Here is a 61,887-nt window from a genome sequence, read left to right on the forward strand (position 1 = left end):
AGATATTTCACTAATCAAGCTTAATGACTCACCTAAATTCATCTAATTATGTCAAGTGGGTTAAATCATTATTCAGTGAAGTAAATCAAGCTATTTTAGACGCGTTTCGCTTGATTTCAACTGCATGGGAGCGGAAATTCTGAAGTGATAGAACCGTGAAAGCACAATTTAGCAGAAAGCAAACAAAGATCTGAGCTCTGCTATCTGACGCCATCAATGTGGTGAAGACTTCAAACAGGATTTAACATGAGTATTATTCATTTTAATGAGAGAAAAAGTCCTGCCCTCCAACATCCTGTCCATAAAACTGGTATGTAATTGTTTTGAATCAGTCTTTTATTTCTCATCTCAAAGTAACAGGAGGAAGTCATCAGCACAGAGTGAGATTAAGCCCAAACAACAGCAAACGATGATTTTGTTGAGTCATTCTTCCAAAATAAAGCTACTAATTCTTACTGTGCCGTCTGAATACTTGATGTCTCATCCAGCCTCTCACCTGTCAATGTCATCACGACCTCAGCAGATGTACGCTTAGAAGTTAAAGAATTTCGGGGTGGACTAGCCGCCAGAGTTTGCCTCCAGAAAATGTTTTGTTTTGGACCGACAGGAGCAATAAAGACAGACACGGGATACGAGTCGGGTTTATTACTTTTAATCAATTCAGCTAGCTACAAAATGTCCACCACTTCACACACTGACAGGATACAGAGAGGGAGTCTTTAATATTACATGCGTTGAGGACATCAATCTCACAGTTGAACCTATTGTGTCATTCAGGTTTAGGTTTATTTACCTTTACTCTAACTTCTCCACGTTTTGGCGATTTGGTGTGCATAGCTCTAAAGTACAGAAGCAACAAAAAACCCTTTTGTATGTATTTTTTGTTCCAGAGTATAGTTATTGTTATTCAATATTATCAGTATTTTGTTTTACCAATAACAAACCACACGGGGAGAATAAACTTACAGATACAGTCTTCTTATAAAAGTAAGGTCTCTCAGAAATATGCGTCTTTGCTTTACATTGCAAACGTTTATTTATTCTTTATTTTTTTCAGAGCATCCAAAACCTATGTTACAACACACAACCAGTCCCCATCTTTCAGCACATAATCAACATCTTCATCACTGAACTGCATAATCATTTAAAAAACAGGTCTTTTTTTTTTGCAATACAACCCCCCGAGTCCTCATTTTTTTCACCTTTATCTCACTTTTTTGTTCCCTTTTTGCATTATTTTACAACGAGATGGTCACAGTTCGGTAAATATATCGAGACAGAAAGAGTGGCACTATTGCAAACTTGCAGGAGTATGGAACGATCAACTGTGTCCTAATACTGAGCATGCGTTTTGTCATTTTGCTACTGCCATGTTATCATTTTTTATATATATTTTTTCAGACAGGTTTTATTTATAAGACTAAAATCTACCATTTGTCATGCAGAGAACGCACAATTCACATCACTTGGAATGCAATGTCTAATACAGCTACAGAGAGAGAGAGAGAGTCTAGTTGCACATTGTCTAAACAGTAACTCAGTATGATTGCGAGGAAGGAAAATGAACCCGCGGCTGCCTTTTTGATTGTAAGTGCTCTTTGTAAATCCCGTTCATCTGTACTGTCGCTTTAGTAAACGTTTACTCCTGTTCTCCCCATCAGCCTTCACTCTTTTTGTCATGACAACACCAAAATAAGGAGCATGACAGTAGCCTAAATGGAATGACACAGTTTTACTAAGACGATACTGAGATACTGAAAAGGAAAAATCATAAAAACAGCTTGTATAGCATTCCTATTATATACTTGTCATCCAGAGCAGTGTATTTATATATATATATATTATATATGATATATAATAATATATGATATATATATTTGATAAAGAGAATAAAAACTTCACAAGTGAGCTAGAGAGCCATCGAGTCAGCACTTATATACAACCTTTGGAAAGAATGATATACGGAGTATAAGAAATCATCTTTTTACGAGGACAATCATCTTGAAAAAGCTGGACAGACGACACACAGAACAACATTTACAATGGGGAGGGGAGGTGATATGTGCATGTGTGCAAACCTAGAAGGTCAATACCATGATGAAAGCATGTGGGCGCCTGTTGATGTGCGGCGCGGGGACGCCGGAGCGTTCCAGCTACCGGCTCGGGGCGCTTAGCCACTGCCCAGCATCTTTGTGGCGCGCTGGTTGGCCTCGTCAATCCTGGTCTTGTTGGAATCAGCCTGAAAGGAGAGAAGACGAGGGAGAGAAGAAGAAGAAGAAGGAGGAGAAGGAGAAGGAGAAGAAGAAGGTGCTGTGAGTACGATTTTCAGCTAGGGTTACACCAATATATGATGGTAAGAAGTTGAATGTGGCATAAAGACAAATCTAAAAGTTAAAAAGAGCAACAAAACAACAAAATCTGAAAAAAGGTGTTGTTACACATTTCATTATACCAAGTTGTGTTTTTCACATATTTCTGCACAGTTGGATTGTTGCTGAATTATATAAAAAAAAAAATTCCTAATATACTGTATAAAACTCCAAATAAGTTTGTGTTGGAGCTCAATCTGTTGGGTTTGGCCAACAATCACAATGTTTAACATTCTCTATAAGAGTATGACAGCATCCCCGTATGCTCAACACACAGAAATGCATCAGCAGATTCTTCTTTTGTTATTTATGCCGCTGTAATAGTGAGCTTGACCACCTGCTCCCTCTCTGTGTGTGTGTGTGTGTGTGTGTGTGTGTGTGTGTGTGTGTACCTTCTCCATGATCCTGTCGATCTGCCGATTCTGGGTGTCGATCTCGTTGCCCATGTCCAGGGCCATGTGGCGCAGGTTACCGATGATGCCGCCCACCTGCTCCAGGTTCTCATCCATCTCATTTTCCCGAGCATCGTCTGTTACCCTACACACACAACCAGTACATCACATTAACCCCTCCTCGTCTGTTACCCGTCCCTCCTCCTCCCCTTGTCCTCCCAGTCATTACAGCCCAGGGCCTCCAGGTGAGCCCGTGGATCCCCTCACGCCTCCCTACCTGCGGATGAAGCCTCCGCTGATGGCCATCTGTTCACGCTCGTCCACCACGCGGGCGGGCTGGCTCGCCACCACGCCGTCCTGGTTGTTCCCCCAGGCCTTGCTGGCGCCGCTCTTCATCCTGGAACCCGGCAGGAGCAGCGACGGAGGGGGAAGGGTGTGTGGGGAGGAGGGAGGGGGAGACAAAGAGAGACAGTTACTCAACAGGCCGACGCGGTGATTCATCATTTACCTCAACCAGGCTGGCTGCCTGTTAGTGACGTCTACACAGAGAGCCTTTGGGTCTGAGGTACTGCAGCACACACGTGTGCGTGTATCATTGCTCTGCTGACACACATGTGTTATTTGGCTTCATGCATCCAGCACATAAATATATGAGTAACAGTGGGGACTAGACTAAGTCAAGCAAAGCATAGCAGGCATGGATTGATCGATTGGTAGATTAGATTTGGTAGGTACAAGACTCATTCTGTTGTTAAAATGGGATCAATTCACAACAAAGTAACCATAGTGATGTTATATGTCATGGGTATATAACATACTGAGTCACATACCTCCCTCTGGCTGCAGTCAGATCAGTCTAAGCATGCGTTTGGATTCGGGATGACTCAGTGTGTGACTATGACAATGCCCACTTCCCTTTCCCTCCCCACTCCCACACTAAAATGTCCCTGTCCCCCCCGCCCCCCCACCATGTCCCCGTCTCCCCTTCCCCCCCTGTGTGACAGAAAACAGAGAAGAGACAAGCGTTTGGCAGACACACGACACAGACGCAGTACAGGACGTGTCACATATCGTTAGGAGGGACGACGATTAATGTGGAGAACAAACTGCTGAACGGAAGAAGAAGAAGAAAGCAAAAATAAACAAGAAAAACTGGAGGGATTCAACAGAGAGTAATAACAATCCCCGCCCGCCGGCCGCCTCCACCCCCGACCCCTGCAGGTTTGGCGTTTTGGCTCAATGTTGCGACGTGAGGGATTAATCTGCGTGCGTCCGTCTCTCTGTGTGTGGAGAGGGAGAGCTACAAGAGCAAACACAGCTGTGCCAACACGTCGCACGAGCGGCCCGTAGACGTCAGCGAGCGGCCGCGGCCTCTCGAGGATCCGCACAAATAAATCAGTTAGATCAGCTCGTGTTTACTTTTTGCTATTGTGTCGTTATCTGTTGCTAACAGAAGGACGTGTGTATCGGTTTAACAGCACACAAATATATTCTACTCCTGCAAAAGCTGACATTACCGCACCATTTATTCCCATTTGTCAACTATTCTGTGTTATCCCATTGTTGTTGTTGTTGTTGTTGTTGTTGCTGCTGAGTTTTGTGTAACCTTGTGTGAATGTTTTTCTGTAGCTGCATCATGGCTCAGCCTCCTACATGGCTTTTATTAATAGAAACAGACCGAGGCAACGCTTCACTTAGCTCCCTGTTCCTGCTGACACACACACCGGCTCGGTAAACACACACACGCTAGCTACCCTTGACCGTTCCCTTTGCTTTTGCCTTTTGTTCCGCTTTGCTTGTCTACTTTTCTTCTTCTATTTTGTAGTTTTGTTCCTCTCGTCTCTTCTTCCTTCCTTTCATTTGATATCCACTTTCTTCCTCTGCGCTCTTTGCCTCTCCGCCGTCTCAGAGCGGACACAACGCGCCTCTCTAATCAGCTTTCCTCTGATTGAGCCGAGCTGATTTGATTTGATCACACAGGCCTGAGCTGATCCTGTGCTGAGAGTGAACTGCCTCTCATTAATTCACTCCTGCAGGTTGAGCTTCCCACCAATCAAGACGCTCAGAATCCAAAGGTAATAAGCTACGAAAAACATCAGTCGTCTAAATTCCAATAGTCCGTCGGCACTCTGAAGGCATTTGCACCTCAGAGAAACGCAAAAATCTAAATAATAGTTCATTTTGTCCGTCTAACAACCATCTACGTATCTGCACATTCAGTTTGAGTCGACCTCCCAGCAGGCGATCATGCTGCAGTTTGAGAAGGCTGACCTACATGTGAGTGATTTCCCCCGGGGGGGAGGAAGAGGAGGAGGAAGGGGGGCGAGTGTGTCATCTTGTTTTTTTTTTAAAGTCTTTGCTAGATAACGAGAATTTACCTGGAATCTATCGCCGTGGTAACTTGAGCTATCGTCTCGAAGCAAAATTCACGTTTCTTGACTCCGACTGTCACTGTTATTGATGTTTTGGGCGTTTGTTGTTTCTATTCTACTCTACTTCTACTCTCTTCTCTGATCGTTCTCCATTCCAGTATTCCAGGAAAATTCCACTATTTGATCAACAGGCTCATCACCATCATCATTATCCCCATCATCATCAGTAGCAGCATCATGATCTGAGCACGTCTGAATGTACGTCACCATGTGGAGCATTGCTGTTATGAGTTCTATCGTCATGCATGCATGAGCATTCCAAGGGTCGTTCATGCTCGCCAGTCATTCCATGGCACTGGGGCTTGAATGCTGGAGGGGGGGGGGGGACAAAAAGGTTTCACTTCCTGCAAAAGGTGAGGATCTACTGAATGTTAGAGCGGTGTGGTGGTGGTGGTGGCAGAGATCATGCAGATGAGGAGAAGTGTCAAACAGTCCTGGACCGGGATTCCCAAAGGCATTTTGGAACCAAGATCACGGGAATTCCCTTCTTGGCTGTGATGATCTGGGTGTCGATACGCTTTGGGAGCCCCGGCCCTGCTCTTTCACTTGAATCTGAGGTGGTTTTAGAGTCGGGAAGGCCAACAGCTACAGTGGCATCCAATGTAGAAGTCCGCTCCTCCCCTCAACCTGAAGAACGCCTCCTAGAAGAACGCTTTCAGGAAGGAGCAGGTAGGAAACGTCACAAAGTGGGACTTCTACGGTGGCTGCATCTGCGCCTAGGTGACTCCCTTTATGAAAGTGTGCGGAGAAGTGGAAGCTTAGAGAAAAGGGCACTTGGCAGCGCGTTAAGAGAGGCACTTGCTGACGAACTGCGGCCTCGCCTGATTGGGACGAGAGCTTACATGAACTTTGGGAGCTCGGCGGCCTTGGATTTGGTTCTGGCCGGTCTGATTGTGAACGTAAAGGCGGCCGTAAAGTGATGCGTACGTGTCTAGGTCGAGTATCCAACTGTGGGATATGACTGAAGGCCAATCCAGTCTAGCGCGGGTGTGTGTGTGTGTGTGTGTGTGCGGGTGCGAGCATCTCGGTCTGTGTGGATTAGGGGTGGAGTTGGAGCAGAGCGGACTTTTTGGCGGCTGGCCATGGTGATGTCACTTCTACCTCGTGTTATTTGAGTTATTTTCTTATAGATATTCTTTGGTATTTTTCAATGGCAGGCAGGCAGGCAGGCAAGCAGCACCTACTTGTTACATGGACAGGAGCAAAGACCACAGAATTTCCCTAGATCGTTCAAATTCTTTTCTGCATCCTTCATGTCCTTATTGATTTGGTCCATTCCCTCCTCGATGCGCTCCAGTTGCTCTGATTAAACACAAGTCATTTATCCCCCACAGAACGAAGCACGAGAAGAAGAGAGGAGGGAGGTGGAGGAGGAGGAGGAGGAGGAGGAGGAGAGAGATAAAGAGAGAGGACAAAGGAGAGAAGACAACAACTTCAGACACTCACTGTGACGAAAGAAAGTCAAACGGAAAAAAAAATCAAAAACCAAAAATCAAAAAAAAGGAGGAAAACTGGACGCCACCACATATGCAAAAGAACCTTTGTGGCACGTTGTCAGTACCTACTTGTTACACGGACATATGAAAAGCCCACAGCACTTCCCTAAATCTTTTAAATTTTTCTCGGCTTCCTTCATGTCTTGGTTGATATGGTTCATGCCATCTTCAACACGATCGAGTTGCTCTGGTCAGGACAAAGGGATGACAGTAGTGGAATGAATTTCATTGACTTGGCTTGACAGAAATATGAATTATGATGAGCAGCAACTGAGTCTTGGTAGAAGTGTGTATGTGTGTGTGTGTGTGTCAGATACTGTAGTTTCATCTCTCCTGAGCTAGAGTCAGAGCTGAAAGAGTTAAAGGGCTGTGAGCTCAGGAACCAAAAATAGAAATGACCACACGGTGTTAGATTTGAGTGGAATCATCACAGAGTTTGGTTGAATTGTAAATATGTGGGCCATGGATCAGGTTATCGTCATGGCGAACAAACAATTTAGAAGTGAAGAAACTCGTTAAGAAGCTACTTTGGCCTCTAAAACTACAAAATTGCCTGTTTGGCTCTTTGTCCTGTGCGTCAGCGCCGTTTTGAAAGGATTTGAAGGCGGATTGGATTCTGGTTGTCGTGCCGATGAGATGGATGGTGGCTGGGCGGAGGGGAAACGAGCGAAAGGTCAAATATGGAGCAAGAACCAGAACCTTGCTTTTCAGATTTGTACAATCCCTGTTCGGCTGGATTTATATCATCTAAAAACAAGAAGTAAGGCACTGTGCTCTATCCCTGTGGATGGTGAAGGTGAGGGCCAAATGGGTAACCAGGGTGATGGAGGGATGGAGGAGGTGTGTTGTTTGCAGGGATTGTACAAAGCAGCATCATCAGGGTGAACTGAGTGAGTCGAGTGAGTGGAGATTTTGTCTTTACCAGCTAAATCGATCGTTTCTCTCATCCACCTCTTGCAGCAGGTGGGAGGGGGCGGAGCCTGTCAAGCTGTTCTCAGACCTGTATAGACATTCTGGACTGGACTAGACTGGACTGGATCGGACTGATATCAATGTTACTGACTGCTCTATTCAGTGATTGTGTTGAATATGAAGGCACAAACAGGTCAGGCTCGACATCACCCCAACACAGGCTGTCGCTGGGGCAACAAAGTTCAAACCAACTGATTTCCGGACAAAAACTTCAAAGTGTAAGGGATCGATTATGTTTTGGCACTTTCATGTCTCAAGATTTCTTTTTTGCCGTCTGATGTGGAAGGAAGCTGTCAGCAAACGGAGAATTTCTTTTTTTTTTTTTTTTTTTTTAAAGAAAGCAGCTGCAAATCAAAAAAGCAAGTAAGGGAGAATAATAAAAAATTGTTATGTCAAAGAAACAGAAAGGTTAAATGAAGCTGAAAGGAAGAATAAAATATAATCGTTAACCCAAAGGAAACACATGCATTAGATAAGAAACAAATCCTGCAAATATTACTTAATAAAGGAAAAATGTATCTGGGAAAAAAATGCATTTTAATGAACACAAGCACCGGCATGTGAAACAATCCATCCATTCATGTTTTTAGATGCAATAACATTGATTTCTATCATAGAACCATGATTTATTACTCAATTCATTGAAAATGGACTCACACACCTGTGATGCAGTGACTGAATAGTTATCACGTGAAGTTCAGACTTACCTCCCTGCTCGTCCAGCATAACCAAAGTCCTGATGCCGGCATCTTTGCTCTACTCCCCCGAGGACGGTGAGGAGGAGAGAGAGAGAGAGAGAGCGTCAGGAGGGAATATAGAGCGGAAGAGAACCGAACAGAGCGGTCAGTAATGAAGTACGCTGAGGGGGGATTGCGCAACCATTTGCCTTTTCCACCTCAGTGACTGGGATCCGTGTTCTGTTTCTCTATTGCTCCCCCCAATATGAGCGGGAGGTTTATTATTGATTATAGGGGCAAAGGTCATCGGGTCATCAAACCTTAAGGAGGAGGAGTGTTCTCATTAAAACAAGCACCCTGCTATCGGATCGTGTTGTACAAATGACACTATTAATAATAAGCTCACCCGATTCCCCTCTGATCTCTTAAAGCTTCTCTGTTATTGATTATTATTGCTCGGAAACTGTGAGCTACATTTTCCTCCTGAATTCTTAAATGTGTTGTCGTTGTTTTACTTCTTAAGCTTTCAGGATTTTTCTCACTGACGGGGAAAACGTGTGAACAAACGAGCCTGTAGGCGGATTAAACAGCAAAGTTATTGATCGGTGATCGGCTGGCTCGGCCTCAGGAACTCAGAGTGAGAAAGTGATGAAGCGTGAAGCTGCAGCAGAAATGCAGCACCGCCGCAGTGAAATCAGGCACCTGGCTCGGCCCGATTGGGCAGATTTATAGCGTGCCAGTACCCACACACACACACACACGCACAACACTCACATACACACTCCTCTCTTGCCTCCTCAGTATTTTTTGGAGGAAAGCTGCATCGATGTTTCAGAGGCGAGAGGGGAGCAATAAGCAAACCTGGCACTGAATTCATGACTCTGTAATGTAACACGCCTCATTCCAGAGGAATCCCTGAGGTATCTGAAATGTGACTCTGGGGAAAACTCCTCGGAATAATCAGCAGTGATCCCAAACAGGAGTGGAGATGGTTTGACGCAGCACAGAGCTTCAGACTGCATGTTGCCCACAGATTCCTCCGGTGTGGCTTCATCCCCAATCCCTCATTCATGTTGTGACTTTATGTGTGTTATCAATATATACAAAAATTCCGGAATATTTTAGACATCCAAGCAAACCTCTCATAGACAAGGTAACTGTTCACGATGCAACGATTCCTCAGAATTGTTGCGGAGGAAATACAGACAATAAGAAGAAGCTGAAAAACTTTCCCCTTTCTTTCCTTTTAACCCCTCCATCACCGGTGCCGCCTGCAGTTGTTGTTGGGTGGAACTGTGAGATACAGTATGTCGGTCTGATCAATATGACCTTGAGATATGCCCCGCCCCCCTCTTCCCCTCCCCCACGCTCCCCTACGCTGTCCAAACTCATTTTCTCCCTCTATCCCTCACTTTGCCTCTCATTCCCTCCATCTGTGTCTGCTTGTTGAAGCGTCACTGTCAGGCTATTGGTCTCTCTCTCTTCATCTCTCTCTCTCTCTCTCTCTCTCTCTCTCCCTCCGACATTAGCGGGTTCAGTCGGGCATCATTTCCTCTGATGTGCTATTCACACCATCAGTTAGTTGACTCATGCATGACTCGGTCCTCCCTGATAGGACAAATGGATTAAAGCAGAGAGGCCGCTAATCTGAGATCACAGGCAGGTGTCACATCGGCACGCGCTACATTATTAGTCACACATCTCTATAATCCCAGTTAGGCAAAAATAATCCAGACTCAGTTTTCAGTTTGTGGTTTAAAAAGGAACTATGAGCATCTGAAGTAACAGATTTGGTCTTTGGTGTATACCAGGACAGACTCAGACGTTGTTATGTCCTTTTCTGTCTTATCTCAGGTTTGATTACTCGTCTCATTCATACACCTTTACACCAAACGGGAGCCATAGTGTGTGTGAGTGTGTTACGGTCTCTCTTACCTCTTCCACTAGCTGCAGCATACGACGAGTGCTCTCCAGCGACTGTGGAGGGGAAAGAAAGGTGATGAGTTCAAATTCACATTTTCATCAGCAGCTTTAGTATGATGCAATACAGCTGAAATAAGATGAGTGATAAATATGTGGCATTGTTGAGGGCTGGTGAGGGATTCCACATAAAACAATTCACAATTCAAGTCTCTATGTACAGTAAATTCGTTAAAGATGGCGTACACGACACAAAAAGGATCGATATCTGGCCTTTATTGATGTGAACTGGTGAAGTCACATTGTCTGTCTGTGTTTGCAGCAGAACGCTTGCAGTCTGCTCAGGTTTAACTCATTCACCAGTGACAACAATGCAGCAGGTCTGCAAATACAGATAAGTGCAGTGTTGTATTAAAGCTCTGGCTGCTGGGTGGCTATTCTTAGCCTGTGCGGTTAGCGATAGCCGCGCGTTCTAACACGCGTGAACACAGCTCGCACTGCGGGGACGGCGCTCTACGGTAGCTTGTCCTTCTTACAATGACACAGCTCTGCCTCGCTGTTTGCTGTGGCTCACTGTGGCGAGCACGACTGATCCCCTGAGCGACGGGGGGGCTGGATGGGTGGGGGGTAGAAGGGAGGACAGAATGGAGGGATGGATGGATGGAGGGATGGAGCAGTCTGTGTCTTTCCTCACGTCTTCTGTCTCTTCTCTCGCCTCTTTCGTTTGCCCTCATTGTGTTCTGATCTGAAATGGTCATTACTCTCTATGAGCCCATGTCCCTCCTGAGGGGATCTGAGCCCGTCCAAGTCAGTGCAGCACTGATAACAACTATTATTGTGATGCGGCCATTTTGTGCATGCCTGATGTTCATGTCTTCATCTCTCTCCCTCCCTCTCTCTCTCTCTCCCCCTCTCTCCCTGTGCATGCATGTGCGTGTGTGTATGTTTAATATTCTGCTCAGCTGTGCGAGCTTGAGTCACATGTGAAGCCGAAGGGTGTGGGCTTATCTGCTCGAGGCTTCAACCACTGAGGCCGTCTCTCCCTCTTTATTCTACACAGCCAGTGAAACACACACACACACACACATGATGTTTGTGTATGTTAAGATATACATGCTTGTATGCAAACAGCGCTGAATGTAAATGAACGTGAGTAAATATGCATAAGTGCCTGAGTGGCAACATGTTTACGCTCAAACCTCGGCGACGGAGGACGTTTGCGGTTCTCACCTCATCCGCCAGCTGGTCGGCGCGTTGCTGCATGTCTGACAGCTCATTGCGCATGTCCGCGTCATCTGCCATGGCTGCTGGTTGTGGGGGGTGGAGATGGTCTCCAACAGGGAATAGAAGATCCTAGTGGGAATCCGGGGAGGACTGGAAAAGAGACAAAGGATGGACAGACTTCAGCTATCACACTTAAAAGACATTTGGATTGTTGTTGACGTTGTGATGGTGGGATTCAAACCCCAAACCTTTTTATGAGCACACTTCAAACCCACAATATGCAGGGTGTGTGAGCTGAGGATAAGGAGGAAGCACCAGTGGAGGATGTTTGCCAGAGAGTGTCAGGCTCAGGCAGATCAGACTATCAGCCGAGGGAACACACACACACGTTTCCAGGAACACAAAGTGACATAGTAGCCGTGAAGTTATCATGATTTGACTTGTTGGCTTCGTGATGCCCTCGAGCAAGGTGATGAAGAAGCCCCCCCCCCTCCGCCTGAACACTGACTGAAGGTCTCTCAGGAGCTAAACAGCCTTGGCCAGATGTCAACTGTAAACTGTATCCCTGAGAAGTGACAAGACGGAGTGGAAAATGATTCGACACGCCACAAACGGGACAAATATGAAGCTGGACGGGAGCGGATGTTTCCCTGAGCTTCTGTTTACAGTTGCAGGCGGTATAATGGAGGATTATGAAGCCCCTCGCAGCAACACTGTTTGATTTGGGGAATTAGTGGGGAGAAGGAGCGAGCGACTGATGTTTGCCTAGGAATGCCGGCCTCAGACTGGGATGTTGGAGGATTAGCCGCAGAGAGGCGTGAACAGCCTGTTGGCCTCGTAGCTGTGATCCTTCCCTCCTGTGTGTGTGTGTGTGTGTGTGTGTGTGTCGGCCGTGCCAGGTTGGCATTTCCAGATGTGGGATTAGTCGGCGCTAAAAGCGATCGTGACACAATTATCAGAGGATGCGGCTACAAGACAGAAACAAAAGTCAGTTTAATTTGAGAAACACCCCAAGGGATTGATCTATTTTCCTTTACTCATCCTCCCCTGTGCCTGTGTGTATAATAGCTGCTTATTAACTGTCCCCATTATAGAATAATAGATAGAAAAGAAGGAAAGTGCCTCTAAAATATCATTAAAAACAAAATGCCTCACTCAAACTCAACCACATTCCTCCACCGCCGCTCTGAGCAGCTTCTCCTGCTCCCGACCAGATCTGCTCCAGATGGCTTTGCCCAGCCCGACGTGTTTCATCATCTTGCTGAGTGAGAGAGCGAGCAGACTGGTTGCTATTCTGCCTGGGAGCTCCTGGTGTACCCTCTGCCTCCCACCTCACCCACTCATGTATCCAGGGAGATTCATAACAACATCTGCTGGCCACAAACTCTTTGCATATATATACACAGGATATGAAGCCGGTTTTTACTGCCGCAGCAATATCACGCTCTGAATCATAAAAGCTTCCCCAGACAGCAAGGATGCGGGTTTGATTCCCCTCCACCTTCTGTTTGGATGGATTCAGATTACACCTTCATCATAAACTCAGACTGTTAAGTATCGCATACATGTCGGCTTCTTTTCAATATTTTCAATTCGGCGTTTTAGTTCACCTGCACAACAATGCTGCAACTAATAACAACAACTCTAATAAAGCTCATTAACTCATTAAATCACCTGCTGAGGTTTCCTGAGCCTTTCCATTGTGTCTCAGTCTGGTTCAATAGGAGACACAATCATGGGGAAGAGACCAGATTCTAGTTTATTAAGCTGCACCTGCACTATTGATACTACTGCCACTACCAATAATACTACTGATATTACTGAGACTATCTGTTTGTCTGTTACTATTGCTACTCCAAGGTTCACTACTTGAGGGATTTAATTGATACATTTATGCACTGTATGTCTAATTTATTCAGTGGCCTACTTACATAATTAAATGTCATCTAGTGAGACTAACATAGCAGCTTTAATATGGAATTTACAGTCGGATCTGGAATAATTCACCCAAACAGCAGTTCAAGAAGCCGTTCAGGGTGAGAATCTGTTCATGAGTTTAAATGTGTAGAACAGCATCATGGGAGTCTGACATGTTTATTCACCGTGTTTATTCCCAGCTCTTATTTCTCTCTTTTCCTTTTCCTTCTCCTGCGTCGCCTCACATCAGCTGCAGCCATGTCGTCTTACATAAACCTCCAGCGTCCAACGTTTGGACGGAGTCAGATTCAAAGCACGTCTCAGAACCAGCGACTAGACGAGAGAGGGACCCGGAGGGCGTCGCCTCCCCTGTCTACAGCTACGGAACCCAGATTCAGACACGTGACGTTTCAAACAGGCTGCACTGACCTTTAACTTTACATCTGGTTTACAGGTTTTGCATCTGAGCTGCCCGGCTGATTTGTTATCCTCCAGCTTCATCATCAAGTTCTTGAGAATACAAAGATATAGGGGGATTACATCATAACACGTCTTAGTCATCATTGCATTATGTGAGATGATGTTGTGGCTTTGACTTAAACAGTGTATTAAATTGTTTTTTGATGTTTTTACTGTGACGTTGCCTCGGTATAAGAAGTAGAGCTGTGTAATCAGATTATAGCCTACAGTGGAAGTTATTAAGTGTTTTTATTAGGCAGGACAGTAGGCCCTGATTAATAAGTGGGTGAGTAAGAGATTACAGTTAACTCCAATGTTATTACACCATGAAGCAGTAATTAGATGAGTCATATCTGTAAGTGCAGCAGAGCCTCATTAACATAAACCAGAACATCGACCGCTAAATAAATTAATACTGTGACTCATATACAGATCACATAAACTCTCATATTTAATTATTATTATCATCATTAATTATAATAAGTGAGAGAGTCTCTTCTGTCAAAAATAGATTGTTGGTATCTTTAATTATCACGTCATTTGTGTGAAATCCTGTAGCTTTTTGTTGATGATTGTGTAAATCAAAGAGAATAAGAGATAAGCCTTTTGTTGATTGTTTACATGTTTATGTTCTTAGAGATTTGAATGTAGTTTGTCCACCAAAAGCCAGATATCTTTAGAAAACTGTGCAATATATTCAATTCAGTTCTCTTTTATTTATATTAGAGCCAAATCACAACAAAAGTTATCTCAAGGCCCTGAAGCTCGACTTAGAACGGCACAGATATGATCTAACTCTGCACACCACAGGCTACAACTATACTGGTAGGAAGTTAGATTGCTTAACTTTCTAAGTGATTTAAAGGGATTTGTAATCTTGTAATCAGACTACAGTAATCCGGTGTAATCCTTCCCTTTGATGAACTCATTTCGATTGCTTTCCATCTGCTACAAAGCTAAATGCTATAGAGACGTAAACAAAGTCATTGATCTGCTACACAGATGGCTGGAAAAGCCCTCATTCCATACGGCAACACAGCCAAGAAACATGCGTACACACCTTGATTCCTTTCACACACACACACGGACGCAACCCCCCCCACACACACACACATGCACACACAACATTCAGAAGAGCTTAATGTGAACATATGCATCAACATTGCATCCAAGATTGTGACCCATTTGAAACACACACACACACACACACACACACACACACACACACACACACACACACAGTATACACCCTCTCTGTGTTTCACCTTGTCATCAGTAATGATGGATTACACCGACATCAAAGGTTATGGCAAGAAATGGAAACCACCGTGACCTCCTGACCCCAAATCAACAGGAATGGGAACGCTCAAAGAGGAAATTCAAGACTTGGACACACAACTTGGCTCTACACACACACACACACACACACACACACAAATGCCATATATACGAAACACACAAATCCCTTGTGACTTGCGTCCGTAGGCACACACACTTTATTGCACCTGCGTTGCCCTGAGAACGGTGTGGCAGTGAGGTCGGCTGATTAGCGTCATGTTTTAATTTAAAGCTGTCGTAAAAGGCGGCGTATGACTCACAGGTTAGTTATCCCACACGCTGAGCCAATTATCAGACTCACACCGCACACGCCACATCCATCCACAGCACCAGAGAGGAGCGGATGACACGCAGAATATGACTTAGACTTGCCTTCTCATGAATACTTAATGTGACATCTATCCGTCCATCTTTACTACCTCACATGTACAATAATGAAAAATATGAAGATGACCTTATTTCCATTTCCCTGGACCCCCCCTGTCCAATCACAAGCTACCTGGAGAAGATTTACCAGCAGCTGCCCTTCCTCATCCCTCTCTCCGTACTCTTCCTCCTCTCTCACATCATGTTGTATCTCTCGCCTCCTCCCTCTCCTGATGATGAATATATAGCACCATATAAATGTGTAAATATGTTTTTTATAGGTCCAGCTTGGAACTAAACTCCGTCCATGTTGTGTTATTCTCTGCTGCCCTGGTCACCCATGTGTTTGACCTTGACTCAGTGTTTACTGTGGAGCGCTGTAACGCAGACGTATTGATATTAGATACATTACAGTCATTAGAGTTAGATGGATTTCTGGTAGAGAGACAAAAGATATTTGTTTGTGCGTGTGAGTGTGTGTGTGTGTGTGTGTGTGTGGGCGTCTCTGGTGAGTCCGCACGACGGTCGGCTGCATTTTGTTTGGGTTTCCTACCTCTTATGTGGATTTGAAGCTGAGTCATTATTCCTGTTGCAGCCATACAGAGATATTGATCGATCTGCCTATCAATCTGGCAGACACATTACTGTCAATCCTGCCATAATGTAACCGTCTCTCCTCTAGTGGCCTTCAGGCAGAGGCAGCACAGTGAGACGCTCCTGCTTCCTCACCTGATATGGCTGTTATCACGTCGTACACATGACTGCAGCGACAAAGTGACAAAAGCCATCCAGGAACCGTGGCGAGCCGGGATAACAACAACAATTACGCAACACCGCACCGCAAAGCCAAACACAGTCCCGGCAACTGGAGGTCTGTGTGTGTGTGCGGAGGAGCTGCCGGTAAAATGCTGAGGCGACACCCCGAGGGCTCGCTTTGGGGAAGAATGCTAGTACACATTATTGACCCGAGGAGACAGAAGTCGTCATCATTTATTCATCGGGCCCCACTGAAACATCTGCAACTGAATAACACACCGCTCCTGTGTGTTACGGCCTCTGCAGGATACCGAGGCAAGCATGCCAAGAGCAAACTATAGGACACAAAGGGAACAAATACATAAATAACACCTCTACCGTGCTTAAATAAGAGACTAACCTGCCTAGAAATATAAAAACAGTCCTGCAAGCTGCGTGTTTGAGAGGAGATCAGGTGCAATATGTATTTTAAACATATAGGACTCGGCTTAACGTAGACATTTACTGCTACAGGCTGTACACTAGAGACGGTCCTTGCTGTGAGGACGCTTAGAGAATGATCGTATCGTTCTCCGTCTGAAATCCTGATGACTCATTCTATAGTGGCTATGACGCACTGAATATCTTTCCAGCACCTGAGGGGAAATGGAGTCTGTCAGAATCACTTTGGAAAGCAGAAAAACTGGCACAGAGATCCAGAGAGAGTCCCAGGCTGTACGTGCCGGGATGAGATGCCAAAGTGGGTTCTCCCGAGCTCCATGAGGATAATTGATGGACCGGGAGCTTGAAGCTTGGCTAGGACACAGCTTTGGAACAATTCACTGGGTTCTACAGTGAAGAGAGCATGAACACTGAGCTGTGGTGTCTGAATCATCCACTCCTTCCTGCTGCTGGAGAAGATAGATGCCCTAAGTGCAGCTGTAATGTAAGTGTAGTGTAATCTAGGTGAGTTTATGTGTAATCAATAAGTGGGTGTGAGAGTGGTTATGGGATGTCAGAAAAGTTTACAGCTTTCAGGAAATGTTATGGGTGAGATTATAGGAGGCATTGTAAAGCAGCGTCTCATAAACTCTCTCCAGGAAGCGAGTGCCTGGCTCTAAAACAGCGTGTGGAACAGCACAAGTCAATTCTGTTTACGTGTGTGTGTGTGTGTGTGTGTGTGTGTGTGTGTGTGTGTGTGTGTGTGTGTGTGTGTGTGTGTGTGTGTGAAGGCAAAGGAAAGCCCGGTGATTTAAGGCTCAAGATCCTAAAATGGCTCCTTATCAGTCAGCTGCTTTGCTCCTTGGAAACGAGCAGGGAGAAAAGACGGATGGAAAACCAGCAAGCAGCGAAGACGAGGAGAAGAAGAAGAAGAAGAAGAAGAAGAAGAAGGGCAGGGACAGGGGGAGAGATAAGGTTGAAAAATAGAATAAAAGCACAAAGGGGGAAGCGTTCTTTTGATAATAAGGTCATTATTTGGTAAACAAAGCGCCCAGGGCCAAAGAAGAGCACGAGGCCTTTCAACCTCATGTTCATCATCACCTCTGTGTTGCCTTTGTTGGACCAGAGTTCAAGCCGGTACATCAGCTCACCGGAGGGACGCGTTTAAATAAGCGTGCGGCGATTACAGGCGACACTTTGGCTGCGGGAAGGCAGTGGAGATGTGACATTTGACAAGCCATGAGCGGGAGTCGTACCCAGAGGCCGTTTGTTGGCAGGGATGAAGGAAGGTTTAGAGGAGAGAAGGCCTGATGGAGTCCAGAGGGAGATGGAGGTGTGCAGAAGCGCACGCAAAACAATCAGCCCGGCACGCCGAGCGCAATGAGCTCTGCAGTCTGTTTTGAATTAGCAGCGTGAGCTCACAACGTCGAAGCAGAAGCTCTAAGTGGGGAAAAAGACGAGGCGTGTTTTTGATGGAATGAGAGGCAGGGAAACGTTCAAAGGAGCCGCAGAGTGCAAAGATGCTTCCGTCCGATATTTCAGCATTATCTCACACCTTCATCAATATTGATGTTGAAGTCAGGGGGGGTTATGACTCCTTATTAGATCCCTGGTTTCTATCTGGAGTGTCCCAGAATGCATCCCAGTCTGCAGGCAGGATTCCTAATGGTTTTGTGTCGCAGTCCAGCAGCGAAACATTCGGCGTTTTCACTCAGGCTCTCTACTGGCGACGTGGTCGTGGCCACTTCAGTGTCACATTAGAGCCTGTTAAATATTTGAAAAGTCATAAAAACAGACATTAAAATGCAATTAGTTGGGCCCAGGGGCAGAGGAGTCAGATCACTCCACTCATGCCTGCTACATTCTTTGAGCCGCTGTGGGACCGCAAAATAAAAATGAACTTTCAGGTGATATAAGTATAAATGTGCTGAATTGTTTGCGACACACTGTGGTGGAGATAAACATGTCGTCTCCCGTTGCTTGAGCAGGAGCGTTTACTCCATCAAGGCTCTGCTGCATCACATTAAGACGACTACAGAGAAAGAAAGAGCAAAAAAAAAACACCCTGTTATGTTTGTGAGCCTGGATACTGCAGGGGGGCAACGCCGGTCAACCGGGAAGAATCAATAACACTGACACTCGCACTATTGCTCACAAGCCATTTTAAGGCCTTGCATGCATTATAGATGGACATTAATGCCGGAGCATTATGGACGGATCAATACAGGAATATGATACAATTTACTGTAAAACACACAGAAAGAGAACAGCAGATAAAGCCAAGAACCCAAGAGTGCTGTTGTGTCTTATAAGTCCAGAAGGTTTATGTTCTAATAGCACAACATGTGTGTGTGTAATGTGACAAAGCCCCACTTGGGAACAACACAACCCTGCTGTTTAAGGCTCCTGCCAAAGTAATGCAGAGGGCAAACTGCAACAACAACAACAACCTGGCCACCTGCACTGCAGCATCATAAATTACACAACCTGGGTGACAGAGGTAAGAGCAACAATATCACACACACACACACCTAGGACTCCATTGAAACTAAACCCTGGCTCGTATGAAGACACAATGGCGTGTAATGTATAGAGCAGAGGGCGTATTCATGTTGACCCGAGCAGATGAATTGTCTACTTTCAGCTCTACTGACGCAGAGGTAATAAGTCCATACATGCTTTTATTGTGGAAATGAAAGCTTTGGTCGTGAAGCCATGGTTTGCAATTCAATACTGGAGGGAAAAAAAGAGCTTAGGGTGAAAATGATACGACTGCAGCTACAGATCGATGTGAAACGGTAGCAGGCTGCATCATATCCCGCAAGAGCAACCACACACACACACACACACACACACACAGAGAATATTAGCTTACTATAGTAATAAGTGACATCCAAACATCATTTCTGGGCATTTTTGTTTCAATTTTGTCCCGTTCCTCACTTCTAATTCCCTCCTTCTCTTTCCTTCACTTTTAATTTCTCCCTTTTAAATTCCTGTTTTTAATGGAATAGAATGGATATATAAGACTGTGAGGAGGAGAGGACAGATGGCAGAGGCGTGACAGGCGACAGAGATGTAACTGCCTTAAAAATATGCTTTCAAAAAGTTCAAAACAGTGACTTTTCAAACCAGGAAAGCTTCAAACGTGAGGCTTCGACTTAAGAAGATAATAATAACTTCCTCCTGTAGTCATCAAAGCCAAATCCTGTTTTGATTCACAACTTATTTTAGATTGTTTCTTCCCGTCTTGCTCCTATGCAAGGGCTGAAAACAGAAAAGTGACGCGGCCGACCTTTGATAACAATAAATGAGGATCTGAGCTGGAAAAATGCTGCAACGACACAACGCATCGCATCTCATCGCTCTCCATACGTCGCCACAGCTGCAGGGCCTCAGGAGCGGCCATTTTCTCCCTCTGTGTTTTTGTTTACAAGCCGAGTGTCTCTGAGAAAGTGAGAGGTATGTCCCACGGGAGCCGACTGGACACAACACACACACACACACATACACCCTTCCTTGTATACTTGCTGCTTGCCAAATCTAAGAGAAGATACAAACACTGTCTCTTTCTTCTCTAATTTCAGGCAGAAAAGTGATTTTTTTTAAAACAACACTGTTCTGCCCTTATTCATTTTGACAAAATCATGCTTAAACATTATTATCTTGTCTGTTTTACATCTTTTTCTATTGTTTTCCCATTTCTTCCCCCATGTAAGGCCTCAACACTGCAGATCTTTTGTAAAATCTGACACTGCTGGTTGAATAGGAGACAATGAAAGATCTGGAAAAGAAAGAGGAAAATGTGTTCCAAGAAGCAAACACAACCTCAGACACAATAACCATGGTGACAAGGAGTGGGTAGAGTCTCACGCCTTGCTCAAGAGAACATTGACAGGACACATGTCAGAGGGATTGAACCTAATCTCAACATGTGAAGAGGTCCGGAGGCTTAAGACAAACTGGGGACGTCTCTGAATAATTACAGAAGCTTAAAGTGTTGTAAGCAGAAATTCTCCCACTTCATTTAAGACTAATGTGAGAAGGTTAATGTGGTGAAAGGAGGTTAATGTGCGAGGTGAGAGGTGGTTTGGGCCGCAGAAGGACCTTCTAATAAGAGGACTTTGTGAAGTCATTTACAGTTTTGCCTTTCTCCTGTCCAAACCATAACAGCACAGATAATGAAGCTGCGTTACACAACCACAGAGTCCGAATGAGGAAGAGGAGCTGCTGGCTGGACGGAGGAGAGACGGAGTGAGATCCATATACCTGCACCAAAACACGCAATGCGCAGCGTGCCGGCCAGACTGCCCGAGTGCTCGACAGCATCGCTCACTGAGGCCTTGGCTCCGTCTGGGCCTCGTTACAGCAGGAAGGAGAGATGAGCTGCTGCACATGGACGTGAACAATGGCCCGGGTGTTTGTGGGGAAACAATCAGGGGATGGTGATTGTGTTGTGAGTCACCATTTATTCATCCACTTTACAGAGTGTGTGTGCAGTTGGCCTTACCCCCCCTCCTATCCCCCTCTCTCCCTCCCTCCCTCCCTCTTCCTCTCGTCTCCCTCTCTGCAGTCTAAACAGTGCAAGCCGCATACAGCTGATATGGTATAGCGGTCATGGCAACCGGAGCATCCCGAGGGCCTCGCTGTGCTCTCCCTGCTCTGGATGGAGGCTGCATTTCACAACTGTCATGAATACGCAGCTCTCAGTGCCCCAAAGCCTGTGGGTCCTATAGATATGAGCTCATACAGTCAACCTAGTATACATTTTATAAGAGACGGGTCCAAATAAAGGGGTCTTGTAGTGATATTATAGTGATTTTACAGTCACTAAGGTCAGACTGGGGCTGACTCCAAATACACACATTTCAATTGATCATCAACATTGGAGTCCATATGTCAATGACCATTAATGAACCTTATGGCCCAGGTGGTTTATTTACTCTATTCTACAGATCAGAACAAACCATCTAAATGTGGCATCGCCTCAAACCTCACAGTTTCCCCTCTGATCTGAGTGTGTGAAGTTACTCCTGCATCATCATTAAAGCTCAGGTGCCGCCATCGCATGTGTGCGTGACAGGCAGGAGGTACACGGGCGTCAATCCACTGCAACAGAGCCCCACCGCCACCGATCATCGTTTACCACCAAAAAAGTGTGCGTACATGACATGAAATCACGCACACACACACACACACACACACACACACACGCAGTTTACAGGCAGAACCGCGGGCCTGATCGCTCCAAAGGTCCGCCTGCACGTGCTGACAGATGTCTGCATCGCATCCAGACGACGTGCAGCAGCGTCACACTCTCACATCTTATGCTACACGTTTCGTTTTCTGCAGTGATGCGTTCAAGTACCGGATTTATCGCAGCCACATTACTGAGCCACGCGTGGTTGACAGCTCGTCCTTTGGGCTGCATGGAGGAGACATGCGGGGCGCGTTTGACAGCGATGTGCGTCGCCACGGAGACGGCGGGGGATGGATGAGATACTGGGGGAGGGGGAAGAGGGGAGGGGAGAGGGGGGGGGGTGCTACAGTGCGGGTTTTTCCCTCCGACTCAAAGCGTGCATGTGAGCCTAACGGGGGCTAAACGTGTCGCCCCTCCGTCAAGCAAGGACGATGCGTATAAAAAAGGGAATTTAAAGAAAACGAAGCGACGCATTTCTTGGTGCTTGATCGTGCATCACCCCGCCCCCCCGTGTTTATATCAGCTACCCTCCTCCCATCGACTTCACCATGGCGCAGTTTACTACATAACACGACATTCCCTCAATCAGCTACAGACCGCGTCCACCGCAGTCGAACATGCGGGCTCCTTCCCCCACTAAATAAGCGATTTGCGTGTGTGTGTGTGTGTGTTCGTGTGTGTGTCAGACGTGTGTGAGACAGATTGATTCCTGATTCATCAATTTTGCTGCGCCATCAGCGGCATCTCTACCTGCTGCTTCTGTCACATCTGCGCGTCTCTCTGAAACCCACAACCGCGATTTGAGGGGGAATCTATGAATAGACAATCTACCCCCCTCCCTCCACACATAAACACACGTACACACACACGTACACACACCGCAGAGCCTTTGTAACGCGGTTCTGGATGCTGGGACGTGTGTCGGCGCTGTCCAAGGTGCTGAAACACAGAAAACGCCCACCGCGCATATAGACGCAGTATAGCGCAGCGCGTCTCTCTCTGATTTATCACCCGGGAGGTCAAGCATCGGCTTCCCTGCCTTCCTCCCATCCTTCCATCCTTCCATTCATCCATTCATCCATCCTTTCCCCTCCGCCGTGCAGGTTTCCTTCCCACGATCGCCGCAAACTGACAACATTCCCAACCACGATGAGGCGAAACACGACAGGAAAATGGTGAAAATCGTCGCCATGATCAAACGCAGGAAAACAGAAACATCCACAGCTAATAAGGTTTCACAATGTAACACACACACACACACATACCCAGCTGCTCCACTGCGCCAAACAGAATGAAATAGAATCTAAAAAACCGTGTACCAATCTGCGATAGAGGAAGTATTCAGTCTTACCTGTGCCTGGTGTCGGAGCCCCGCAGTCAGTAATAGGGAGGGATAGTCTGCGTATTGCAACTAACTGATATCAGCTCCTCGCTCGCTCTCTTTCTCTCTCTCTCTCTCTCAGAGTGTGACTGTGATGCTGCAAAGGCACTGCGCTCTGGCTGAGTCCTCCTCAGTTCTTCTTCAATGGGGTGGTGGTGGTTGTGGGGGGGCGGGGGGAGCAGTGCAGCTCAAAGATGGCGGCGGAGGCTTTTGACGTCAGTAGCAGCTTTTAATAGATATCTGTCAGGGAGAGAGAGAGAGAGAGAGAGAGAGAGAGAGAGAGAGAGAGAGAGAGAGAGAGAGAGAGAGAGACTTCAAAAAGTCTGCCAAATTGGGCAACATCTGAATATTTGAGATGTTTTGATATGATGTCAGTGTGAGATGTTGTACATGTGAAGTAGACTGGGTTAGACTGGATGTGGATTATTGGTGATTAGATTGATTAAGCTTCTGATTAGATTGATTTGTTCATCAGAAGCCATCAGGCCTTCTGCTTCACCCAGGATTACACTCTGCATCATTTCATCTGTTCCACTGTTTGCTTCAACGTTTTACCAAAATCGAGAGTGTGTTATTTGGTGATTGCATAAATGAGAAATGTTCTCTTGGGGTTTACTCTGTTTAGCTTCCTTGAACAAAACAGGCATGACTGACTGTAATGGAGGCCATAATGATGCCCAAACTGCCAAACATGGACAGATTTGTAGATGTAAAAATGCACAAGAGCATGTTCTTATACAAACACACACACACACACACACTCCCTCGTTCTTCTATCTTAACTGACTTACCACATCTGTGCCTCTGTTTCTGCTCGATGATTGGAACAAACATACAGAATAAGAGCGAAGGATGTTCCCTCATCAGCAGCGTGGGAATACCCCCCACCCACACACACACACACACACACACACACACACACACACCCCTCTCCTCCAGCCTCTGCTGCTCCTGCTTGGCACCGTAACAAATGTGTCTTCAATTGCTCTGAAGCGAACCTGTCTCCTAAATTAATGATAATGATAACTCTGCATGAAAAATCCATTTGGAGTAGAGAGAGAGAGAGAAATGGAATGTGTGAACAAGTGTGTTCAGAGCGTGTGTGTGTGAGAGAGAGTGAATATGCGTATGCTGAATTTTCTAATGTGTCTATTGTAAAGAAATGGAGGGCGACAGGATCTATGCATCAGGTTCATCAGGTTTCACATTACCACACACATCCAGGTATCCATGGCAACCATTTCATATCACTGTTGCAGGTGGAAATCCGAAGCAACATCAAGGATTTTGTCAGACTGATGATGTATGAATGTAGCAGATCACGGTCATGAACATAAGCATTGCAACTGGCAGTAGTTAGTAGTAAAATGTTATATTATTGATGCTTTGACACATTTTGGGAGTGAAATTCATTGATTTTCTGAGGGGAAACATGATGGTTAGCTGCTTATTAAAGCAATGTGAGCCAGCAGAGTGTGTAGTCCTCTGTGGAACACTGGAACACATTAAACAATGCATTCATTGGCAAAAACATAACCGGACAAATAAATAAAGAGATGAATTGCGCAATAAGATCTGAATTCATTGCAGGTTGTAATGTAGCTGCCTACAAGCTCCATAAACGGGTAGAGCACAGTCATGTTTCAGGAAGTAACTCACCAGGGAAAAAACCTACAGGTCTAATTCACTAATTATCACTTCTTTATCGTGTAAGGGATTTTATTTTGAAAAGGATTTGGAATCTACCCACACCTCACTCTTATTATGAAGTCACAAATTCACTTTAACAGGCATGTGGCATCAAAACACAAACAACCACAACACAACAGAGCAACAGCTATTCAGGAGTGACTCAGCATAATAAGGCCAAAAGTATTCAGTCCAGTTTCAGATTCATGCTAAATGTTACTACCACTGCTAGAGTTTGAACTTATATACATATCCATTCACAATTTGATAATAATACAGTTTCAGTTTGCAATTTTGATGTTAATTCAGTTCATTATGCAGCTGTGATTCTTAGCGTAGGAGATTAAAGAGGATGTCTAACTTTTCACCACAGGCTTTTGAAGTGACACAAGGTGTCTGCGAAAATGTGTGTGTGCGTGTGTGTGTAGTGAAGTGTCAGGAGAGCTCAGGGGAAGGAGAGAGTTTGGCTTAAGCGACGCTTCATCTCACGGTCAAAGAGCAACTCGCAGCAAGTGGAGGAGAAGATTAGCTACAACGTTATCAACCCTGTACTAGACAAGCTCCTGCACTCTGATCTCTCTCTGTCTCTTTCGCTCTCTTTCTTTCTCTCGTCCTCTGACTGATTTCACTCTTAATTAAACTTTGCAGGGGAGGTGGGAGGCGAGACGGGAGATGGGGGGGGCGGAAGTGGTGGGCATCAGGGACTAAAAGAGGGACAAGACATGTGAAAGAAGTGCAAAACGGACAGGAAACTAATGATGAGGATGGACAGGGGGGGGAGGAGGGAGAGAGAGAGAGAGAGAGAGAGAGAGAGAGAAAGAGAGAGAGAGAGAGAGCGAGAGAGCGATGAGAACAGTCTGCCAGGCTGTGTACTTCCATGTGGGGGAGGGTGCTGCAGCAGGCTTGCTATGACTCAGCACTAATATCTGCCTCTCTCTCTCTCTCCCTCCCTCTCTCTGTCGCTCTCTCCCTCTCTCTCTCACTCAAATATCACTCCTTAGTCATCGCACCAAACACACTATTAGACCTCTTATTCATGGCCGTTTGTCACGACGGGGCAGAGCTCATTGCTGTCTGGTGAAAGCCTGCTTGTGCTCCCCTGGGCTGATATGGTGAAGAAACAGAACCAGCTCTCTCTCCTTTCTTCTAATTCTCATCTATTCCTCCTGATCATAAACACTGGAATGTGCAGGAATGACAGCAGATTCTTTCTTTATGTATTTCTGCACTTAAACACAACATTTATTTTCAACTATAACAACGGTGATTCAGCCTCTACACCCTGCTGATCTGCATGCTCTCACTCTCTGCAGTGCCTCATTTTCAGGATCCTGCCTTTGGTTTCTTTCACCTGCAGGTCCGTCGTGCTCTTATTCGTCTTTACCAGAAACACTGAAGCTCGAGCCGACGTACACCGACAAAGCTGAGGAACGCGTGGGGAGAACGTCTTCCCAGTCTCATCCAGTCCACCGGGGGAGGGAGAGTGATACTGATAATTGCGCTATTGATAGATCAGGAGTGAGTGGCGACATTGATAAGTGTGGGAGTGAAGGTCTTACATCCAACGGTGAGCACGGCTGTCAGAGAGAAGAATCGATCCGGAGCCATCGATCCGGAGCTCCACACCTCACTGGAACGCTTTTACTCTTCATTTGTCTTCTTGCTCCCGTCTTCTTCTGCTCTTGCGTTTCATGTGTTTCTGGTGAGACAGAGAGGAGAAACAGTGAAATGCAAGATGATAGATGGTAATGTAAGGTTATGTAAGTGGCTGTAGTGTGGTGAAGCAGAAGGTGGGGGGCAGAAAGGAGTAGAGAGGGGAGCAGAAGTTGCGAGGGAGCACTGGCCCAGAATCTAACGTCCCTCCTGGCTCGCTCACATGAAGTGGCACATTACTGCCGACTCCACGCAAACGCACATCTCCCCCATATGTGCACGTACCAAAATGTACCTAAATGTGTGTGTGAGTGTGTGTGTGTGTGTGTGTGTTGGAGCAGCTGAGACCGTCCCTGCTGCATGACTGAGCTCTGATAGGCCCAGTGAGCAGAGGAACACAATGTCTCCCTGTGTTCCTCTGCTCACAATTTGGACACGAGACGCTTGTTCATAGATGGATTGCCCAGATGATAAGATGGACGTAGAGATGGACGTCGATCCCCACATCTGTCCGCCCTGCGTCCCCCTACAATGTCCCTCGTCCCTATAAGCCACATAAACCAGATGTCAAATTTATGCTGACTGTGCACTTGTGCCTCTCCAGTCGTTTTCTCTTTCTCTCTTCCGTCATCCGATAGACGAACAACTGATCAGAACTAATCAATAATGAAAGTATCTATGTGTAACAAGTAAGATTTAGATATTAGTCTCCTACTGAAAAATGGAAACATGGGAAATGAACCTGAACAGGAAATCATCTCCATCCTTCTTAGCTCCGCCCCTGTTGACCTCCTTCCTCTCCTCCTCCTCCTCCTCCGGTCTTCCCTCTCCTCTTCATCGTGTTATTACACCCCGGGGGGAACGACCATCACCCACACCTCCTTCCCCCCTCCCCTTTTCCTTTTAATCTCACACTCCTCCCTCATCCATCCCACCTCAACATACGTCAGGCATTTCCCCACGCATGTGTGTGTGTGTGTGTGTGTGTGTGTGTGTAGGGGTCAGTGAGGTCAGGCTATAGCTGGCCAATCAAATCTCACCATTTCTCTATTACTGATCCTGAGTGTGTATGTGTGTGAGTGTGTGAGTGTGTGAGTGTGTGTGTGTGTGTGTGTGTGTGTGTGTGTTTCCCCCGTTTCAGTCACTTCCTCATGTTTAACCGTCTCTGTATTTTCCCAGATCCCCGTCTCCGTCTCTCTGGTGTTCTCACAGCGCGGCGAGCATGTAAATGTTTCACCTCAGCAGATCGAACGATAGATTAGCCCCCAGTGTCTTGCACCTGCTTGTTGCTATGGAAACTGGGTATCCTCCGTACGTCACCTGTGCCCATGTTTGGTGTGGTTTCCTGCTCCCTCCCCCCCCCGCACCCCCACTCTCTCTCTCTCTCTCTCTTTCTTTCTCCCATTTCATCTCTGTGTCTCTCGCTCTCTCTCTCTCTCTCTCTCTCTCTCACTGACACACGAGCACACACACATGCACACACACATAAGATGCAAACACTTACTTACACATGCTACACCGTGAGCAACAAAACAAAACACACACCAAAGATAAAATGTAATTAGGTTATTGATTAGTCCAAAAGTTATTGATAGAATAAAAAGGGTGCATGTTATAGCGCCACCATCAGGTCAATGATGATGATTCATTTTTTCCCATAAGTAGGGAGCGAGCAGCTACTGGGACAGTTCACCCAAAATTGCAGCAAGGCAGATAAAAACGTGCATTATAGCGCCACCACCTGGTTGACTGATGTTTCAATAAGTTAAAGAGAGAGAGACAGAGAGAGAGAGAGAGAGACAGAGACAGAGACAGAGAGAGAGAGAGGGGACAAAGAGCTTTCACTGCGGTGAAACAACCCTGACCAGGCTGACCCTCCTCCCCCCTGTTCCTCTCCTCTTAGATTTAGCTGTGCAGCAGCAGCAGCAGCATCCTAAAACACACACACACCCCCACACACACACACCTCCGCTTCGGGCTCTGCAGTGGCTGCCCGGCGTCTCTCGGAAAACACCCTTGTTTTTTTTTTTTACTTGGCTGCCCAGTCACTTCATCCTACTCGTGTCCTCCCCAAAACCCATCCCTCACCCTTCACCACCACCTCCTCCTCCTCCTCCTCCTCCTCCTCCTCACACCCAAAATCTGCTTCCACCATCGGGACACAACGGCGTTTTCCACTGCATAAAAAGTCACGGCTGCTGTATTTACCTGACAACTAGTTAATTTTCTCTCTCACACACACACACACACACACCACCAGTTCAGTCCTATCACCTTCATCCTTAACCCCTCACTCCTCTGTTCCCTCAGCCCGCCTCACATGTGGTTGTGGCGTCATAACCGCACGTAAGAGACGACTTAAAGTGTGACCAATGTGATGTAAAGAGCTTTAAGGTAAATAATGTAGAGCGCTGTGAGTCCTCGTGGTTTCAGAGACGTTCTCTGTTCTCGTCCCTCTTACACACATCTGTGTCTGAGCTATAGGCCTGCTGACGTTTATGTTAAACAGCATTCATATTTGATCGTTGTGTTTCCTGCTTGAGGTTTGATTAAAGTGTCTCCCTTCACTCAGGAATTCAGAGACTGAGGAGGGAGGCCTTAATCAAGAGGGAGAGTGTGTGTGCCTCAGATGTGTGTGTGTGTGTGTGTGTGTGTGTCTCCTCCCATTTTTCCTCGGGGGCTGAGGAGGACAGTTTGGGGAGGGTGCAGATGATACTGCAGTATAAAACAGAGCCAGCAAAACAAAACATGTTTTCAAACTTCCTCCTCTGCCGGTGCAAATTAACTAACATGAGTGATTTCATATACAAAACATAGGAACCATTATAGGGAGAAGAGAGCAGAAGGAGACATACATTACCTCCTCTCCTTCCTGTGTCGTCTTTTAAACGAGACGGCCCAACATCATAGATTTCACCGACTGAATTTTTGGGACTGTTTTTGTGAATTTGTTCTAATTGAAAGTCAAAGAAGTAAAATGAGTCAAGATCTAGTTTCAGGCTCATGGGGCCGTGCGGTTCACAGCCTAATGAGCAGTCTTTAGGGCAGAGGGAAGTATTCATCCTACAATGTGAAACAGCCTGGTAAAGAAAAGAGCAGTAATATATTCTTTTGTATCTCTCTCAGCATCAGGATCAAGCCTTTTCATCATGCTGACCCTTTTTGTTTCTGTTTTAGATTATAGTTATAATGTCAAACTCAATGCAATAGAGGATTTGACTCACCTTCTGTTACGATACATTCCTTTATCTGATTTTATCGCCCATTTGGAAGCAACGTTAAGGAGGAATTGAAACATGAGTAACAATCCTTCAGAATAAAAGCCTCTGTGCAATGATAGTCACCGTTTTAGTTGAAGATATATTCAGTAAACCTGCAGCTTTATTCCATCCTATGAGATATTTATTGAACCTGTATCAGTTTTGGTCTCTTTCCCAGGAATTGGGATAGTTTGTCTGCGCCAAGCCTCAGCCCTCTGTTTACCACCCTGCATTATTGGTCTCGCTATGAAATTCAAATCAATATCCTCATAATAAAAGTCCCAGGCCTGCAGCAAATTGGAATCTATAGCTTGGAAATCTAAAGAGATCTATGGCTATGCCAAGACTGCACTAATGAATGATGAATCACTGCAAAACACGCACACACACACACAGAGAGAAGGAAAGAGAGAGTCCTGCTGTATCAGACACAGTCAGTCAGTCTGGTGTGAAACATGACTCCCTCATCAATAATGGATGGTAAAGTAGGATCTGTACAACAGCAGCATTGTTTTACTAGACACAGCATTTCCATCCCTCTACTACTGTGTTTACACTTATGAGGAAACAGAGACGGCAGCAGGCTGAAGCCAGCGTAGCATGAAGGCTGGAGTTACTTCAAACCAGGAGTGATTCACACAACGTGCCGTCCAACCTTCAATAATGAGGTCACGTGCTGAATTCAATATCAAAGGGCTGATTTTAAAATGGCTACTGTGACACTTCAATCATTTAACAGGCGGTAATAATATCACACTGCTACTGCTGTGTTTGTACATCAGACTAAACCAAGTGCTGAGGCCTCACATGAAATGAAGTGCGTGTGTTTGTGTTTGTAAATGTGTGCATGTGTGCATGTGTGCATGTGTGTGTGTTTTGTTTTGGGAAGTGGAGATTTGGAGCTTGAAGTGCTGAGTAAGCGGTGCAGGGCCAGAGCTGGGAGACTGCAGTGCTACTGGCTGCAACACACACACCGATTTGGGAGAGAGGAGGGGAGGGGAGGGGAGAGGAGAGGAGACACACACAGATATCCTCCAGATTGTAATATAATACTACATTAAACACACACAGAGGCTCAGTATATATATATGTATGTTTTTATGTATTGAACCTATAATAAATTGTACTATCAGACATCTCCCCATGCAAACATAGGTGTCCACCCACCCACACACACACACACACACACTGCATGAGCATATCAGCCCACGCCCTGTCAGACACACTGCGTCACAGTCGACACTGGGAGCCGGCGGCCTTGTTTACTCCGTCTAACCTGCGTGCCACTGATTGTGCTAGAAAAGCCCTCATCTTCTCCTCCCGCCCACTCGCTCACTCGCCTCTCATTCCTCAGTCGTGCTCTCTCATACTCTGACTCACCCTCCCCTGCTCTTTCTTCACCCCCCTACCCTCCTCCACCTCCTCTCCCCATGTCCTTTTGCCTTCTCCTTTCCTCTCTCTCTCTCTCTCTCTCGCCTCACTATGAATGGGTCTGCTGGGCTTTCTGAGTTGCTCTCTCTCTCTCTCTCTCTCTCTCTCTCTCTCTCTCTCTCTCTCTCTCTCTCTCTCTCTCTCTCTCTCTCTCTCTCTCTCTCTCTCTCTCTCTCTCTCTCTCTCTCTCTCTCTCTCTCTCTCTCTCTCTCTCTCTCTCTCTCTCTCTCTCTCTCTCTCTCTCTCTCTCATAACATATGTGCGTCTCTCTGCCTCCCCTCTCTCTCTCTCTCCTCCTCTGCCACCCTCTCATCTCACCCTGCTGCCTCTCTCCTCATCCTGTCGATGCATTCCTCTTCTCATCAATGCCGTTGTGTCTCTGTATATTTAAACAATCGAGGCCTGTTTTGCCAACCTCAAAGCCGCCTCCCTCCCTCCCACCCCCACTCCGCTCCTCCCATATATTGGATTATGTAACTGCGTCCCCATGGACCTTGAGGACACTGCAATCTAATTTTATCTGCTGATGGTGCTGGTGATGATGGGAGTGTGTATCAGTGTGTATCAATGCAGCGCTGCAACACCTGACACAGAACATACCTCCATCTCCTCTGATCACTCCTCCTGATACTGACTCCATTACTGAATCAATGACTCAGAGCTCAGTCATCATATAAAATACATAAGATATAATGATTATCTTTTTTTTAAATCTATAATCAATACACATTTAAGAAACTCAGATCAAAGCAGTGCGACTAGCAGAAGTGTTAACACACACACGGCTGCCATTTTGATGTCTTTCTGTGCTAAAACACAAGAGCTCCCTCCAAGTTTTCTGCTTCTCAAGCTTCATCAACCACCAAACCCCTGCATTGCTAAATTTGCCAAACAGCGCCACTCACAGGCTTCCGGTAGTAACTGCATCTGATTTCTGCCGGTGTCAGCTGTAGACACTACAGAGGCGTCTGGCTCAATATAGAGTCTGAGTCATTTGTTTACATTTTGAAGTCTGTAATAAGGTTCATAAGGGAGTTTTGCCGAGCAGCAGCCTTCATGCCCAAATATAAAGTCGCTCACCGGTGAATAGATCCTGGATTTGTTTATAAAAGTCTTTATTGAATTCTGCATTTCTCCCAGTTTATTGAGACATATATTGTTATTGTATTTTTGTTTTGTTTTGTATTCCCCAGCTAAATCCACATCAAGAGTTTGTCAATATTTTGTGTGTATGTCAGTCAACCATATTCCATATTTGAAATTACAGGCCTGTTTTATGGCTGCGTTAACATTTTGGATGTAAATAAACTTCACCCCAAAATCAAATAACATTAATATCTGCTGATAATGTGATAATGAGAGCAAGTTTGATTTCAGTCTTCATTCAATCAGATATCAATATAAATTAACTCAAAGGAAATAAAGCTTCCACAGTTTTAGTGGGTGGCCATCCAAGAAAAATGCATTTCCAAATTGTTCCTGTGTCTAACCTCCTCCCAGGCTAGTCTGTGGTTTTTGCGAGCTCCAGCGGTTTCGTCTGGATATTCTGGCTGAACGGCAGCATGAAGTCATCAAAGTCCAAGTCGAAGGATAAGTGCGTCCTCCTCCTCTCCATGTTCGCCAACAGCTGACTGGTGGTGGGCGGCTTCCCCCAGACCTGAGAGAGAGAGAGCGAGAGAGAGAGAGAGAGAGAGAGAGATGTTGTAAATAATCATTCTGTCACAAGGTGCTCAAGTCCCTGATGGACTGAGGCCACTTCAACGTGAGACTGACCGATTTTGGCACGAAGGTGATGTCCACGGTGTTTGTTTTCCCCGTTGTGATCTTGGTGTTTTGCAGGATGATGTGCTGCGAGTCCATCTGAGGAAGAGGAGTCTTCCCTGGTGTGGCACTTGTCATTTCTGTCGCCGTTTCTGGAGCGATATCCTGAGAGGGAAACCAAAGGAGTTTACTGCAATCACCTCAAAAGATCAGAAATTGGCAAAAATCAATGCAGGTTATTAGGCTGAACCTGGATGCAGGAAATGCAAACTCAAACGTGACTTGTCCAACTTGTAATATAACACATCTGGTCTTGCTTACAAGTCCCCAGATCTCTTTACAGGCTTGGGTTTCCCTCCTGCTCATAAGGGGAACTAGAGTTCACAGATGAAAGCCAGCGTGGAACATAAACAAAGAACAATGACATCGTTCTCAAGCATTACACTCAAGCATTACACTCTCTCACACCGACTGTGGAAGGCTGCTTGGTTAATTAATTAAAGCAGACTTATCTCCGTACCTTCTTTTTAGCAGTGCCAGCTCTGGGTTTAGGCATTTGTGATTGGCTCCCTTTGCCCCTCCGTGTCTCCTTTGGTTTAGGCAGAGACTCCATCTTGTTTTTGATCAATTCAATAACTCTGGCGTCTGCAAACGCTCTGGCAACGTCCAGGCAGTTTTGCTCTGCAGGGGCATCAAATATGCACAGTCAAGCAAAAACACTTGCTCGATAGTCAGATAACCAAGTCATACAGGTGCATACAGGTAGATGTTTGATCTCTGGACATTGATAGATTCTGGAGACGTACCGTTCTTGTTCTGCACAGTGACGTTGGCGCCCTTCTTGATGAGGAAGTCCACACAGGAAGCTCGAGAGGTCTGAATGGCTCGCATCAGGGGAGTGGCCCCGTTTAGCGCTCGGGCGTCTATACTGGCCCCGGCCTTCAGCAGAAGCTTAACGATGTCCACCTGACCGGCGAAGGCAGCGTGGTGGAGCGGGGTCCAACAGAACTGATCGCACACACTCACATCTGCCCTGTGTGAGTTAAAGAGATTAGATTCAGTGACAGCAATGTTCCTGACCCCAGGGTTTCACACCAAACACACACTTCCTCACCCTTTGCTGAGGAGGTACTGCACCGCCTCGTAGTTGCCGCTGGAACACGCAGCCATCAGCGGTGTCTTATAAAACTGATCTTTGATATCCACAGGCACGCCCTGGTTGAAGGCGAGGTCGAGAGACTCCAGATCGCCGCTCTTGGCGCAGTAGTTGACGTTGATGTAATTTTTCTCTGGCTTGTCGATGTACCAACCCGAGTCGTCCATGAGAGGATGATCCGGCGGGTGATCGCGGTCGAAGCGGAGAACATCGGTGCAGTTGTGATACTGCTCGATCATGTAGAAGGGGGGGCCGCCGTCCGGTCGCCGTTGGATGAGGTCTGGAGGAAGAGTGCAGATGGGCAGAGGGATGCTCGGTTTGCCCTTCTTCTTCTTCTTCTTACTTCCTTTCCCTCCTTTTGCCCCCTTTTTCTTTTTAGAGACAAAAGAGGAGAGGAGGAATCGTTTGCTGATGTACTTGGCCCCTCTGAAGAAATCATTAATGTTGATGAAGCCCTCCTGTCTCCTGTCGTGGGCTGAGACGATCGTATGAAGCTGGTCCAGGTCGACTGGAGCTTTAAGTTGTTGTAACACGGAAATAAACATCTCTGTTGGAACTGTGTCGATGTCCTTCCCAAAGGCACGGTGGAGATCTGACTCGTTCTCATGAGACCAGTCATGCAGGGTCAGGGCAAAGGGGTCTGAGCTGACGTTGCCGCTGCTTGATTTGCTGGCTTTCCCCTGAAGCCTCTCTGCTTTTCTGAGCTCCTTGGCTGCTAGTTTGTGACCGGCATCTTTGGCAATCTGACGTGGCAGCAGACCCTTGTTGTTCTTCAGTTTGGAGTTACAGCCTGAGGAAAGAACACAAGTCCACAACAAATACACAATCACTACATTTATTTTAGGATGTGTTAACAGCTGCACTTTCTGCTTCTTTTTCCAACCCTGACCACAAAAACTACTGCATTAAATCATTCATGTTCTTTTTGGACATTACCCCTCTGTGCCAGGAACTTGCAGCAGTTAGCGTTGCCGGTGTCTGCAGCGTAGTGAAGTGGTGTGTTTTCCTCCAGGCCGGTCACACCCATATCTGCTGAGTATGCAGACAGAACCTGAAGCACCTGGCAACCAAGACACACCACAGAGCAAATGATTACGCAATCCTGCTAAATGGAAAATTGCACCTTAGCTTTAAAAACATGGAGTGTACAAATGAGAAGAAAAATGTCAATGTTATAAACACATACAGGTAGAATCTGGTCTCTTCTCCATGATTGTGTCTCCTACTGAACCAGACTGAGAGACAATGGAAAGGCTCAGGAAACCTCAGCAGGTGATTTGAGTTAATGAGCTGATTAGAGTGAGACACTGTGAGGATACTAGATGGAACTTTATCACTATATTAACATTTCTGAGAGACTGAGTTTGGGGTTTTCATGAGCTGTAAGACAGAATCATCATCATTAAAACAAATAAAGGCTTGAAATACCTCAAAGAAGCCGCCTATAGCAGCGTAGTGTACCGCACTGAGACGTTTCCTGTCCAGGATGTTGGGGTTCCCTCCTTTCTTGAGAATGGCTCTGACCAGCTGCACAGAGCCTGACTTAGCTGCCTCCATCAGTGCTGTAATGCCAGTTGTCTGCAGGGAGGAGAGGAGAGGAGAGGAGAGGTTACAGGTTATAGGTACATAAGATGATGAGAAGTCACATAAACAATGTCCCATGATGCTCTCTGGTTTAACCTGGTTGCTTGCGTTGGGGTCTGCCCCTCCCTCCAGCATGCAGAGGCACATGGGGAGGCACCGGTGAGCTTTTTCACAAATCAACTGGAGTACATGAGTTCCCTTCTTTGACACATTGTTGACATCTGCCTGGTGCTTCAGCGCCACCTCAAGGCAGCGGAGGTGGCGCTTGGTGGGGTTTATACAGTAGAACAGCACACCTGAAGACATAATGAGCAAACCATGAGGAATATAATCGTCATCATAATCATTATTCTGGGAGCTAAAAATGTGTGACCGTGACAGAATATTCAACTGTCCATGGTGGGCACACACACCAGGTTTACATGTGGATAAACACGCAGCCTCGCAGGCCCGTGTGTCACTATAGAGAAAGCCTGTGTGTGAGCGTTGACACGGGGCTGAACCTGCCCTCAGGGAGAACAGGATGATATCAGGTTACCCAGCATGTTTCACAGCGAAGGATCACCATAAGGGGTTGATCTGTAATTAGACATACCCGCACGACATGGCACACACACAAAGGCATGTATTCCAGCACACAAATACACTCACACATACACACACACACACACCCCTCTCTCTCTCCCTCCCTTTCTTTGCTCGCCCTCTCTCTGCTGCAACTGATGCCACCGTAATTGAGGTAATTATCACAAAAGGTTTAAAGAGATCCTGAGAAAAGAAGAAGGCGGCTCTGTGATTGGGGTTGTCATGGATACGCCTGTCTCATCAATATCTAAATAGACGCTCCATGCATTTTCATGACTTGTAAGGCAAGTCATGGCATTCAACACCTGCTGACCTCACTAACTTGAGATGGAAAATACCTGGGAACTGAATCGGTATCATCACCAAGTTCAGATGACAATATGCTGGTAGATGTTGTATTGTTGTATTACCTCACATAACTCAGTAAACAAGGCACATTTTAAATATTCAGACAATAGTAAATCTCTCACTTTATACAATGGTCTAACTACTACACCTCCAGGATGCTCGCAGAAAAAATATGCTTGGATTTTCTGCCCCTTCCTGAGTAACTATTCAATAACTGCAACATCTATCATAGACATACCATACATAACACTTGATCTGCTCCTACTCACTTCTGCCCTCAGAGTCCTGGAGCTTCAGGTTAGCCCGGTTCTGGGCCAGCAGTGCCACCAACACATCATTGCCCTTCTCTGCAGCCATCATAACCGGGGTGCGGCCTCTCTTGTCCTGGATGTTAGGGTGAGCTCCTTGGGACAAAAGGAAACTGGCCAGATCTGAGATGAAGCCACAAAGAGCAGAGGAACAATCAGTGGATATAAGAACTCTGAGATTTCATACCAGCATCTCCATATTCACCGTCTTAGTTACTTCCTTCCCAGTATCTTGTTATACGGTGCAAACTGAGTATAATCTGAGTAGGAGTATGATCTGAGTAACAATCCAGCCTCTCACCCTGATTGTTAGCTGCCACAGCCAGGTGAAGAGCTCCTGTGCCGTCCGTGGGCTCAGTGAGGTTGATGAGGTTTTTCACGCCGAGTTCCACCATCTTCTTTATCTGCTCTTTATTTATTTCATGGACATACTGATGCAGGCGGTAGACCTGAAGGACCTCCAGGCGGCCCTCTGCTTCTTTGAAACTCATTCTGTCATCCAGATAAAAAGACACTGACCAAACGAAAACAATATTTCTGAGCTATTTGCAGCTTTAGAGCATAAGGGCCTGCATGGGACAGTTATATGAAAGTTTCCATCATTGTTAGTGCAGAAGCTAAATAAAAGAACAAAATACTTCTGGCGCACAATGCTAAGAAATTATTTAAGAAACTGCTCATTACTTTTTTATCTAATATTAAAAACAAACTAGTGGGATGTCCTTTTAGGTTTTTAAAGTCAATAATCTCAGTTGTAGTTAGTGTACTTTTTTAGTTTAATCTCTCCATAGTGTCATATCATTAAAGTTCAAATGTTGTTACGGTAAATTACTTTTAGTTTCCAATTTTTCATGTAAACAATCACATTTTTTTACTAACATCAAGTTGTATAATGTTGTCAAATTGTAACTTTTACTTTGAGCTACTTTCCACTTTGACCACAGTAAATTGTGAAATAAGTTATTGTACTTTCTTGCGTCTTGCGTGAAACGTCAGTTGGCCAACAACTATTTCTGCTGTAGTGGAACCAAACTCTGCTCAGTAAACCGCTAGGCTAGACAAACCGATATTAGTTAGTAGCGTCTATTAAAAAATAAATACAGTAATAAAATGTGTCTCTTAAATGCAATTTCAACACGACAGACCGCGAACAAACAGAAAATGAAAACTGTGTTAATCAAATCCGTAAAGCTTCATTCAAATCACAACAACCTCCGCACATGAATGGTTGACATTGACTGTTTGGTGTTTTCATACCTTTTTATGTTGGCGTGAACTTCAAAACGTTGTAATTGTCACCACGTCTGGGCAGCGAGAGGAGCCGCAATTATCCTGCGATTGTTTTCAAAAAGTATTTACTTCATTTTAACACGCAAACTCTCACTTTGTGTGAGCAAGAGGCGGAACAAACGCGGCGCCATAGCAACGGAACGCGGCCGAATCCCTGGAGGCGCGCGTGTCCCCTGGAAAGCCATGATGGTGCGTTCAAATGCGCCTGGTAGGACTGGGACATACTGTTTTTCAAATTAACGAAAATAAAAAAAAACAATTTTACACCAAAATCCCCTCATATGCCTCCTTTAACGTCAATAAATGGAATTGTGTGTCTATGGCCAAACATTGCAGAGCAACCTGCACGAAATTTATTCATCTTTCACATACAATATGTTTTACAGGGGATAAATGCAGATACAAACACATACAATGTACTCAAAGAAATCTTACAATTACAATTTAGAATTTTTTTTAAAAATACATGATTTCAGACCATTTAATCAAGAGCTCGATTTATATGCAGCAGAGAACATGAATGTCTTTCACTTTTCAACACGTTTGGTTCGAATTGTAGGGACATACCTGAGGGACAGACGGAAGGGGACCGTGTTTACAGAGGAGCTAGCTGCTAGCCGCTAATGTTACCTGTCCGCATTTGGACCGGAGGAGCCAGAATATTCCTTGATTAAAGGCTGCGGACTGCGAGCTGTTTCCGAGAGCTGAGAGCGGCTGCGACCCGGGGCACTGAACTGAGAGGCGGACTTAACCTGCTTACTTCAGGGAGAAGAGCATGTTACCTGCAAAGAGTGTGTGTGTGCGCGTGCGCGAAGAAAGCAAAGAAAGTTTGAAAACATCACCGTTACATCACTGATCATCCTATGGATTCCACTTATGGACTGGAAAGTGTTTGTGTGTGTGATATGTAAGAGGGGGTGCAAGACAAATTTCAATTGCATGTGATTTGATCGTGAATTGCATGTAATATGATAAATAAAGTATCCTAATCTCCTCTCTCTCCTAGTACAATGAAGTGTGTTGTCTATTTAGTATGCATCCTTACTTCCTTAAGTAACCTAGGTAGAATTACTGGTTCTTTGCCCTTGACCATCACAGCAGAGATCATCTTACATGGCCTTAGAGATGACATTCTTTGTCAGTGATCCTCTTTCCCTCAATGGACACCTTAAAGTTTTCAAGCTTATTCATCTGAAACCTTACAGCTTTGAAAGTATGGAGAGTAAACACAAGATGTCACTGCAGTACAGCACAAGAGATGCATTTACAACAATCTCCATGAAATGATTTAAAATTAGAACACTGAAACTAGAGGTTTGCAAGGAAGCCAGAAATAAAGGCCAAACGGAGCAAGATTAAACAAACGATGTCTCAAACAGGTTGAGGTGCTGAGGCACACAGGTGAGTAGAAACTGGCACACACACATATCCATTAAACAGAAGCACAAAATGAAAATGAAAGTGAGACTGTTGAGGTCAGCTGTGTAAAACTAGGTATCTGTATTTGAGGTACACGTGGCAAAACTTGTACAATGCATAGAAAAAAATTCCATTCACACCCTCAACTGGTCCAAGGCTGTAATACAGTGATGAGAAAGAGACTAAGTTACAGTAAAATAAGTAGAAATCTTGATATGGTGATGTCACAACCCCCAATTTCAAAGGAGTTGAGAAAATGTGTTAAATGCAAATGAAAAACAGGAAGTAGTGAGTTGAAGCGCTAACCGAAGAGTATCCTGGTCATGGTGGATCTTCTGCCTCTGCGTTGTGTTGAAGGAGACAGGCCGTTCTTTGGCATTTCTCGGAGGCATTTACTTCTGACAAAAAGCAAACAAAGAAACATAAAGTGACCACCAACTCAGGACCCGGAAGCTTACAAAACCCCAAAACAAAATGAATAAATAACAACATTTCAAGGGAAACACAAAGTAATAAGGGGATGTTAAATTCACATGATTATAATGAGACTGTTGACGGCTGCTCGTTTGATTTTAGTCTAATTTGCGTACCTTTTTACCCTTCCCCTTTTTTGTGTCAGGTGGAGTTGGATTCACAATCTCCATCTGGTTTTGGACCAATTCAATAACCTGGGGGTTTTCATACACTTTGGCAATGTCCAGGCAGTTTTCATCTGCAGGGAAATAAAATATACAGTCCAGTAATTTCAGTGTCAAAGAAGGTTTGTGATTCAAAACAGCACTAACTTAATATTGGCTTTGTATGAATCCAGAATCATAACAAATCCAATTCAATTTTATAGTGCATCATAATTCATCTAAACCTGGATAGATTTTGATAGACATACTGTTGTTGTTCTGCGCAGTGACATCGGCCCCCCTCTTGATAAGGAAGTCCACACAGGAAGCTCGAGTGTTCTGGATGGCTCGCATCAGGGGAGTGCCCCCGTTCAGAGCTTGGGCGTCTAGGGCGGCCCCGGCCTTCAGCAGAAGCTTAACAATGTCCACTCGCCCAACGTAGGCAGCATGGTGGAGAGGAGTCCAATAGAACTGATCATTCGCCCTCACATTCGCCCTGTGTGATGTAAAGGTATTATGTTCAGTGCAGTTTAGCCAATTTAAACGTGATCAATCATATACTGGTTCATGTCAAGAGGAGCTTTTTCCACTGGGAAGTCGAGTAAAGATGCCGGAAATTCACACTTACTGTCCTGACCCAGGCTGGCACACAAAAACACAAACACATCAGCTTTCTTACCCTTGGCTGATGAGGTACTGGACCATCTCGTAGTTGCCACTGGAACAGGCCACTATCAGCGGGGTCTTGTAAAACAAATCTATAATATCCACAGGAACACCCTGGTCGAATGCCATTTTTAGAGACTCTAGATCTCCGCTCTTCGCACAGAAGTTGATATTGACGTATTTTTTCGCTGACTTGTCAATGTACCATTCAGAGTCATCCATTAGAGGATGATGTGGTGGGTGATCATGGCCGAAGCCACGAAGATCTGAGCCGTCGTCATATTTCTCAATCATGTAGTAGGGTCGGTCGTCGTCTGGTCGCCGTTGGATGAGGTCTAGTGGAAGAGTGCAGATGGGCAGAGGGATGCCCTGTTTACCCTTCTTCTTCTTCTTCTTCTTACCTCCTTTCCCTCCCTTGCCCTTTTTCTTTTTAGGAGCATAAGTGGCCATGAGGAATTGTTTGCTGATGTACTTGGCACCTTTGATGAAATCAGTCACATCAATAGATCCCTCTGTATAGGCTGAGATGATTGCATAGAGCTGCTGGAGTTCAACTGGAGCTTTGAGTTTTTGTAACACTGAAATAAACTTCTCTGTGGGAACTGCTAATACTTCATCCCCAAAGGCTGCAAGGATAGCTGACTCGTTTTCATGCGACCAGTCATGGAGGGTCAGGTCCAAGGGGTCTGTGCTGAGGTTGCCTGTTTTGCGGGATTTGCCCTGTAGCTTCTCAGCTTTTTTGAGCTCCTTCATTGCTTGTTTGTTACCGGCCTCTTTAGCAATCAGACGTGGCAGCAAATCCTTTCTGTTCTTGAGTTTAGAGTTACACCCTGAGGAAGTTTCACAACAAACACACATTACCTACATTTATTTGGGGACGTGTTAGCAGTTTATTTTTCCAAAACGCCACTGCACTAAAAGTTTCAACTTCTTTTTGGATTCTTTTTGGACATTACCTCTCTGTGCCAGGAACTTGCAGCAGTTAGCGTTGCCAATGGCGGCAGCGTAGTGAAGTGGTGTGTTGCCGTCCTGGCTGATCACATTCATATCTGCTAAGTATGCAGACAGCGGCGGAAACACCTGGCAAACACAAAACATAAGGAAATGATTGCGCAATCATCTTAACTGTAAATCTAAACTGTGTAGTGTGGAAATGAGTCACCAGAAATTCAAGAAAATGTAAGAGAAATGTCTATGTTAAGCATTCTAACTTCCCAGTATACAAATTAGCCATCTTTGTAATGCAACAAAAGTAAGATCCAAGCTACTGCACCTCAAAAATGTCACCCATGGCAGCGTAGTGTACTGCGCTGAGGCGTGTCTGGTCCAGGATGTTGGGGTCCCCTCCTTTCTTGAGAATGGCTCTGACCAGCTCCACAGAGCCTGACTTAGCTGCCTCCATCAATGCTGTAATGCCTGTTGTCTGCAGTGAGGAGAGGAGAGGAGAGGAGAGGAGAGGAGAGGAGAGGATCATCTTCATATTGTCTTATTTTACACACAAAAAAGCTAAAATGATGAGAAGTCACACAAAACATTGTCCCATGATGCTCTTTGGTTTAACCTGATTGCTTGCGTTGGGGTCTGCCCCTCCCTCCAGCAGGGAGAGACACATGGGAAGGCACTGATCGGCTCTTTCACTCATCATTTGGAGAACGTGAGTTCCCTTCTTTGACACATTGTTGACATCTGCCTTGTGTTTCAGCGCCAACTCCAGGCAGCGGACGTGGTCCTTGGTGGGCTTTATACAGTAGAACAGCACACCTACAGACATAATGAGCAAATCATATTACTACAGCAGCTATCATATCCACACCATACATACCATAAGTCTGCTAGTACTCACCCTTGCCCTCAGTGTCCTGGAGTCTCATGTTAGCCTTGTTCTGAGCCAGCAGTGCCACCAACGCATGATTGCCCTTCTCTGCAGCCAACATGGCGGGGGTGCGGCCTCTTTTGTCCTGGATATCGGGGTGAGCTCCTTGGGAAAAAAGGAAACTGACCAGATCTGTGATGAAGCCACAAAGAGCAGAGGAACAATCAGTGGACATTAGTAACATACCAGCATCTCCATATTCACAGTCACCATTTTGTACAGACACTCTACCTTCCCAGTATCTTGTTATATTATGCAGACTGGTTATAATCTGACAAAGTAAGACTGAAGCCTCTCACCCTGATTGTTAGCTGCCACAGCCAGGTGAAGAGCCCCTGAGCCGTTCTTGGGCTCAGTGAGGTTGATGAGGTTGTCCACACAGAGGTCCAACATCTTCCTTATCTGCTCTTTATCTGCTTCATTGACAAACTGATGAAGGCGGTAGACCTGAAGGACCTCCACACGTCCCTCTGCTTCTCTGAGAGTCATACTGTCATCCAGATAAAACAAATAATTATAGAGACAAAAAAGTCACATAACTATAGGGACCTTTTTTGAAGTTTAAGTTTTAAGTTAACAAGTTTCCAAAAAGGTGTTATTTAGGTTCATTCATAATCACAACCACCTACACGTATGAACAGGTGACATACCTTTTTATTTATCTTGATGTAGACTTCAAAACTTCTGGAACTTTTGTTATTTCCAACGCTTTTGGACGGCGAGAAAATCTGCTTATCCTGTATTTGTTCCCCTAAAAATATTTCCTTTACTTGAAGTTAGATTGCGTCATTGACTTTGCTGCAGAACTGATATGACATCATGTCATAGTCTCTGGGAACGCTGTCATCACCATGACATCTTGTACGTCAACCAGGAGGGAGCTACCAAGTGGCTTTGGATCGAGAGGGAAGGTCTGTGGGTGTTACTGCTGGGGTGCAAACTGGGGTCTGACCCAACCTGGCTGGGTCACCTGTCCTGTACTTAGACTAAGCTGGGGTGTTGTTTTTTGGCTCAGTACTTCTGTATTCTTATATAATTTCCACTTATTCCTGCAATATTTTCACTCTTTTCCTCAAAATAGGTTCCACTTATGTAGTGGTTAGTACAATGGAGTGTTTTGTCTGTTTAATATGCATCCTTACTTCCTTAAGTAACCGAGATAGAATTACTGGATCTTTGCCCTTGACCTCCACAGCAGAGATCATCTTACGTGGCCTTAAAGATGACATTCTTTGTGTGAGTGTCAGTTGAATAACAGCTATTGAGAGCAGACAAGCTTATAAAGAGACATGTAATTTACTGTGACAAGTGATGAATGTGATCCTCTTCCCCTCAATGGACATCTGGAAGTCTCCAAGCTTCTTCATCTGAAACCTCACAGCTTTGGAAGTATGGAGAGTAAACACAAGATGTCACTGTAGTGCAGCACAAGAGATGCATTTCCAACAATCTCCATGAAATCAACTAAAATTAGAACACTGAAACCTGGGGTTTGCAAGGAAGTAAGAACAAGGACCAAAAGGTGCAAGATTAAATAAATGATGTCTCAAACAGAATGAACGGTAAGCAGAAACTGGCACATTTTTGTAAAACAGAAGGACAAAATTCAGATGAAAGTGAGACTGTTGAGATCAGCTGTGTAAAACTGAGTATCTGTATTTGAGGCACATGTGGCAAAACATACAAAACATTCAGTACCTGGCATAGTAATGTGAAGTGGCAAGTCATACAAAACGGATGAAAAATATTTACATTCTTTTAAACTTGTACAATGCATTTAAAAATACAATAGAAATCCACTCCCACACTGAACTGGTTTAAGGCTGAAATACAGTAAGAGATGAAGAAGAGAAGGTGTCACTCAGTTATATTAAAATATGCAGAATGAGCTTATCCTGATAAACTGATGATACAGTAATTTATGCATGCCTTTCAACATAGTGTGAATATAATGCAATATATGCTCCAATAGGTTGTATCATATCCGTTAAGCAGCTTAGAATGTTCAATGTTCCTTTAAAGAATACCTACTATAGTACAGTTTCTTCTGGAAACATTGATTAGACCTCCATGCATAGTTCACTATTTGTTTTCTTAGCTTTACAATATCCATTGTCAGATGAACAGATATTAATGCCTGAGCCATATTAGATTAAAGGGAAAATGCACCTTTCTCCTCCAGGTCATCCTCCTCCTCCTCCCCACATATTTCTGCGCATAGCTAATGTGTGTTTGCCAAAACATTGTCTTTGTGTGTTGCTGTATGATTTATAAAATCCTGTGGTTTGGTAACTGGGCCACCATTGACTTCATTTGTGCATTTCCTTGTAAAAAGACGTGGTTTGGACTCTGGCCCTCCAATCACACTGCATTTCTTTCAGGCCGATTGGCTTCAGTCAGCATTACGTTTTTGGAAATTTGCTTGTGGTCAAAAAAATGTGCTTTCAAAATCCAAACTGAGTAGCAAGAACAGAAACCACCTCAGAAACGCACAAAGGAAACAAAATGGATGCAATAACCTCCAAACAAATATGGTGTGGGTGTTTTATAACACAAACAGAAGATCCTCATTCTTTTGTGGTTTACGGAATTCTGTTTGATTGATACAAGGGTGACTTAAAAGGCTATTTTATCTTGCAATAATAACTAAATAATTCAAGTTTATAGTGCGGTGTGAACATATGGAATCATAGCATAATCCTGCAGTGGCATTTCTTTCCAACAAAAACAAATACCAAAGAAACAAATGGCTCTTTGCACAGTAAAAGGCCCTGCACACACACTTAATACCCACATGGGTTTTTATTTTCACTTATTCTGACTGATCGGACCTCTTCTCTGGCCTGTATATACACAGTGCTTGACAGACATGACTGTGACTCTCCTGATAGGTTTGTTTAACCTGTGGGACAACACACCCATACAAGATTCTGTAAGGAATCAGCCTGAATAACTGAAAACATCTGTGTGTGTGTGTGTGTGTGCAGGACCCTCACTGTTTTATTTAAAGCTGTGAAAGACAAAACACATCACTGTGGTTGAAAAGAAAAATGTATTTCCTTCCTTCTTAGCACTTAAACTCAATATACTAATAAAAAGGTATCCTGCTGAATGAATCCAGTCTTTCAGTCTTTGCAGACATTTTGTAGGTATGTCAGTCAATAGCTGCGGTCTGTTTCAGTCCAGCAGACCGCTTAGAATCTCTTGGTGCTCAAAGTTTCATCCAGATAAATCACATCACATCTCATCCCGTCATTTGCTCTCATACAGCAGCATCCCACTGAAGATGGTCAGGGGTTCAGAGGAGAAGGCCAGCTTGCCAGTGACGAGGTCAATGCAGACGGTGTCTCCTGCTTTCATTGGTAGGATGATGTTGAAGACGGCCAACGCTCCTGGAATGTGTTGGGCCTCTGCCATGGGCTTCTCCAGGCCTTCAGGCTGATACCCAGCTGAGTCCACTCGAGCCACACCGCTGTTGGACTTAGACAACACGGCTTCAATCTTCACATTCTTGTGACCGGTTAGGATGCCACTGAAGAAGTACTTCCCACTTACAGGCGCAGTGAAATAACCTAGAGGACGGATGCAGAGGACAAAGAGTCAGTAGGTGATCACAGCAAAAGCAACAGGGTGAAAAGGATTTGAAGTGCAAGTTCAAAACTCACCAGTTCGCGGGTTGTAGGCGTTATTTTCATTGACGAAGATCTCATTGAATACAATGGTTCCTGCGCTGTTCATTGGCCGAGTGAGGGCAGCAGAGAAAGACAGGCGCGGCACGTGTGCGTCTGACCCGGCAGGACCTGATCATGGGGGAGGAAAGGAGAGCAGGAGTTATTTTGAAGCAAAACCCACAGGCATCAAACAGGAATCACTGCTTTCATCTTCTGCTTAGTACGAACAACACATACCCTCCTCGCCTCTCAGACCTGAAATGGAAGATGGAAGACAAGAGGACATCAGTTTGTTTTGTTATTCCTATCACATTGTATCTACATGTCAAGAATTTCACAGATCAAAAATAAGTTAACTTGTAAGTTTGTAAGTCACTTCAACAAAAGCAACCAAAGTTAGTCTTTACCTGGGGGTCCCACTAGACCCTGCTTGCCCTCTTTTCCTAGAGGTCCCACCCTCCCTTGGGGTCCCACAGGACCCTGGGTACCTCTCTCGCCTCTCTCTCCTCGAGGGCCTGTTATGCCAGGTGGACCTGTGATAAGACACATCAGGAATGTTTGGTGAGACAGCACAGCTGGGACGTACCAGACTGAAATTCCTCTTTACCAGCTTTGGCGTTCCTTAGAGGAATTCTTAGTGGAATACAAGAAAACCCACAGAAAGCCAAGAAAGCCTAAGACATCTAAGCTGGACCTACTCAGGATGTGCACTTTACCCGCAAGTTCACTAAAACTATTCATTTGACAAACTGCAGGCTTAATAGAGTCTTAAGTGAATGCCTTTAAGGATGATACCCTAAATTCTTCCTTTGGTCTATTTTCTCTCTGCCCTGACCTTGCCTCCATTCAAATGAGCCAAATCTCTTATCCAAAATCCAGATCCCAGGCCCTCTGTCCTCTGTGACTCACCCATGAAGTCTTGCTCCACAAAACTGTGGAAATCCTCGGCCAAAGCCACAACCGAAGAATTCAGCCTGTGTATGTCGGAGTGGACGTTCACCAGCTGGACGTTCTGGATGTCTTCAATAAGATCTCCTTGAGACGTTACCGTGACATTGAGTCCATTAACGCAATTCCACAGGCCAGACACGTGTCGGTTCAGGCCGTGCTTGATGCTCTCCAGGCTCACTGACAACGAGTCAAATCGTCCGCACACTCCCTCCATCTTAGACAGTCTCCGGTCCAGGCTGTCGCTAGAGCGCCGGCACTCGCTGACCTCCGTCACATAGTTGCTGGTGATGGTTTTGATGTCTTTGCCCAGGTTGCCAAATTGAAGCTTGGAGTCGTCAACAAAATCTGTCAGGTTCTTCTGCAACTCGATCACCTTTTGGAGAACAAAGATGTTGGATATAAATATGTTCAAGTCCCTTTAGTGATTCATCTTCCTATGTTGAATATTGATCTCTATAAGCATATGATCTCCATCTCTAACACACTCAAACCCTTGAAATGCATTCAAATATTTTCATAACTATACTAACATTATGGGAAAATATCCCGAAGCTAAACACAAAACGTGCTTGATCTCTATCATGTTGCTATAAGATCCACGAAGAAAAATTGCATTTCAATGTTCTGTTTAATAAAACAACACACACATCATCACCAACTCCATCACTCTATGTTGCTTTTTGGTGAGATTTCTGATAATGTGTGTCAGTAAGTTTAAGTTTAAGCTAATAGCAGCAGTGTTATCTTCATCTTCATCACATCACATCACCTCACCTCAGCCTGGATGTTGTCCTTGGCGTCTGTAAGATCGCTCAGCGCGTTCCCTTGCCCGTGCACGGTCCTTCCCAGGCCCCTCAGGCTGTCATTCAAGGAGTTGAAGGTGACCATGACCCCACTCAGCTCTCCTTGCAGAGACTTCAGATCTCCTCCTAATTTTCCATTATGGACTTTATGATCATCCAAGCCTTTTTTCAGATCGTTCATGTTGGTCTTACACTGTCCCGTACACTCCTCCACCTCCTCTTTCAGTCTTCCCACCTCCTCCTGAAGGTTGGAGCACACCTGAGAGCACGTGGACTGTTCCGAGTCGATTCTCTTCCGCAGATCTGTCACTTCGGCCTGGCACTTGCTGAGGCCGCTGCTGGTGGTATTGGTAAGCGAGCGCAGGTCTTCTTCTACGCTGCTGCAAACAGAACAGTCTTCCACATCTCGGCCCAGCGTCTCCACTTCTGTTACGATCTTGTTGAATCTCTCGCCGTTCTCTCCTGTCACACTCTTGATCTTTTTCACATCTTCTGCCAGGTTGATCACTCTGTCAATCAGTGAATCTCCCGACACAGACAAATCTTTTAACCTGGTGTCAAACTTCTTGATTTCCTCCTTGTTGGCCACAACTCTCCATTCGATGGTTTTGATGGTGTCATCAGTCTTTCGGCCTTTTCCGTTCGGCCCACATGTTTCATTGCACAGTTTGATGGTGGATGTAAGACGTCTGTCAAGGATAGTGGTGATGTTCTCCAGCTGACCTAGACGTCGACTGTGGTCAGTGACCGTGTCACTCAGCACAGAAACGTCCAGGTCAATCCTGCCGATCTTGTAACTGTTGTCATCCAGCCGAGTGAGGACCATGTTCCGCAACTGAGTGACCTCTCTCTGGACATTATCCTTCATATTGTTCCCAGTGTTGGTGCACCTCTGCTCTGTCTTCCTCATGGTGTTATTCAGCCTCTTCTCCACTTCTCTCAGTTTGCCGTTCAGCCTGTCCTCTGTCCCTCGTCCCCTCCCTCCTCCTCCATTTGTCCCGGGCAGCTCCTTGTCCAGCCGCCCTTTGATGGTGTCACACTTGTTGTCGGTGGAAGTCACGCGGACTTCCAGGTCAGTCAGCTTCTTCTCCAGTTTAGTGACTGTATTGCAGCAGCCCTGGGAGCGCTCTGTCTCTCTGCGGAAGATCTCCACCGTCTGCCTCAGGTGCTGGTCCATGGAGCTGTACAGCTTCTCCAGGGCTCCCATCCTCTCCCTGTCCTGCTGCTGCTGGCGCCTCAGGTCCTCCACCCCAGCCTACAGGGACACAGATCAGTGGGGGACAATTTTGTAACACACTGACACTGTGAATATGTCAGGTTACTTGTATTAGCTTTCACATGTCATTGTCTTCACCTGGCAGGAGGAGCAGGACAGAGACACTCTTCTCTCCAGCTCTTTCAGAATCTCCTCCTTCAGAGTGTCCAACTGGTTCCGCCCTCCTCTGCCTGCTCCGTCCAGTTCATTGCCTCCTCCGTTCACCAGATGGTTGTTGATGGTGAGCAGCGTCTGGTCATGGACCTGAACAAAAGAAATGTCAAAATGAATTAACATGGTTGCATGGTTGCATTCCAATTCTAGAAAACTGTGCAGAGTAGCAGATCTTACCTGTGTCCTGTTGTAGAGCTGGTCCAGCTTGTTCTGGATGTCATGGATGGTCTCCTTCATGTGCGGCTGGGCTGCATCAGCGGGGACACCGGCCCCACTCAGACCAGGCCTAAGCAGAGGGTTTGAGATGGGACGAGCAGAGGTAAGCTTGTATGTCGGCTGTTCCATCTGATTGTTTTTTTAATTAACAACATCCCCAACATTCCCCAAATGCCAACATGTACGTACAGTCTGTGGTTCATGCCGTGGATTGTGGACTGCATGGTGTGAAGGTCTTTGGACAGACTCTGGATCTTCTCTTCCAGTTGTCTGATTTTCTCACTGTCACCTGAGGACGACGCAAGAACATCATTAATTAAAAAATGTGTGAAAAGAGAAGGGAGTTCCTTTATCTCCCGATGTCAAAGGGTCGTACCGCTTCTGCTGTCTCCTCCCCTCTGTCCGCTGCCCGTGTTGTAGCCCGTCTGCGTGACACGAGTTCGCCCGGCGTTAACCTGAGTATCCGTGCTTCCCTTTGGCGGGTTGTGGCAGTCTTCGCCCGAGTAACCATGGCAACACTTCCATTCCATCTCCGTCACCATTTTGTAGGCAACCTTGTACCTCGGCCTCCTGTACGTCCGGTAGCTGAGAGTGACACAACAACTCCACTTCAATTGACTTCTAATCCAACACTTTGGAACATTTGGAAGATTCTAGAACGTTCTCATGTTCTTCATGACACACCACCGTATACTGGTGACATTCATGTGCACTGACTCATTATTTAATGCTGGGAAGTAGTTTGCTGATGATCTATGCAGACATGTAAACATCAAGATATTTCTGTCTCATTTTCCAAAGCACCAACCGCTATTAAATCTCCTTTTCTTCTCGTCTTCTCACGTAAACATTCGGACAGGAAAATGTTATATTTGGCAGGGTCTGGAGTTTTATTCATTATCATGTTATTCAGCTCTGTCTCACAGTAACAATGCAATAAATAGACCAGAAACTCAATGAAGATTTATGGCAGCGTCACAAGCACGTTAACAAGGCCCCGACTGTGAGACTTCAACAGGTTTGCTCCCCTTCACGCAGAGCCGCAAGCATCACTCTGCACACAAAACCAGCCTTTTCTCTGCCATAGAAAAGATTTCATCTTCCAGCACCCGACTCAGAGAGAGCGTGAGAAAAAGGGATTCGACGTGCTCTCAGAGGAAAAACAAAAACAGGGCTGGGAGAGATGGAGAGAGAGGCGGAGCGGAGTGGAGCTGGAGAGAAAGGGAGAAGGTGAGTAAGAAAGAAGGGAAGAAAGAGAGAAAGAAAGAAAGACAGAAAGAAAGAAAGAAAGAAAGAAAGAGGCCTTTAAAGAAAGAGAGACTGAGTCAGAAACAAGATTGTTTTCACAGGGCAGGACGGATAGACTGCGGTGCTTGGAACTGATGTCGACCTCATTCTTAGCATAGCCCAGGTTTAGGCCGAGGCCCCTGGCAGGCAGAGGGATCAGGCAGCCAGACCAGCCAGGGACAGACTACATGGCAAACACTGCAACATTTTGATTCAATCCCACAGACACTTAGGGAGTTATTCCTTTCAAGAGAAACATCCACATTTGGGGAAATCATTAAGTCACGTCTCAACTCAATACACTTCTGAAGTTCTCCAGGTCTGCAGCAGACACTGGAACGGGTCTCTGAAGCTGAGATCAATGAATATGAGACGGGCCGAAGTGTTCATCCGCCTGCCAAATACTGAGCTGAAACTGACTTTGTTGATGTTCTGGCTGAACACCGAGCAACAGCTACAACTCCAGCTACGACCAGGCCCAAACCACTTCCTGTCCAGGCCTAAATCTCTCCTGAGAGACTGAAAACAGCTCAATGAAGTGAGTATCTACAGACAGGAAGGGGAGAGGAAGAGGAGAGGAAGAGTGGGATGGAGAATGAATGTACAAAACTTCTGTAGACCTGAAAACAGAATGTTGGAGGAAGCAAGTTGGAATGCAGATTAGATTCCAGTGGCGGGGCGAATCGGGGGAGATGTTAGATACGAAAGATGAGAATGGTGTCTTAGTGTGTGTGAGTGTGTATGTGTGTGTGTGTGTGTGTTACAGATACTCACGCCACTCGAGGACACTGACCCCAGGCGCAGCGTTGGTAGTCCGGTTTAATGTACGTCTCCACCCCGTCCTCCATCACGCAGCTTATAGTGCGTGTCACCACATAAGCGCACCAGTTCCTATGAAATCACACACACACACACACACACACACACACAAGCAGAGCCAGTGAGTCCCTGTTTTACTTTGTGAACTCTGGCAGCAGCTAAAACAATGAAGAAGTACTCAAGTGGATAAATAATAATCAATAATCTGTTCATTTGTTGACATTGGCGATCCAGATCAATATCTTAAACGTGGGACTGATTGTTATTCTGTGCAGGAGAGATTGTCTGGCAGTGCTACTGTCAGATCAGTTCAGGATAATAACCGTATGATTTGTACAATGGCCACCATTGTGTGCTTCCCAAACTCCCCGCCGTCTAACCCTTGCACACACACACACACACACACACACACACACACACACACACACACACACACACACACACACACAAACTTACACACAGCCAGACAGAGAGACAGACACACACATCTTTGTAGCGCTTCTTATGTTTGTCTTGACTGAAATTTCATTTTGTGCAAGTGTGGAACCGGTTAAATCATTTAGATATGAAGTATTTCCCGTGATCCTGAATCTTAATCCTAATGAACTTGACCTTTAACCCTTAATCTACCTAAATCCAATTCATATCCATTCATCTAAATCCTGATCCTGTGAGAGGTTACAGCTGTGGATAATGATTTCAAAACAAACACAATAAAAACATCAAACGCAAATATACTAAAAATAAAATGGCCAGACATACAGGAATACACACACGTACACACACGCTCACACACACATGCTACTCAATTTGTCGCGACCTCCTCGACCCTCAGATGTCTGTGTGGATAACACTGAGGACAGATTTAGGACACAGGCGTCCTTTTGTCGCTTTCAGCCCCGGGACAAGACAGTCGTCCTCTGTCATGGTTCTCATATTGGCAGCGTTACCCAGCAGTCCCCTCGTCCTCTTCATCCTCGTCCTCGTCCTCGTCCACCTCTCTCCGCCGCGCTCCCTCTGCAGGTCATTACGGCCAATTAGTGTCACTCCCAAATTCAGCTGAGCAGAACTGTGGAGAGTTTAGGAATACAAAGTTGGGAGCGCACAAGAAGTTCCTTCATGCTCGGGAGTCAATCAACCCCCCCCCCCCCTCCCCTATATCTCTCTCTCGCTCTCTCTCTCTCTCTCTCTTTCTCCTCCACCCATCTTCATTCATCTCCTCCTCCCTGTTCAACCTTTGGGGTTACTGTACGTGGGAAAGTGAACAACAGGTCTGATGAAGTGTCAGGACTCGACTGTGGAGCCTGGACTTTTGGGTCATGAGGAACATTCTTGAAGAAAAAAGTGGGATAAACGTCAGGTTTGCTTCAGATTCCCATAATAACTTCCAGTATTCACTTCTTTCTGTGCAAATTTGTCGTTTTGATTGCACATGAAAGCCATTTTGCTGACTGTGGGGTTGAGCTTGTTTGTATATTGCAGTGTATCATGTTGCTTTGATGCTGACTTGAAACCAACACAAGTTTCCGGCCTGATTCATCTCGGCCTCTGGGTCCAACACAGGACAGACATGACTTAAGTGTTCATGCATCCGAGACGTGCGGCGACTTCCTCTGTGTGTTTCCACTGATTTGCGGGTTCATCAGCGCTCCACATGTCCCTCCTTCTAGCCGTTACACTGAATTGTGTTCTGCTTCCTCTGTGGTCCGGTTTGTGTATTGCAGAACGTTTCCAGAAGATCTTGGAGGAATCCCAGTGATTTGTCATGCAACATCACTTCAAACTTCAGTCGACCAGATGGTGGCGCTAATGACATTTAAGATATATTTCATCAATCAAAGACACTTTTGGAGGGATGGAGTCATACTTGGAGGGATGTTGGCCCTTTGCTCTGGTTGCCTTCTGTTATGTGAAGCTTCGCTGGGTTGCCATGTTTGTGAAAGAGGAATCAAACATCTCCAACATCTGAACTCCACCCGCCGCAGTAAATCCAAACGGAGCGTCGTCTCGCCCCCCCCGTGTCGTTCCGAGCTGTTTCTTTCCTCGACACGGTTGATTCAGTGAAGCAGCTCTGCCGATCTGTTAACCCCGACCTGCCGACTCTCTGGGTCGCGTAGATAAAGAGCAAAGCTGGCAGCGTTAGCACCCCATCGTCTCTGATGGAGAACAGACGCCGCGTTCAATGTAAATAAACCCAAACATCTTTCTTTTTCAGTGTTGAGAAGATACAGATGTGGGTATACACACACACACACACACACATGCTCACACGCTCATACGTACATAAGCAAACACACACCCTCCCTCCCTCTCTGTGCCTTCCACACACCCACACCTCCCGTCTCACTTTCCGTCCCTCCGTCGTGAGCTTTCCACTCCGGTGAGACACATGAGAGAGGCCTTTATTGGTGAGAGGATGACTAACCGTGAGCGAGCGAGAGTGTCTGTGTGAGCCTGTGTACTTAGGCATATGCCCTTCAATTTACAGGGTGTAAGTACACACACCCCTGCAAACACACTTTCTCTTCTGTAGCAAAGCCTTTTCTCATTTTCCCCTCTAAGCAGCGTGAAGTGAAACGCTCACAACAGTAATCCAATAAACCAAACGGCCGGAGAGAAATTACTCAGACCAAAGCCCCTTAATTTAACATGAAACACGACGAGGAGCACACACAAGCATCACAGCTTTATATGAGAACTATACCAGACAGTTTTTCATTGAGTTTGGTGATTTACTTTGGAAGAAATGTACAAAAATGATGAAAATGCTTTAAAATCTTACTTCTCCAGCTTGTGCCTTATGGTTTTTGTTCAAACTTGCTTGAATTACATTGAATTTTAATAGTTTTCTCTGCATTTTCACCAACTTTCCTCCATATTAGATCTTAACTTGAGGTCACTCCACTGTGGCTCCAGCTCAACCAAACACTGAGTGAAGGACGACGCTAACAGAAGCTTTGTCAGACAGAAGCAGCCGACTTGGTAACACACACACTCACTCACGTAAACCAAGACTGCGACGCTTTCTTTCAAGTGTTTTACGCTATTAATGTTTTGTTTTCTTAGCCTTTGATGAATCACGAGCATTAACTCTGTAAACCAGGAGCCCAGACTGCATCATCAGTCTTCGTCACCCGACTTCACTCCCGATACTCTGTGGCCTCTGTGTCGTCTGGCTACTCATTTACAGTCACACACACACGAGAGAAGGCAGAAAACAAGCACGCACAAGGGTTACACGCGTGTTTTCCTGCAAAACACACACACACTCTGCGGTCATCACAAAGACCTGACACGAGCAAACGACCCTCTTTTGTTCCCTGTCTCCCTGCGGACGGTGGAATCCGTGTCTTCTGTCCGTTTACAGAGTCATAACTCAGCATGAGAGGAGGCCTTACATCTGCCTGAGCTCATTTCACTACGCTATAAAATCAACTTCCTTATAACACCGCAGACAGACGAGTCATTACCGAGCAGGAAGCCAGGATCTGCCCCCTCCACCCCCACAGAGCAGGTTTACTCTACTGAAGAACCTCTCTGCATGGGAGGATTGTGGGTAAAATGGGTACATTCAGTGGGAGTGGGAATGGGACAAAGGAAGCAGGTTGAGGCTTCCATTGTTAAGGGATCTTTCATTTTATCTTCAAGGGGAAATTCAGGCTGAGGCCTGAATGGATTCTGTGGACAGACATTTGAACTCTGACCCGCAGAGGTCAAGCACCCCTTCCATGTCCTTGTAAAGGTACACCCCTGCACACACACAGAGAAAAGCACGGCGACTGACAGGTAACACACACAGACACACACTCGAGTGCACTCACGCATGCTTGAGTGACTGCATGCCAGGAGACACACACACACACACACTCAGAGAGCTTTCTTCCAGCCTCTCTGTTCTTTCTTTATAGGCAGTTTTACTCACTCACACACACACACACACACACACACACTCTCACACACACACACACACACACACACACACACACACACACACACACCATTTTCCCTTTGGACATGTTCCAACATCAAGGGACAGCGTGACTGTGTAAACTCTGCTCTGATTGTTTAGCCTGGAGGTCACAAAGATATACAGAATGTCCATGATACTACATTATTGCACAGATACGACAGTGTCCGTGTGTGTGTGTGTGTGTGTCTGTGTGTGTGTGCAGGGGTTTTTATGGGCCTCACTTGGAGTTTAACCATTTATGGAGTCGTGTGTCCGAGCTGTGACTGTATCATATTGACGCAGTCCAATAACAAAGAGTCTCTGCACTGAAGGAGTCGTTATAGTTAGAAGTAGAAGTCTATATTTAGCTCTAAAAACACACACATCAGCTGATCCAAAGTGGTGGAAAGCAAAGCATCGTGTTCTGGGACAGGATGTCTGCTTCTCTTCATTTTTCACTCGTGAGGATGAAAAGTTTCAGCTCTTCACTATTTCCATCAGGGCGAAAGGTGTCAACGTCTTTGCAGCGTCCTGAAACTTTATCTAAACAAGATTAAAGAGGGGCTTTTCAAATGCAATGCATGCTGGGAAGTATGTTAATTGCGTAACAATGCTTTGCGAGCAGACTGGATCCCCCCCTTTATTTCCCCCCTGATTTGCATGACGATATGCAAAGGGCCGTGTGTTTGCTGCCCTAATTAGCAGAAAATCACAGATAATAATGAGTGAATTTGGATTATACCCAAGGTTTGGTTGAAGCATTCCTGCGCCCGTTTCATCGCCTAGCAACAGCAGACTGGCAATGTTGTGCTTTTTACGGTACATTGCAGGATAAATACAACGAGTTAGCAGTGGGGTCGATCAGTTCTTTGGGGGTTGCGGTGCTGTTTTATTGACTGAACTGCATCATTTCAAATCCCCTGAAACCAGAATTCATGGTTGTAGTTTGCAGCTGAAGCTCCTAAACGCTGAGCTAACAGTTACAAATCACTTGGATTAACTTTCCCTTCCTGCGCCGTCCAGCGGCCAACTAATAGCTAATGGCTCTGACCAACATTAGCCTCTGCAGGGATTAATGCTAATAATGCGAGCAACCACAAGAGTGAGCGACCAAAGGCTGCATCATCGCCACAGGAACCACTGGGCTTGATTGCCTTGCTCAAGGGCTGTTTGATGGCAGTTATTAAGAGAAGCTCAATTACAGGCAATTTTTCCCTCTCCGTGCAAAGGTTTCCCTGAATGGTTTTGGGGCCATTTGTCACACACACACACACACACACACACACACACACACACACACACGCACACACATACACACTCTTCTCCACCGTTTAAAGGATAATGACCTCCTTAAATACTCTACTACTGTTACAGGATATACAACATCAGTGAGTATCAAGGTTCTGTACTGCCAAAGTGTATCATTGTATTTCTTCGGTGTGTGTGTGTGTGTGTGTGTGTGTGTGTGTGTGTGTGTGTGTATGTATGTGTGCAAGTACTAATGTGCCATAGGAGAGAATTTGGGACATCTAAAACTAAAGCGATGATGATGATGAAGATGATGATGAAGAAGATGAAGATGAAGATGAAGATGAAGATGAAGATGATGATGATGATGATGATGATGATGATGATGAAGCAAATACAGTGTCTAGACTTTTCACCCTCAACTAGTATGATTTTGTCACCGTTAGAATCAATCATCAATCACAATCAATCATCAATATTGACATAATCGACATATTCTTCTTGTCTCCCTGATAGTAAGACTGTGAATAAGCCAAACCAGACCACTTGAGCCAGTCCACCTGTATCTATTCTTACACGCACACACACACACACACACACACACACACACACACACCCCTCTGCTTTGTCTCAGGCTGATTCTGGCAGCACATGTGTCAGACAGTGGAGCTCTGCGCCTCCTTCAAGTCCTCTCTGCTCGTCTCCACTTCAGCCTCCGCCACTTAAGAAATACTTCACACATCTGTCAAAACAGATCAATTGAGTTCAAACAGATGTCAGAGAGGCGAACCGCAACGCCACAGGCCAGCGCATTCTTCTCCCCAATGACTCAATATGTGTGCGGTGTGTGTGTGTGTGTGTGTGTGTGTGCGGTGTGTAACGTCACATCCCTCTCAGCCTTCTGGTTCGGGCCGGGCGCGAGGCATTTAAGGACCCCGGGCCTTCTTCACCTCTGCTGTCAGCCTCTCTTTTCTCTCGCCTCCTCTCTCCTCCCTCCCGTTGTCTCTCTCTTTCATCCTGTCATGTCGCGCCCGCCCGCCCGCTCGCTCTTTCTTCTCCCCCGCTCCTCTCTCTCTGTTTCTTTCACGCTCTTTGCCCTTGTCACCCATCTTTGTTACTTCTGTCACGTGAAGAGGTTTTCCCTCCATTGTTCTCCTCACTTACCTCATCTTCTCTCGCCCCCTTGCACGGCAGCTATGATAACCTCAGATGTTTTCTCTCTCTTTCCTCTCCACTCTCCTCCTCTCCATCTCTTGACCTCTTATCTCTTCCCCTCTCTTTCTAACATGCTCTGGAAATCTCTGTTTGACTTCTCAGATTTTCACACTTCCACCCCTGTCTCACCTTTCCACTCTTGTCTTTTTAAACTTTCCACCTCGCGGCTTCTTTATCGTCTCTCTCCCTCTCTCTCTCTCTCTCTCTCTCACACACACACACACAGTAGCTGCAGACCCAGCTTCAATCTACAAACCACCCAAAGAGGTCCGACACCAATGCCAACACGCAGACAGCCGGCAGTAGCAAACTGTGCTGTGATGTGGACAGAAACTTCATAGAAGCTCATATTGCAGAAGCTCAACTAGAAAGAGGCCAAGTCTGCTATACACACAAATACACACACACGCACACACGCTTTAAGTATAAACATATGCAGGCAGACACGTACCACATGTGAGAGAGATACTCTGTCATTCATTCACTCAGTCTGTCAATGCTGGCTCATGTATTAAAGCCAAACTACAGACGCAAGCAAACACCTACGCCATCATCATAGTGATTCAGACAATATTTGAAGCTTTACTCATTCATTCAGTCAGCAAACACAAGCGCTGACGCACAATCAAACCACGCACACACACACACGCACTGGTCTTCTCAGCATACGAAGGTCAGAAGTTGTTGACAGTGACAGTTTTATGAGCAGTGACTGTGTGTGTGTGTGTGTGTGTGTGTGTGTGTGTGTGTGTGTGTGTGGATGATGGTATATGCTGACACACATTTCCCCCCCAAAATATGATGACAGCCTAATGAATCATCTCCTCTGGTGACCACATGTTGTGAAAAGAGTGTGTGAGTAGATCATATGGATTCCAGGCTTGAGAGCATCGCTGTAAATGTGGTGTTGACTTCTGGAATGATGAGGAAAAGTCCCTTCAAACATTCTCAATATGGTCTCAAACTTCATTTAATTCAACCACATTGCAATTGTTGTGGACCCTAGGAGAAGTGTCTCGCGGACCGACGGAGGACCCGTGAACCTCACTTTGGGGAATCAAGTTTTCCAATTAACACTGACGTAGCTTTTCTGAAACGACTTCCGTGCTTCTTTGATTGTCGTCTTTTGGAGCCTGTGTGTGTGTGTGTGTGTGTGTGTGTGTGTGTGTGTGTGTGTGTGTGTGTGTGTGTGTGTGTGTGTGTGTGTGTGTGTTCCGTGTCCCCTCACCTGTGTCTGCTGGCCGCCCTCTGTCCCGTCTGCAGGCTGGACTCTGCGTATCCGAGCCCGCAGCTTCCCGGGAGCAGCGTGCAGGCGAGCAGGCACAGCAGCCACGACGACGGCGGCGGTGGCGGCGTCTCCATCCTCCGATCCGGCGGGTTACAACCGCGCAAATGGCATTTAAGTCCCCGGGAGGAATAAAAAAGAATCCAAAGGAAACAATCCGAAAACAAACAAACCAAAAAATAAATAATGTCGTCACTCGGGTTTGTTTGTTTGTTTGTTTGTTTGTTGTCTTAACGCGGACGTGATGAGGACAAATGAAGATGAAGAGTCATGTCGCCATAGGGTGAGAGAGTCCCGCAGGTCCCAGCAAGAGCATGAAAGAGCTCAGACTGGGAGCTGAAGAGCTGAGGAGAGCCCTCTCTCTCTCTCTCTCTCTCTCTCTCTCTCTCTCTCTCCACCTTGCTCTCTCTCTCTCTCTCTCTCTCTCTCTCTCTCTCTCTCCACCTTGCTCTCTCTCTCTCTCTCTGTCTCTCTCTCTCTCTCTCTCTCTCTCTCTCTCTCTCTCTCTGCCCTCCCTCTACCTCCTTGCCCTCCTCCTCTCTTATTTGTCTAAATTCATCTCAATTGTGGTTCTTGCATATACAGTGTCTGTATGTACAGTATATGTGATAATGTGTGTGGGTGTGTGTGTGTGTTCTTTCCACATTTAAAAGCAACCGACTTCAACGCTTTCTCTTTTGATCAGCATGGCAGGCTCCATCTGAAAAAGCAACATTTCAGCCCTCTTGGGACACACACACACACACACATGCAGTATATTATGCACACATGTACACACACACACACACACACACACACTGTATAAGAGTGATGTTGTTGTACTTCAGCGGCCCAGACAGCGTTTAACTCGTCGTCATGAGTTACGCTGCGACTCATTCCCACTTCCTCCTCTTTCCCGTCAGGATCCTTATCCAAACGGAGCAAAACACGTCACGCCGCAGCAGCAACAGCAGCAGCAGCCGCTTTCCCGTCAAGCGGTCTTAACTTTTAATCACATACCCAAAAATTCCCATTAATTTCCCAGAGATGTGGTGTTGTTTTAACATCATAATAACACTCTCACACTGCTGCTCATCCTCTGGCAGAGAGACGGACAGAAGATCACACACACTTTCTTCACTCTGAATACAGAACTCCACACCGTCTGTGGCATCAAAGAAAAAACACAAATCCACAGCAAAATCGCTGTAAAGGCCTTTTTCTGTTTTGTCTGGAGTTCAGTCACTCTAAAGAGCCTTGGAGAGCTTCTGCATGACTTAACCCCGTGATTGCTTTGGAGTTGTAGCTACAATATTGGTGTGAGGTCTTCTCCGTGTCCCTGAACGGCCCGGTTGATACTTTGTCTCCCGTCTCCTCCACAGTGAAATGTGTCGGCTCAGCAGTACTCCCATCATCCCATCATCCCATCTGCCCCGCTAATGAGATCCACCCTGACTCTCCCAACTGCTTTTCTTACAAACTCAGTGACTCCCTGCTGAGAGCGTCGCCGGGGGCACTGACCATGACACACACACAGGAGGATAGTTTGTGTAGTCTTTTCACTTTTTGTCTTGTTCTTTGGCACCTTGACTCGTCACCGGAGAGTCACTGTCGGCGGCGACCTCTGGTATTCTTGCAAAGTCGATGCCTAGCGGTGACTAACCTTTGACCTTTTTGTTGCATTGCTTCCCGTAACATATAAGAAAATAAAGCAGTTTTGTTTGTTCACGGTAGTTTTGCTGGACATTACTCACTTTAAGCTCCCGAGCTGGTTACTGTACTCCAGTAGCTCTGGCCAGTTGCCGGCCAGACTAGCCGGCCCTGTTGGTGATAAGACTTTAAAAATAATGAGACTAGACGTAGGTTGTGATACGTGACACAAACCAGACGGCGGGAAGAAACAACGATCCCAGAACGCGCCGATTATTACTCACATCCTTCTTTGTTAACCAGAAGTCTAGGCGGACAATCCAGTGTACACACCTACACACACACACACACACACACAGTAGCAACTTGTAGCAAACTTCAACTTTCAGCCGAATTCCTTATCTAATTCCGGCACAATCATTCTGT

The 61,887-nt window shown here is 45.7% G+C and overlaps 4 protein-coding genes across 6 annotated transcripts; all 4 read right to left on the reverse strand.

Moving 5' to 3' along the window:
• Positions 1–1,933: 1,933 nt before the first annotated feature.
• LOC142999268 (synaptosomal-associated protein 25-A) lies at positions 1,934–11,613 on the reverse strand. Of its 3 annotated transcripts, none has more exons than XM_076148734.1 (7): positions 11,489–11,613; positions 10,274–10,315; positions 8,369–8,417; positions 6,378–6,495; positions 3,039–3,158; positions 2,762–2,906; positions 1,934–2,239 (listed from the first exon to the last, which is right to left on the reverse strand). In XM_076148734.1, the coding sequence occupies exons 1-7, from the start codon at positions 11,558–11,560 to the stop codon at positions 2,171–2,173; spliced, it is 615 nt and encodes a 204-aa protein (XP_076004849.1). In that variant the 5' UTR covers positions 11,561–11,613; the 3' UTR covers positions 1,934–2,170. The 3 variants fall into 3 exon arrangements, with proteins under 3 accessions (XP_076004849.1, XP_076004850.1, XP_076004851.1); XM_076148735.1 differs by lacking the exon at positions 6,378–6,495 and adding an exon at positions 6,759–6,876; XM_076148736.1 differs by lacking the exon at positions 3,039–3,158.
• Positions 11,614–32,787: 21,174 nt separating this feature from the next.
• Positions 32,788–37,585, reverse strand: LOC142999267 (ankyrin repeat and EF-hand domain-containing protein 1-like). The gene is made up of 10 exons (XM_076148733.1): positions 37,396–37,585; positions 37,056–37,217; positions 35,950–36,149; positions 35,698–35,847; positions 35,206–35,329; positions 34,228–35,059; positions 33,920–34,146; positions 33,634–33,794; positions 33,126–33,278; positions 32,788–33,009 (listed from the first exon to the last, which is right to left on the reverse strand). Exons 1-10 carry the CDS (start codon positions 37,583–37,585, stop codon positions 32,854–32,856), a joined length of 2,355 nt encoding a protein of 784 aa, XP_076004848.1. The 3' UTR covers positions 32,788–32,853.
• Positions 37,586–38,911: 1,326 nt separating this feature from the next.
• LOC142999236 (ankyrin repeat and EF-hand domain-containing protein 1-like) lies at positions 38,912–43,448 on the reverse strand. Its single transcript, XM_076148676.1, has 10 exons — positions 43,259–43,448; positions 42,930–43,091; positions 42,648–42,847; positions 42,360–42,509; positions 42,043–42,166; positions 41,100–41,916; positions 40,690–40,916; positions 40,394–40,515; positions 39,015–39,136; positions 38,912–38,951 (listed from the first exon to the last, which is right to left on the reverse strand). Exons 1-10 carry the CDS (start codon positions 43,446–43,448, stop codon positions 38,912–38,914), a joined length of 2,154 nt encoding a protein of 717 aa, XP_076004791.1.
• Positions 43,449–44,570: 1,122 nt separating this feature from the next.
• Positions 44,571–60,596, reverse strand: LOC142999251 (EMILIN-1-A-like). Its single transcript, XM_076148713.1, has 12 exons — positions 59,776–60,596; positions 52,091–52,207; positions 50,406–50,614; positions 50,219–50,318; positions 49,991–50,099; positions 49,739–49,903; positions 48,356–49,639; positions 47,540–47,954; positions 47,038–47,163; positions 46,868–46,885; positions 46,625–46,759; positions 44,571–46,531 (listed from the first exon to the last, which is right to left on the reverse strand). Exons 1-12 carry the CDS (start codon positions 59,907–59,909, stop codon positions 46,212–46,214), a joined length of 3,132 nt encoding a protein of 1,043 aa, XP_076004828.1. The 5' UTR covers positions 59,910–60,596; the 3' UTR covers positions 44,571–46,211.
• Positions 60,597–61,887: the final 1,291 nt, after the last annotated feature.

This window comes from Genypterus blacodes, unplaced genomic scaffold, assembly GCF_046128005.1.
Source record: "Genypterus blacodes isolate CSIRO-AG114 ecotype Tasmania unplaced genomic scaffold, CSIRO-AGI_Gbla_v1 ptg000042l_1, whole genome shotgun sequence".
NCBI lineage: Eukaryota > Metazoa > Chordata > Actinopteri > Ophidiiformes > Ophidiidae > Genypterus > Genypterus blacodes.

What these genes read in the sequence shown, in the direction of transcription:
- LOC142999267 (XM_076148733.1), bottom strand. Translation starts at nt 37,585, where the DNA reads ATGAGTTTCAAAGAAGCAGAGGGCCGCCTGGAGGTCCTTCAGGTCTAC. An exon ending in CCAGGACTCTGAGGGCAGAA is followed by an intron (nt 36,150 to 37,055) that starts GTGAGTAGGAGC and finishes TTATGTCTTCAG; the next exon opens with GTGTGCTGTTCTACTGTATA. An exon ending in CACTGTGCAGAACAAGAACG is followed by an intron (nt 33,795 to 33,919) that starts GTACGTCTCCAG and finishes ATGCCCCTGCAG; the next exon opens with AGCAAAACTGCCTGGACGTT.
- LOC142999236 (XM_076148676.1), bottom strand. Translation starts at nt 43,448, where the DNA reads ATGACTCTCAGAGAAGCAGAGGGACGTGTGGAGGTCCTTCAGGTCTAC. An exon ending in CCAGGACACTGAGGGCAAGG is followed by an intron (nt 42,848 to 42,929) that starts GTGAGTACTAGC and finishes TTATGTCTGTAG; the next exon opens with GTGTGCTGTTCTACTGTATA. An exon ending in CAAGTTCCTGGCACAGAGAG is followed by an intron (nt 41,917 to 42,042) that starts GTAATGTCCAAA and finishes AAACTTCCTCAG; the next exon opens with GGTGTAACTCTAAACTCAAG.
- LOC142999268 (XM_076148734.1), bottom strand. Translation starts at nt 11,560, where the DNA reads ATGGCAGATGACGCGGACATGCGCAATGAGCTGTCAGACATGCAGCAA. An exon ending in CCGACCAGCTGGCGGATGAG is followed by an intron (nt 10,316 to 11,488) that starts GTGAGAACCGCA and finishes TCCCCTCCACAG; the next exon opens with TCGCTGGAGAGCACTCGTCG. An exon ending in TGCTGCAGCTAGTGGAAGAG is followed by an intron (nt 8,418 to 10,273) that starts GTAAGAGAGACC and finishes TCGGGGGAGTAG; the next exon opens with AGCAAAGATGCCGGCATCAG.
- LOC142999251 (XM_076148713.1), bottom strand. Translation starts at nt 59,909, where the DNA reads ATGGAGACGCCGCCACCGCCGCCGTCGTCGTGGCTGCTGTGCCTGCTC. An exon ending in AGCTCTACAACAGGACACAG is followed by an intron (nt 49,904 to 49,990) that starts GTAAGATCTGCT and finishes TCTTTTGTTCAG; the next exon opens with GTCCATGACCAGACGCTGCT. An exon ending in AGGACAACATCCAGGCTGAG is followed by an intron (nt 47,955 to 48,355) that starts GTGAGGTGATGT and finishes GTTCTCCAAAAG; the next exon opens with GTGATCGAGTTGCAGAAGAA.